Genomic DNA, 72,089 nt, shown 5'->3' with positions numbered 1-72,089 from the left:
AACCTTGGAGGTGAAACTTGTTGATTGTTTCGCCAACTAAAGTTGGAATGTTGTCTCCATGGGGCATTAGCAATAGGATAGCTATTAATGGAGCAAACATTGTCTTGCTCTAATTGTTGTTGTTCATAGGCGAGAGGACAATAGGATTTAGGGTGCTCAGGACTCAAACAGACATTACATGGGTTGGAGTTAATATTCATGACGGGGATAGGCTTTTGCTGCACAGAAATAGCCTCAACCTTTTTAGTTAGAGATTCGATTAAATTTTTAAGTTCTAGATCGGGTTTCATCTCAAACATACCGGCGCCTTAATCGGTTGAAGAAGAACTACAATCAACGCTACGGGGATATCATCACTACCCCCAATTGTTATTACGCTTAGTTTGATCTTCTAAAAATTTGTAAGCCTCCGAGGCTCCTTTACTTAGGAAACTACCCCCATTCATTATGTCAAGGACTTCTTTATGGTGATGTTGAAGTCCTTTGAAAAAGGCACGAACTAACGTGTCTTTTGCTAGGTTATAGTGTGGACACTCAATAAGCAGATCGGTGAAACAATTCCAAGCCTCAGAAAATGAATCATGAGGATTTTGTCGGAAAAAATGAATCTTGCAAAGCATCTTATCCGTCTTTAGGGGGGGTAAAAATGTTCCATAAACAGTGAATTTGAACAAGTTTAGCCCACGAAGTCCACGAGTTAGGCTTGGGCGCTAACCAAGACGCCGCCTTTATCGGGCTAAGGTGAAGGGAAATACCCTCGCTTTAATCTGTTCCGCACAAACCGTAGGATGATGGAATGTTGTGAGGACTTGTTCAATCCTACGCATGTGTTGATAAGGTTTTTCATGGTCTAAACCATGGAAAATGGGTAACAAATTAAATATGTTTGGGGGAATTCGAAAATCCCCACCGGTCCGCTAGAACGATGCAAGATTTAGGGCTATCGCCAAGGCTTTGTAAAAGTCGGAGAGAGGAGTCTCTCTTTCTTCAGCCATTATGTCAGGTGTGGTTGGTGGAATAGTAGCTAGAGGTGTAGGGATTGGTATACTCGATAGATTTGTTTGTTGACGCTGACGGTTAATTACGTTCGGTGTTTTTCTCCGACCAAACCTTAATCTCATGCAAGTCTAAGTCTAAACACGACAACACTCCAAACAATCTTAATATTTTAGTATAAACCTCTAACTGGAGATGCGAGGTATGGAAGAAAGGAATACCTGATAGCGTCCTTGCTTCGCTTATGAATAGCGTCTTGTTTACGCGTGTTCAGTGTAAATAACAAGTTAGACCACTGAAAAACTTAAAAAATCGGAGTTCGAAACAAACCTGTAGAAATCCGGAAAATTTAGCTTAGGGCGCGGGTGCGCTCGCATAAGGCGCGGTCGCGCTCCGTGTATGTTGAAATTCCAGTGTTTTAGGGTGGGTCGCGCTCAAGGATCCAGTCTTTTGGGCACAGGTGCGCTCGGTTAGGGCGCGGTCGCGCTCCGTGTATATTTTTGCGGAACTTTTCAACGCTGAAATGGACAGCCACAGTATGAATCAAACAAGGGTGGGTGGGTTTAATGGGACTTAAAAATGACTAATTCTACTATGAAAACAATGCTAAAGTGCAACTAAGATGGCAGCGGCGCCATTTGATAAACGATAAAATTGAATAGTTTACCTTCAAAATGAACGATGAACACAAAACGTAAGTAAACTAAAACTAAATTATGTGTCTATATTTATCAAAGTTTCTACTCTCAATTCTATCGAAATAGAGTGGAGTAACAAATTCGTTCCACTCCTACTAAATTATGAGAGCTTTACGAAGGGTGTTATACTACGATGCAATATGAAATTGATTATGTTGAATTTAAACTACGAATGCTATGGAAATATGATTGTTATTGAATCTAGATAAAGGATTAAAGGGGAATTGAATCCACCTCGACTCCAACTTAATAACATAGCATAGATTCTTGTATCTCGATTCTCACGTTCTTACGGCAAGAATTTTGAGTTCTAATCCCTAGTGTTCATGGCATTTTTACCAAATACTAACTAGCATGTGAGGTCGTCCACCCATTCTCATGGCGAATCACGACCTTCTAGAGTGGAATAGATTCTACAATGCTTCTACACTATACCACTAAGTTTTCATCAAAGCTTCATCAACCCCTCTAATGGAGGTTTTAGCCTTGAATCATCAACCCATCATTTCCCATTGAATTATAACTACACATCATATTAAAATTCTAACTTAACTAATTTAACTAACAATGTTTCAATCTACTTAAACTACGAAATGATAATCAACAAGAATTAAAATTAGATCTATAAATTGAAATGACAAAAATCGAAATTGATAGAAATAACTATTTTATTTATTTAATCAATCAAGAACAATGATTCCAGACTTAATCTAAAACAAGAATTGAAATTGGAACTTAAACTTAATTACTCTACTAAAAACTAGATCTAGAATTATATATATTTTTTAGGTCTAACTAGCTACCATTAATAAAGAGTGAAGCTTTGGTTTTTATACATTCAGATCCAAAAATCGTGCATGGGCTTGGAGCCATGTTTTGGGCCAGAGAATCAGGCCCAAAACCCAATTCTTTTCAGTCCAAAAAGGCATCTTCAACTGCAGTTGGCTTCAACAGACTTTTCGTCCACTTTTGCTCCTCTGATTGGATCAAGGCTTAGACCATTGGAAAGCTCTTTCCGAGCCGGTCGTTTTGACATAAGGTAGGCCCCATTCCGAGGTCTAAGTCCAAAGATATGGCCTTCGGAAGTTCTGCTGACTTGTGTGTTGTTTCTGCCCGCGTCGACTTTTCAGCTTTTGACCGGGCTTTAGAAAGGCTTTGTCTTCTTGAATCTTGGCCTTTAATCACGGAACTCCTTAGTAACCGACCTTTGCTCCTTTATCTCGCTAAAGTGGCACATTTCTGCATAGAATGGACTTTGAAACCTGAAATGCATAAAAACACGTAATCAGTATTAACTCTTAATTATTACTCACATAATTGGTCTAAAAGTATGACTGTTACAGGGTTAAAACTACAGTTTTGGGCTCTTATCAGTTTCCCTATAAGCATGTTTGGAAAGCAACAAATTCAAATTATTGTTTCAAGGAGTTTATGGAAGCAATAGTGTTGAGGCAATACCAAAGGGGCTCCTCCTTGCCATTGATGGCACCAACAACACACATAGAATCAGACCCAATAGTAATTCTTTTAGTGCCAATGCTCAATGCACCCTTTATACCAGCTTCAATCGCCAGCAATTCCTGTGTCATGACAGACTGCTTATGTGAACTACCTGTGTAGGCAAGCTTAACTTCTCCTGTATGTGATGCACTTAAGTTGATAGTAAAATATATCTTTCTCCAATCATGACAGGCCTACCCGCAAACCCCTCATCCAGGAGGCTTGCTGTCTTGTTTGCACATCTTTCTTGCTATATGGAGTGGTGGTTGAGATTTGAGAGAATAGAGAAACAAAGTGATTTGTGGCTTGCTAATTAACTAAAGAACAAAAAACAAATTAAGAATAGAGGAAAAATACAAAATACATATGCTTAAGGGCATTGAAACAAAGTGATTTGGCGATCTGTGTTTTGAGTCTTTTCGTAGTATACATTTAAGTACATTGAAAACTTCCATTAATATTAATCCAAAGTAAATAATAGTATTAATATTCAATAAAAAGTCAAAGTTTTATAGAAGTATGATGATTATTTTATAAAGACTCCCATATGAAATTAAACTAGCTTTCGAACCCGTCTTACGAACGGGTGTCATTATATTAAATTATTCTAACAAATATTAGCAACTATACATAGCTATGAGATATGAAAATGATATTAATCACTTATTCAAATTTCTTGCACCACTCTCTATAAAAAGGAAGCACCAAACCTTGATAAAACTCATCGACTTCTTTTTGTTGTTAGGTTTAATAATAGAAGTTTGATTGAAGTTTAGTGAGAATGCCCAATATGGCAAAAATAATATTGAAGATATTTGAATAGCAAGACATTTCCAATCATAATAAAAGAATTATGATAAACACTACTTAAAATACAAAACTATATTTGTCGAGACATTTATTTCCCTTACATATAATACAAACATGTTTTAGGGTTATTAGTTCAATACATTTACATCAAGTTTATGATTTTCCATTAATTATTCTTTGAGGTTAGTTCAATGTAGTACGTTGCATCCAGTTTCTAATTTCTCATTAATTATTATTTGAGGTTAGTTCAATGCGGTTGCATCAAGTTTCCGATTTTCCATTAATTATTTTCATGTTAATTATTATTTGAGGTTAGTTCAGTGCAATTGCATCCACTTTATGATTTCCTGTTAGTTATTTATTAAGGTTAATTTAGTATAGTTGCATTCAGTTTTCGATATTTCGTTAATTAGTCTTTGAGATTAGTTTATTATATTTGGATCCAGGTTCCAATCTCCCTTTAATTACTCTTTGAGGTTAGTTCAATGCATCTGCATCCAATTTCTGATTTCTCGTTAATTATTTTTCTAGGTTAGTTCAATAGTTTACAATTTCTAGTTATTTATGCTTTGAGGTCAGTGCGATGCAGTTACATCCGCCTTTCGATTTGCAGTTAACTATTTTTTGAGATTATTTCAATACATTTGCATCCAATTTCTGATTTCCAATTAGTCAATATCTAATTTTAGTTTAATGCAGTTGCATCCAGTTTCTGATTTTTCGTTAATTATTCTTTGAGGTTAATTCAATGCAGTTGCATCCAATTTCTGATTTTATGTTAATTGTTCTTTAAAGTTAGTTTAATGCATTTGGATCAAGTTTTTGATTTCCCGTTAATTATTATTTTGGGGTAATTAGTTTAATGTAGTTACATCAAATTTATAATTTCCCGTTAATTATTCATTTAGAGTGCAGTTTCATCCATTTTTCAATGTTTCGTTAATTAGTCTTTCAGATTAGTTCATTGCATTTGCATCCAGTTTCTGATTTCTCATTAATAACTCTTTAAGGTTAGTTCAATACATCTACATCTAGTTTTTGATTATTTATGCTTTGAGGTTAGTTCGATGCAATCAATTACATCCAGTTTCTGATTTCCCGTTAACTATTCTTTGAGGTTATTTCAATGCATTTGCATTTAGTTTCCGATTTCCCACAAATTATTCTATGAAGTTAGTCCAATGCAATTGCATTCGGTTTTTGATTTTCTATTAATTATTTTTTTAGTTTAGTTCAATGCATTTGCATCCAGTTTCCGGTTTCCCATTAATTATTATTTGAAGTTTGTTTGATGTATTTGCATACCATTTTCGATTTTCCGTTAAATATTTTCAAGGATTTGCAACCAATTTCTAATTTCTCGTTAGTTATTTTCTGACGTTAGTTTAATATAATTGCATCTAGTTTCCGATTTTTAGTTTATTACTTTTTAAGTTTGGTTTATTGTATTTGCATAAAATTTCTGATTTCCCGTTAATTAGTCTTTGAGCTCAGTTATGTATTTGAATCCAGTTTCCGATTTCTTTTTAATTATCCAATGTGGTGTGTAATACCAACTTCTAATGATCTATCTGTAGTGTCATTGGAAACATGACATAAAAAATAAATTATGCTTGATTTACTATGTGGGATCATCGAAGATTATCCAGTTCCTGATTTCCTGTTAATTATTATTTAAATTATGCATAACTCACTATGTGGAATCTTCAAAGATTATCTACGAACGGGTGTTGTTATATTAATTATTCTGAAAAATATTTGCAAATATGCATAACTATTATATATTAATATTATATTGATCACTCATCCAAATTTTTTATAACGTGAAAACCTCACTCTCCATTTAAAAAAAAACTTGCCTTTGATAAAACCTTTCAACTTCATTTTGTTGTTTAATAATAGAAGTTTGATTGAAGTTTTGTGATATTGCCTAATAAGACGAAGTTCATATATAATGAAACTACTTGAATAACAAAGAGTTTCCAATCATACAGAAAGAGATAAGATAAACACCATTTTGAATGTAAAACTATACTTATCGAGACATTCCCACAACATATAACTCAACTATGTTTTGAGGTTAGTTCAATGCATTTGCATCTAGTTTCTAATTTTTCTACATTTATATTTTGAGATTAGTTCAATGCAGTTGCATCCAATTTCCGATTCCCGTTATTTATTTTTTTTAGGTTGGTTCAATGCAGTTGCATCCAGTTTCTGATTTCTCATTAATTATTCTTTGCGGTTAGTTCAATACATTTGCATCCAATTTCCAATTTTTTGTTAATTGTTCTTTGAGGTCAGTTCAATGCAGTTGCATTCAATTTTTTATTTATTAATTATTCTGTGAGATTAGCTTAATGCATTTGCATCCAGTTTCCGATTTCTCGTTTATTATTTGATAAGGTTGCATTTGCATCTAGTTTTCGATTTTTCGTTAATTATTGTTTGAGGTTAGTTTAATGAATTTGCATCCAGTTTCCAATTTTCCATTAAATTATTTCTTGAGGTTAGTTTAATGCATTTGCATCCAGTTTATTTTTTGAGATCAGTTCAGTGCAGTTGCATCCGGTTTCTAATTTCCCGTTAATAATTATTTAAGATTAGTTACATGCATTTGGATTATGTTTCTAATTTATAATTAATTTTTCTTTGAGGTTAGTTCAATGCAGTTGCATCCAGGTTCCAATTTCCCGTTTATTTAATCTTTGAAAGTTAGTTCAATGCATTTGCATCCAGTTTCCGATTTCCCAACAATTATTTTTTTATATTAGTTTGATGTATTTGCATCCAAATTTTGATTTTCCGTTAATTATTATTTGATGTTAGTTTAATGCATTTGTATCCATATTTCAATTTTCTATTAGTTACTTTTTAAAATTAGTTTAATGCTTGCATTTGCATCCAGTTTCCAATGTCAATATTTGTATTTTTTTTTAATTTATTTATTTTCATAACAATAAAACTTCATACAATATCACAAACTTGCAAATATAGTATTGAAGGAAAATGCAATTCGAGTTCGTACTTGACAAGTATTGTGTAAAACGTTGTAAGCTCCAATAGAGTTCACATATTTAAATAAGATAGAAATGAAAATTTGAAGACATCGCCATGGCTTCAAGTATTCTTCAACCTACTGAAACCAAAGAATAATATGGTTTCATCCTTCACGATGCCATCAAAGTTTTAGTAATTGGACATTTAGACATAGGAAGTAAAACCATTGTGCATCAATAATATGCTCGAGGGAATGGGTTCCCTTTCGCCATCTGATAAGAGCCCAAAACTGTAGTTTTAACCCTATAACAGTCATAATTTTAGACCAATTATGTGAGTAATAATTAAGAGTTAACACTGATTACGTGTTTTTATGTATTTCAGGTTTCAAAGTCCATTATGTACAGAAATATGCCACTTTAGCGAGATAAAGGAGCTAAGGTCGGTTACTAAGGAGTTCCGTGATTAAAGGCCAAGATTCAAGAAGACAAAGCCTTTCTAAAGCCCGGTCAAAAGCTGAAAAGTCGATGCGGGCTGAAACAGCACACAAGTCAGCAGAACTTCCGAAAGCCGTATCTTTGGACTCAGACCTCGGAATTGGGCCTACCTTATGTCAAAACGACCGGCTCGGAAAGATATTTCCAATGGTCTAAGCCTTAACCCAATCAGAGGAGCAAAAGTGTATGAAAAGTCTGTTGAAGCCAACTGCAGCTGAATAGGCCTTTTTGGACTGAAAGAATTGGGTTTTGGACCTGATTCTCTGGCCCAAAACATGGCTCCAAGCCCATGCACGATTTTTGGATCTGGACATATAAAAACAAAAGCTTAGCTCTTTGTTAATGGTAGCTAGTTAGACCTAAACAATATAGATAATTCTAGATCTAGTTTCCAGTATTTTAATTAAGTTTTAGTTCCATTTTTAATTCTTGTTTTAGATTAAGTCTTTGAATCATTGTTCTTGATTGATTAGATAAATAAAATAGTTATTTTGTTAATTTCAATTTTGTCATCTCAATTTATAGATCTAGTTTTAATTATTGTTAGTTACCATTTCTTAGTTGTTAATTAGAATTTAATTATTGTTTAATTTAGATTAGTAAATTTCGAATCTTTGATAATATGTTTAGTTTAGATTCATATGGGAATGATTGCGGAATGATTCAAAGCTAAAACCTCCATTAGAGGGGTTGATGAAGCCTTGATGAAAACTTAGTGGTATAGTGTAAAAGCATTGTAGAATCTATTCCAATCTAGAAGTTCGTGATTAGCCATGAGAATGGGTGGACGACCTCACATGCTAGTTAGTATTCGGTAGAAATATCATGAACACTAGGGATTAGAACTCGAATTCTTGCCGTAAGAACGTAAGAATCGAGATACAAGAATCTATACTAGGTTATTAAGTTGGATTCGAGGTGGATTCAATTCCCCTCTAATCATTTATCTAGATTAAAAAACAATCGTATTTCCATAGCATTCGTAGTTAAATTCAACATAATATATTCCATATAGGTATCGTAGTATAACACCCTTCGTAAAGCTCTCACTGGACTTAAGACCGACTAATTAGATTAGAAAACCATTCCATGCTAGAGCACTAGGAGTGGAACGAATTTGTTACTCCACTCTATTTCGATAGATTCGAGAGTAGAAACTTCGATAAAAATAGACACGTAGAAAGTTTTAGTTTACTTACGTTTTGAGTTCATCGTTCATTTCGTAGGTAGACTATTCAAATTTTATCTTTTATCAAATGGCGCCGCTACCATCTTAGTTCACTTTAGCATTGTTTTCATAGTAGAATTAGTCATTTTTAAGTCCCATTAAACCCACCCACCCTTGTTTGATTCATACTGTGGTTATCTATTTCAAATACGAAAAATTCGACAAAATTACACCGAAAGCACAATCAAGCTTATAAGGAGCTTATTGCGCCTCTATAGTTCCGCACACGAACGATTCGACCATCCTCGACCGAAGCGACCAGCCCTAAAGTTACATGGACCACGAGTGTGACCCGCCCTCATACCGAAAGCACCGACCAGCTAAGTTATCGAACAAGGAGCGACCGCCGCTCTATGCGAAAGTGCACTCAAGCCTAAGCCAAAAAATCCCGGATTTCAACAGTTTTGTTTCAAACTTCGATTTTTTTAAGTTTTTCAGTGTTCTAACTTGTTATTTACACTCAACACGCCAGATAAAAGACGCGTTATTCATAAGCCGGAAGCAAGGACGCTTATCAAGTATTCCTTTCTTGCATACCTCGCATCTCCAGTTAGAGGTTCATACTAATATATCAAGATTGTTTGGATTATTGTCGTGTTTAGACTTAGACTTGCATGAGATTAAGGTCTGGTTGGAGAAAAACACCAAAAGTAATTAACCGTCAACGTCAACAAACAAATCTATTGAGTATACCAATCACTACACCTCTAACTACTATTCCACCAACCACACCTGACAACAATGGCTGAAGAAAGAGAGACTCCTCTCTCCGACTTTTACAAAGCCTTGAGCGATAGCCCTAAATCTTGCATCGTTCTAGCGGACCACCCAAATAGGGGATTTTCGAATCCCCCCAAACATATTTAATTTGTTACCCGTTTTCCATGGTTTAGGCCATGAAAAACCTTACCCAACACATGCGTAGGATTGAACAAGTCCTTACAATATTCCATCATCCTACGGTTGGTGCGGAACAAATTAAATTGAGGGTATTTCCCTTCACCTTAGCCGATAAGGCAGTCTTTGGTTAACTGCCCAAGCGCCTAACTCTCTATGGACTCGTGGGCTAAACTTGTTCAGCTATTTATGGAACATTTTTACCCACCCCTAAAGACGGATGAGATGCTTTCCAAGATTCATTTCTTCCGACAGAACCCTCATGAATCATTTTCTGGGGCCTGGAATCGTTTCACCGATCTGCTTATAGAGTGTCCACACCATAATCTAGCAAAAGACACGCTAGTTCGCGCCTTTTTCAAAGGACTTCAACATCACCATAAAGAAGTCCTTGACATAATGAATGGGGTAGTTTCCTAAGTAAAGGAGCCTCAAAGGCTTACAAATTTTAGAAGAACAAACTAAACGCAATAACAATTGGGGGAGTTATGATATCCCCCGCCTCGCTAGTTCTTCTTCAACAGCTTAAGGCCACCGGTATGTTTGAGATGAAACCCGATCCGTAACTTAAAAATTTTAATCGAATCTCTAACTAAAAAGGTAGAGGCTATTTCTATTCAACAAAAGCCTATCCCCGCCATGAATGTAAACTCCAACCCATGTAATTTCTGTTTGAGTCCCGAAAGCACCCCGACTCTATTGTCCTCTCTCTATGAACAACAACAATTAGATCAAGATAATATTTGCTCTATTAATAACTATCCTATTCCTAATGCCCCATAGAGACAACATCCCAACTTTAGTTGGCGAAACAATCAACAAGTTACACCTCCAGGGTTTAATAACCAAAACGTTAGGCAAGCAAACAACTATAATCAAGCTCCACCTAGGCAAGGACAGGGACAAGGTCAAGGAAATTATAATAATTATAACAACCAAGCGCAACCACGACAAGGTGTAGCACAAGGTCAGAATAATTATAATAGTTATAATACCAATAGAGGTATCGTTCCGGTTAACAATAGTAACTATCACAACCCACCCATTAATAATCAACGTGAGATAGTTCCAAATCGCACCACCCGCGACTACTACACATACACAACCGATCGTGATCGACGCCTTTTTATACAAAGTTACCCAACAACTTTTCCAATCAATGACTCAATCAAACCAACAGATCTTACAATCCATAAATCAGGGCATACAACAGTTAGCCCAAGAGAAAGCCCAACCAAAAGGCGTGTTTCCAGGACAAGCGATACCAAACCCTAAAATAAAAACACAGCCTTTGAGGTAAACGGTAATACTAGTACGGAAATGACAATAGTAGGTGACCTAAATGCCATCACCACTCTCCGCTTTGGAAGAGTGGTTGACAACAAAGTAACTATGCCTATAGTTACCCCATCAGTACTCCCTACACTGGATATCGAACTAGATAATCGGTAGAAATCAACTCAAGACCCTACCACCGTAGAGGTACCCGTTAAACAACAAACTAAGAAACGTAAAGCCAAGGTAACACATCAAGTCGAGCCATACGCTAAATATAGTGCGAAACCACCATTCCCTCGGTTAGCCATGCTAACCGGGATACAAACTTTGAGGAGATTAGGAACGTTTTCAAGAATCTAACGATAAACCTTCCTTTTCTCGGCTATTAAAAGCTCCCTAACCACGCTAAGTTTCTTAAAGAGTTGTGCACTACTAGGCGTAAGACCAACATACCTAAAGACGCCTTTTTAACTGAACAATTCCCAACTTTATCCGAAAATAATGGAATCGTTAAGTACAAGGACCCTGGTCGTCCTACTGTAAAATGCACCTTAGGAGATTCCCACACGACGACCGCTTTATTAGACCTGGGGGCGAGTGTTAACTTACTCCCGTATTACTTGTATAAACAAATAGGTCTACAGGAAATGCAACCTACAAAAATAACGTTGCAATTAGCGGACAGGTCAATTAAGTATCCTAAGGGTGTAGTGGAAAACGTGCTTTGTTAAGGTTCAGATTTCTACTATCTTGTCGATTTTGTTATCCTCGATACGATGTCGCTAACGACTGCACCGATCATCTTAGGGCCCCTTCTTAGCAACCGCCAACGACTTATAAATTGTTGCGATGGTAAGATGTCCTTATCTTTTGGCCATCTTACGGTTGAGGTAAATGTTTTAAAATAATGAAACAATTACCGATTCGCCTCTATAGATGGGGAGGTTAGCATGATCGAGAGCTTAGCTCAAGATTATTTTAACAACACGCTTTCCTCGAAAACAATATGTACAAATTCCTTTCTTTTGAACTTCAGATTTTGTAAATGACTCCTACTTAGAGGAAGTCAACACCATCCTTGAGTCCACACCAATTGTAGACACTTCGGTTGCTCCACATATTGAGTATGAAGACTTGCTACCTAAGCAAGTATTCATTATGCAAAAGGAGGACCCCGACGAAACATCTATTGATTTTCCTTCCACCCCAGTGCTTAAACCCCTTCCCCCAGAGTTAAAATATATTCAACTTGATCCGGATGGTAGTCATCCGGTAATTATATCTTCTCTGTTATCTAAGAATGAAGAGACACGTTTAATCCAAGTGATTAGGGAACATCGGTCGGCGATTGGTTGGTCCCTAGCCGACATTAAGGGAATTGACCCTAATGTTTGCACTCATCGTATCCATTTGGAGGATAACGCGACGACTTCTCGCGAACCTCAGCGTCGCTTAAACCCTGCCATGAAAGAGGTGGTTAGGGAAGAAGTCTTACGATTACTCGATGCGGGTATCATATACCCCATCTCTGATAGCGAATGGGTAAGCCCCATTCATGTAGTTCCTAAGAAATCGGGAGTTACCATGGTACGAAATGGAAAGGGTGACTATGTTGTCACACAAGGTCCTATGAAATGGAGGATCTGTATTGATTACAGGAGGTTAAATGCTATGACACGAAAGGATCACTTTCCCTTACCTTTTATAGATCAAATACTCGAACGCCTAGCTGGTCATGCTTTTTAGTGTTTTCTGGATGGCTACTCAGGCTATTTTCAGATTATTATTGATATTGATGACCAAGAAAAGACTACCTTCACATGTCCCTTTGGAACGTATGCCTATAAACGAATGCCTTTTTGGCCTTTGTAATGCTCCCGAACCTTCCAAATGTATGCTTCATATATTTAGTGACATGGTAGAGCTTTTATGGAAGTTTTCATGGATGATTTTTCTATCTATGGAGACTCCTTCACAGATCGCTTGTCTAACCTTTCTAAGGTTTTGACACGGTGTGAAGAAAAGAGCCTCGCTTTCAACCGGGAAAAGTGTCATTTCATGGTGAAAAGGGCATAGTACTAGGTCACATTGTATCTAGTGATGGCATCGAAGTAGATAAGGCCAAACTAGATAAGATAGCGACTCTACCTAAACCACGGACTGTCCGTGATATTAGGCCTTTCTAGGCCATGCAGGTTTTTATAGGCGGTTTATTAAAGACTTCTCGAAAATAGCTAGGCCTTTAACTAATCTGCTTTTGAAAGATGCAATCTTTGATTTTAATTTTAACTGTATGCAAGCTTTTGAAACTTTAAAAGCTTCCCTAACCACTGCACCCATTATACAGCCTCCCGATTGGTCTAAACCTTTCGAACTCATGTGTGATGCTAGTGACTATGCAGTTGGTGCAGTCTTGGGACAAAAACTAGATAATAAGTCCACTGTTATTTATTATGCTAGTAAAACATTAAACGATGCTCAAAGAAATTATTCAACTACCGAAAAAGAATTCTTAGCCGTCATTTATGCTTTAGATAAGTTTCGTCCTTATTTGGTTGGTTCTAAAACCTTAGTTTACACGGACCATGCAGCCCTTAAGTACCTTCTTGCGAAGAAGGATGCTAAGCAGAGATTAATCCGATGGATCCGATGGATCCTTCTCCTGCAAGAGTTCACATTAGAAATAAAGGACAAAAGAGGGGTCGAAAACGTGAGTTGCCGACCACTTATCTAGACTCACAAACGACGATCGATCGATTCGAGTCCATACCGGACTCTTTTCCCCGATGAGCATCCAGATGCCATTTTTTCAGCACCCATTGTATCGCCGACATTGTAAATTATTTAGCGGCTGATGTTATGCCTTATAATTGGTCAAGAAATGAACGTAAGAAGTTTTTGGCCGAAGTTAAGTTATACTACCGGGATGAGCCCTACCTTTTTCAAGATTGTGCGGGATCGATTATTCGTCGTTGTATTCCCCGGTGGAATATAATGAAGTTCTATCGCTCGCCATGACAAAGAGTGTGGTGGCCATTTTAGTGGGATGAAAACAGCCGCTAAAGTTCTTCAATGTGGTTTTTATTGGTCTACCCTTTTAAGGATGCCCAAGTGCATTGCAAGACGGTATTCGCTTGCCAACAACTTGGGCTTAATCACTAAACGTAATATGTTGCCATTAAATCCAATCTTGATAGTAGAAATTTTTTTACGTTTGGGGCATTGATTTCATGGGTCCTTTCCCCTGTTTCCCACGGTTTCATTTATATTCTAGTTGCCGTGGATTACGGTCTAAATGGATAGAGGCCCTAGCTTGCCGTAGCAATGACCATAAGACCGTTGTATTTTTTATTAAAGAATATATTTTCTGTCGGTTTGGCATTCAAAAGCCATCATTAGTGATGGTGGAACACATTTTGCAAATGTAGAGTTGTTGCATCCCTAGTGAAAAAGTATGGAGTTACACACAAAGTAGCAACTCCTTATCATCCACAAACTAGCGGACAAGTAGAAGTTTCTAATAGAGAAATCAAAAAGATTTTAGAAACAACTGAAACCCCGATAGGAAAGACCGGTCAAAGCGTCTATCGGATGTCTTATGGGCGATAGAACTGCTTTCAAAACTCCTATAGGTATGTCTCCCTTTAGACTTGTATTTGGAAAACCATGTCATTTGCCCGTTGAATTAGAGCACGCGGCTCGTGGGTTATAAAAAGCCTTAACTTCAATATTGATGAGGCAGGTGTCAAACGCAAGTTGCAATTGAATGAGCTTGAAGAAATCCGTGAGCGATTCGCACGATCTCGCTGGCGATTATAAAGCTAACATGAAACGTGTTCATGATAAGCATATCTTGCGAAAGAGTTTGTGGTCGGTCAAAAGGTCTTGCTTTACAACTCCCCGCGCCTACATAGTTTCCCGTAAAACTAAAACCCCGCTGGTCCGGCCCCTTTCGTTATCAAGTCACCCCCTTACGGGCAATCACCTTGGTAAATCCAAATGACAACAAGCATCTTTCAAGTTAATGGTCAACGGTTAAAACATTTTCACGAACTTAACTCCCCCGATGTAGAAGTCCTTTTATAGTCCTTTTATGAGGGACTCGACCTTGTCATTTGGTGTACTTCCTTTCACTCCCATATAGTGGTAAGTGCACCATTCAGGTAACCGAGCCCTCCCTATGGAGTGTGTGGCTGTAAGTACCGGATCCTAAGTCTATGTTTCACATAATTCACGTTTTCCACTTTTGCATGTTTTCTCGGTTTTTGAGTCATGTTCCTCTATGGGGTGAATTATGTATTTATTGTTTTTCGTGTTTCTTATAATAAACTAATAAAAAATAAAAATAATAAAAATAAAATAAAAATTCTAAAATCATAGAAATAGCAATCCAACAAGTCTTGGGAATCTGACTTTAAACGACCCACGTTTTAAACAAATTTTGTGTTTAAAAATTTGTTTGGGGGTGGGCAGTCGATCTTTCCATCTGGATTGCTCGAACTTTCCATTTGTGTTGCTTAGGCCCATTACTTGTAGTTCAATTGGGTTGACGTAATCTAAACTTAGATTTTCTTCGTTCGCATAACTACATCACACACGCACTTTGAGGCGTTCTTCCACCCTCTTATACGTCACCCATGGTTGGAATTGAATGTTTTATGGATCATTGGATTGGAAATTCTCTACTGATCATTTCCATAACTCATTCGCCAAAATCGGGCCAGTAACGAAGCGACAAAATTGAATTTGAAATTGCGCAAAAAATCAGAAAATTTTGGAATTCACATTGGGCTTGGGCCCAAACTGCACGCACGACTGTGCGTCTCCTTCCTTCCCAAACCACACTACACCCCACCATCATCCCGGACCTTCCACTCCAAGTTTTTCTTTCTTTTTGCTCTAAACTCCGGGTTCAGCACTTACGAGCGCGCCTGCGCCCTCTACATTTTCACAAAATTTTGTCGAGCGCAACCAGCCTCCCTTGAGCGACCAGCTTCCAAAACACTGTAATTCTAAAACCACGAGCGACCGCCGCCTATATGTGGCGCATCCGCGCCCTGCGCTTCGCTAACTGCTGGAAATTCCAATTTTCGAGGGTCATCCAGATTTTTGAACTGCTCAAAGAGTTGTTGTGATGACATCTCCTATAGTCATACCGAACAGTCCTTTGAAGATGTGTTGGCACCGACCTATGGACATTGGTTTCCGGCTAATGATCCTGCAGTTAGGATGGCGCCATCTACCGGTAAGTGATGACGATTCATATTCACCACGACTTCTTATCGCTTATTTCTACGACCATGTTAAATTCTATTGTGTCGGGATGGAGAACAAGAATTCTCTGTCGTAGTCGAAGACACGATACATCAATTCGATAAAAATGTGGTCGCTTTAGTTTCAGGATTACCAATACATGATCCTATTCACACATGGGCATATATGACCGATAATGCATATCTTTATGATTATACATATTTTCATGAGTATTATGGGGAAGGGGTATTTCGAGTAATGGACCAGGGGCGATATAGCATTGCCCTTGGTAGCCTTTCCCTAAACGTAGGCACCACCATGTTATTCATCATGATGAATATTTTGGGGAATGGCGCTCATTTCTGCAAACAAGATCTGGCTGGTGACATTTTCCTCGCTTTAGGCGGTGGACGCCGCGCCCGATATGACATTCCCCGAAAGTATATTAGTCGCTAGTCTTAAGAGAGCCCAAACCATGAGGCGTAAGTATCTTCTTATGCCCTGTGTTAGTAAGCCGCATCATGCGTAGTTGTTTACCTCAGATTCTCGCACAATTTCACGAGATTGGAAAAGGGTTGAAGTCATGAGACCCACCAATCGGGTGGTTCGCCGTTCGCGAATAATGACTTGGGCGAGATGGCAGGTCAGACCTCATTTGGTTGCCCCCTGCACATCCCATCGCACATGATAACACTTAACAAAGTTAGCATTAGTAGATGATAACTGGCGGCAAGCTTGGCATTACTATGGACAGGCAGGATGTGAAGGAACCTCGTCTCTTCACTAACGAGGAAGAGGATGCTTGCCGGGAGATAAGGTAAGTTATTAGCTTTATTAGTGTCTGCTTATGTCCCAAGCAATTTAATTCTGTTAACCCCATAATGGGTGGAACTCTTATAGAGTTGCGTCAGTTTTTATTTCCTATATTAGTATGTTTAAACCTTGTTTTGTAGATGTTCCAGAATTTCACGCGTTTCCATGGTATTTTTCTACCCTCTTTATTTAAATGCTTTGAGGACAAAGCATGCTTCTTGTTTGGGGGGGGGGGGGATGGGGGGCGTATAGAAACACATGTAATTAAGGCATCTGTTAGGATATAGATATGTATAATATGCATTTGTCTCAAGTTAAAAAAAAATTTTAAAAAAATATAAATAAATAAGTTTATGCTATACACTTAGGAATATTGGTATTATTTTCTTTCTCTATGCTCTCAACAATCTAGAAGTCCCACGTAGCTTTTGAATCAGAATAATTATTAGAAACTTAGGTTAATATGTAGGTAATAATCTTTGCATCTATCTATAAATATATTACATGAGTATCTATGATTGTTAGCATTAAGTTTCTGAAATCTAGGCTAGAGTACTTATTCTACAAATCCTGTAAGAATATAGCCTGAAGCCTTATATGAGCGAAACATTTGAGAAATGACACAAGGGAGAAGTAAAATCTGGATAGAGAAATCACACGTCCACTTGCTTGATCACTATGCCATATCCTAAGCGAGAATTTAGGCCCTCTTTAGATCGATATAGCCAGAAATTCAAACCTATGAATTATTTTTCTGCTAGTCGCCCCTCTGAGCCTTCCTTTAGCCTTCCATAAACCACAATTCCTTTATCCTGTTACAAAAACAAAACAAAATAAAAAATTCAACTTACCCAATATAGAATAAGTCTGAGAATAGAATGAGTGAAGAAAGAAGAAGAGAAAACCCGCGTAAAAAACAAATTAGTAGTTGCTTCCGAAAAGAAAAGAAGTTTCCATCCAAGGAAAAGGGAAAAAAATAGAAATAAATAAAAACTCCAAAAAATAGAATAAAAGGGGAGTCAAAAGCCAAAGAAAAGAAAAAAAAAAAAATATGGCTAAGGATGGAAACAAAGTATAGAAGCAAAAGAAAATAACAAGGTTTTCTAAGTTACATAATATGAAGACTCATTATCTCGGACTTGTCCTTTTGAATATCCATTTCCTTCCTTCTTAAACCATCTCCTATCTCTCCATGACACCTAATAAAGACCTCTAGCTCAATTAGGATTAGGTTAGTGTGATAGTAAGTGGCATGTGTTTGATCGACTCGGCTTCCTTTGTTTGTCATTGAGATTGTAAGGTAAAGTGTGCCCACCGTGATAATTGGAGTAGCGAAACTTGAGAGGAAAAATCAGAGTGGTTTTTGTCTTGACATTTATGTGAGGACCTACTTAAGGACGCTATTCCGAGTTTTCAGAAACGAACCTGCTAGGCATTTCATAGTATTACTCGTGGTATTTATATTTGTATCATAGATGATTGATTATTATGCATGTATTAGCTTAGGGTTTTGACTTAGTTATTCTTATTCAATTGCTAGTGAGATGTATAGATAGTTGGGACATAAATGAGGAAACAATAGTTTTATTTCTTAGTCGTTGTAGTATAGTTGAAGTTTGTGAGTACCTTCACTGGAAAACTCTCACGAGGTTATAACTCGTCCACTAGGGAATTCCTAGTGGTTTAAGGCCTTGTTACATATGGTCAATGCAATCGCACTCAACGAAACGAGAGTAGATAGAACTCTATTTTTGGTCACTTATGCTAATTTCTCATCTTTGCTTGAGGACAAGCAAAATGCTGTTTGGGGGTGGTTTGATAAGAGCCCAAAACTGTAGTTTTAACCCTATAACAGTCATACTTTTAGACCAATTATGTGAGTAATAATTAAGAGTTAACACTGATTACGTGTTTTTATGCATTTCAGGTTTCAAAGTCCATTATGTGCAGAAATGTGCCACTTTAGCGAGATAAAGGAGCTAAGGTCGGTTACTAAGGAGTTCCGTGATTAAAGGCCAAGATTCAAGAAGACAAAGCCTTTCTAAAGCCCGGTCAAAAGCTGAAAAGTCGACGCAATGGCCAAACAAAGACAAGTCGATTAGAACTTCCGAAAGCCGTATCTTTGGACTCAGACCTCGGAATTGGGCCTACCTTATGTCAAAACGACCGGCTCAGAAAGAGCTTTCTAATGGTTTAAGCTTTGACCCAATCAGAGGAGCAAAAGTGGATGAAAAGTCTGTTGAAGCCAACTGCAGCTGAAGAGGCCTTTTTGGACTGAAAGAATTGGGTTTTGGACCTGATTCTCTGGCCCAAAACATGGCTCCAAGCCCATGCACGATTTTTGGATCTGGACATATAAAAACAAAAGCTTAGCTCTTTGTTAATGGTAGCTAGTTAGACCTAAACAATATAGATAATTCTAGATCTAGTTTCCAGTATTTTAATTAAGTTTTAGTTCCATTTTCAATTCTTGTTTTAGATTAAGTCTTTGAATCATTGTTCTTGATTGATTAGATAAATAAAATAGTTATTTTGTTAATTTTGATTTTGTCATCTCAATTTATAGATCTAGTTTTAATTATTGTTGGTTACCATTTCTTAGTTGTTAATTAGAATTTAATTATTGTTTAATTTAGATTAGTAAATTTTGAATCTTTGATAATATGTTTAGTTTAGATTCATATGGGAATGATTGCGGAATGATTCAAGGCTAAAACCTCCATTAGAGGGGTTGATGAAGCCTTGATGAAAACTTAGTGGTATAGTGTAGAAGCATTGTAGAATCTATTAATCTAGAAGGTCGTGATTCGTCATGAGAATGGGTGGACGACCTCACATACTAGTTAGTATTTGGTAGAAATGCCATGAACACTAGGGATTAGAACTCGAATTCTTGCCGTAAGAACGTAAGAATCGAGATACAAGAATCTATACTAGGTTATTAAGTTGGATTCGAGGTGGATTCAATTCCCCTCTAATCCTTTATCTAGATTAAAAACAATCGTATTTCCATAGCATTCGTAGTTAAATTCAACATAATATATTCCATATAGGTATCGTAGTATAACACCTTTCGTAAAGCTCTCATTAGACTTAAGACCGACTAATTAGATTAGAAAACATTCCATGCTAGAGCACTAGGAGTGGAACGAATTTATTACTCCACTCTATTTCGATAGATTCGAGAGTAGAAACTTTGATAAAAATAGACACGTAGAAAGTTTTAGTTTACTTACGTTTTGAGTTCATCGTTCATTTCGTAGGTAGACTATTCAAATTTTATCTTTTATCACCATCTCATGACCATAATTCCTCTATTGACATCCATCAGAAACCGGAAAATACATTGGTGTTTCGCACATGCTCTAATGGAGATGTGGAACCTTCCTAATAGTGCATTCGGAAGTGCATTCGGAAGCCAACCTTGTGTGATCCATAATTGTAAGCGCACATGCCGGTAAGTGGACATTAGTAATTAACCTAAAGCTTCATTTCCTCTTGAAATAATAAAGCTTTTCAGAATTGTATGTTCTAATAACACACGCTCTGGCCACTTTTTTTTAACATATTAGGAATTATGAAGAGATTAGGAAACTACTCCTTCATCATGTTCAGTCTCAATTCAACTTGGCCAAAATCGTGACCTTCAATAAGTACGATACAATAAGTTGTTGCATAGATCCTTCATAGATAGCTTTTTGCACATCATCTAAGCCTTAGCTTTACTGAAGAGTAAAAAAGTAAGATGCAGGTTGTAGAATAGTATGTATTTAGGATCTGCTTCAATTAATGTGCTCCAAAAATGCATTGCTCCTAAACTAATCGATCTAATTAACAACCCATTAAGAGATCAGGTTCAAGGTTTGACCTTCCATCCCCCAAAGAAACAATTAAACTATATTGAAATTTATTCCTTGTAAAGCTTTTCCAAGTTTATTATATCAAAATTTCACGTGTCAAAAGAGTGCAAGAGACATTCAAAATCAACCATCATCAAATATTTTTTTTGCTAAGGGTAATTGTATTAGTAAAAAAAAAATTCGGAGTACAAAGAATAGATAGGATTGATAGTAAAACACTATCTCAAAGCTCAGGAAACAAATCTATAGTACGTGGTGTTCATATCCTCAATTCTATGCACAAATGTAGGCCTACCATCCCACCACTTCTTCTCTCTCTTTGCCAAGTGAGCTACTTCTTTGGAGCAAATGTCCGCACCAAAATTAACCTCACACCAAGTGTTAGTCACAATGATCCAGTCCGCTAGCCCTTTCACTTTGTCCCAAGCTGCACGAATTTGCCAATGTACCTGATCATTCTGAAAAGATTTCACTGCCGCAATAGAGTTGGATTCCACCCAGATAAGTTTCCATCACCATCATCAAATAAGGTCCCATATTCTGGTAAAATCAATACATCCACGTTGAAAAATTGAACAACCCTACTCAATAGTAGTTTCAATTTAGAAAGTTGATAGTAACATTTCATAATCGATCTACCAATGCTGCATATAGAAGAATGCTTGCATTCTTTTGATTTCAATATTATTTATTGGTTATAGGTAAGGGGAAATTCAGTTCATTGGCGGGGGCAGATTAACTAACAAATAAAGACGAAGAGATTTTTGCACCTGACAAAGTTTTTCTCCTATAATAACAATTACAGAATAATGCACATTGACAAAATGTTTACAAAGAGGCTTAGAAAGTGCACTTTGACAAAATGTTTATTATTGTAGTTAATAATTCTCTTGTCTTCCTAAAGGGGTCTTGCATACACAACGATAATAATGTTGATCCTTAGGAATCATCATGCTGCAAGTCCTTTCAAAATCATTGGCTAAAATTAAAGAATTTAAGCAAATTATCATTATTAATACAACAATGGAAACAATAACAAATCAAAAGTAATCTAAAAGTGATATGATTATAGATGAGCTCTCCCTGTCTGAACTTACGGTCTATGGATTCTACATAATATAGGTTCCATTTAGCTTACACTATTAACTTAAAAGTCATTTAAAACCGCTTGGGTAACGAACGTACTTGTAATAAGATATTTAATTTTAACTTGTTTAATTTGCTTCCTTGTTGTCTTTAAGTGTATCTTGAAACTTGTCATTGATAAGCAATAGCCTTAAGCTCTATACGTCATTTTGACGATTTATATAGCTTCATAGCTACTGAATATGCTACGTACTACTTTGTCAATATCATTATGAACAGATGTCCATTTATTTGTTCAATATATATAGGTACACTTTCCTGTGGTTCTCAAACAAAATAATCAGTCTCGAAGTACCTTGTCGTCGTCTCACACTTGATGCACTCATTTTTGGGGAGAAGCAATTTTACTGGACGTTTATAAAGGAGTACAATACAAAATTAAGGGGTTATATCTTTCGGATTTAGCTGCATCAATAAGCCATTATGATGAGGATGGGATATTTAGGTGTATTAAATTTATTATTTGGTATTTGATAATCAAATGAATATTTCCAACGATGAATATACAGATAGTCAGATTTTCCAGACTTTGCCCTGATGATTAATTCCAACGGTTCAGCTAAGTGTGGAAACTTCCCACTTCAACCAAGCTGGTTATAAATGAAAATAGCTTCACTAAGCCCTATGTATCCTAATAACAGGTTCAAGGATGTACTTGTGTACGTGTCATGTACAAAATACTTGGCGAAAAAAAAAGTAATAATGGTATTCTAACAATTGTGTAAAAACAAAAAACAAAAAACAAAAAGTTGAAGATCACGCACCTTGGAAAGGGACGCTGTGGCATTAATGTACGTAGTAGCAGGATCAAACGAAATGTTCCACTGAGTCCAAGTAGCAAGATTAAGCATGTGCATAAGCAAATTTGTTGGCCAACAACACCTCAATTCTATTGGTTTCCTTATATTTTCCAAACCGTCATAATCTATAAGCGTTTTATGTTGTTAACAACATATTGGATCAAGTTAAAGTAGAAAATATCTTCCGCCTTATATGATATGCAGCGAGATTTGTTGAATACGTAAAGTGGTGCCAATGGAAAGGATATGATATGAGCATGGTAGTGTGATCAATCAAGGGTAGTAGTACACTTTGAGATGAGAGAAATAACGATAGTTCTATACTTTACATAAGGTGATCCATTACTAGATACTTTTTTAGTACGAAGAAGATAGAGTATAGGCGCAATTAATTACATGAACTACTGTATAAAGATTTCTCAATTGGAGTTGGTTATATGGGATTTCCTTGTGATGTAGAATTAAGCCGTAGATATTTGTAGAGATTATTTCTTGTAATTAATTGTTATTAAGAGAAACAAAGTTTATAGGAAACACTCTCTATAATTATAGGAAACTTTTTAATTTCAGAATTAAGCCGTAGATCTTTATAGAGATTATTTTTTGTTATTAAGATAAACAAAGTTTGTAGACAACACTCTCCCTGATTATAGGAAACTTTTTAATTTCTATCTTGAGTTAGAAATCTATGACTCTCTATGAGTGTTCTAATTGAATTAGGAAAGAGGGGGAAATCTCTATTTATTTTTAAGTGTCCACGTGGCAGAACTCTCTGTCAAAAATGCGCCACCTAGGAAAGAGACTGTCTACCTCACTTGTACTCAGCTTTAATCAGAAAATTGGGTATAGGTACACAGCCGCAAATTTCTTAAGTTAAGAGGAAATAGCAAAAAAAAAATTTCGTTTTTCCTCCATAAACATTGAAATTTGACATCTGTCTCAAATTTCAGACTGAATTTTACAATTTTGACCTCTTTTATTAGTCCCAACTAAAGAAGCAACTACCAACAAAAAAAAAGTTACGAACTAAATCAGTTACCAAAAGAGTAATGGGTTAATCAAAATAACTAAAATTCATCTGAAATCTACAAAATTCTAATTAAAAGTGAGACGAATTTCTGGGGAAACCAAAACAATGTGGAAAACATCAACTTCAAAAATGGAAAAAATGTATGTTGATTACAACTAATTTCAATACAGCTTTAGCAATTTAAAATGAATCTCTGATAATTTTGAATAACATGTGTTAAATTTTATTTGATGTAATTCAAATTGTGAAATTGTGAAACCACAAATGGTTTTTTTTTTTTTTTGTATTATTTGATTGCAGTACATCTTGGAGCAATACACATGCACCCCTTGCCTGATGAGTGGCCTCGATTGACACGCACACATGCAGTCTGTGCACAATGGATTTTCGTATTATTTATTTGTGAAAAAAATTAGCAGTTACAAATGAAAGGGTAAAAAAGAGAAATAAGAAGTTTTAAAAACAGTTAATACACCCAAAAAGTGACGTGTTGCAAATTGGAGTAGAATCAAAAGATAATATTGGTCTTTCTCTAGACAAAAAGCACACTAAAGAAAGTGTCTAGAGTCAAATTTCTAGCTTGTACATAGAGGTGATATAAAGATAAATAATAGATGAAATTAAAATTGCTATTAAGTCAAAAGTAAATAACATATTATTTTTACGATGGAAAAACACTTCCCTTCTCCTTAACTTCACTTCTACTATATGATCCAAAACACAGTAATTTTGCTTCTCCATATATCTTGGTGTCGATCTATATATAGAAAACCATAGTCCTATACTAGACACGGCTAGACCAAGTCCAAAAATGGTGCTTCTATACAAAGGCCCAATCCACTAAATTGGTCGACACTCTACACTGGCAACATAAAAACCGGTGAGTTAACTCCCCCCTCCCACTTTTTTACAAGACAAAGATTTCATTTCTGCCACTGAGTTAACTAAACCCTCTTAAACCACTCACTCAAACACACAAGTAAAAGATGTCAATCACTAATGGTTTTGCAGGTATGCCCTTTGCATTCTCTAACATGCTTTCCCTATCTGTTTGCTCTTGAAGACTTGTATTTATCCATATGCTTGTTTGTTCAGTAGTGATTGTAATTGTGCTTTGTTTCTTTTTACATTTTTTGATGAAAAGATTCGATTTTGATGATGTAAATTTGCTTTTGAGTATGTTATATTATACTTTTCACCTTTATATTAGATAAAGAGGACATATGCAACAACTAAACTGGACAAGAATCACAGAAACAATGAATTAAGACATGTATTTTCTCATCAGTCATAACTGGTTGCCTTAAACATGTTACTTATAATGTACTAAATGTGATAGTCTGAATTATTGTCTTTGTTAACACTGAAGTGATGAATTGGTTGCATGAGCATGTTAACTGTATCTACTCCTTTTCCTTCCCAATTTCCAAAAGAATGACCCAAAGAAAACCTGTATGTGTAGAAAAAATATATTACTTTTGAATAGCACAACAAACAGGAAACAAGGCTCCTGTGCAAAGATTATATTCTATATATCATTTTGTTTCGTATCGCCTTGATCAATTTGTGTTGCATTGTTATAAACTATTCCCATCTGTTTCTTAAACTCCTTAGATTTTGTAATTTGATGTTGCTGAAGCAGGTTCTAAGCAGTGTTATAACCCAATACTTACTATTATACTTTTTGTTCATGTGATATACTATGTTTGAGTAATCACTTTGTTTTCTTGTTTTTGGATCTTTTAATAGGTGTATCAAATTGTTATGTATTTAAGAGCCGGCTGCAGGAATATGCGCAAAAGGGGGCTCTTCTGTCTCCTGTCTATGAAACAACAAAGGAAGGCCCTTCCCATGAACCTTCTTTCAGGTCCACGGTAACTGTGAACAATGTTAGTTATGATTCTCTCCCTGGATTTTCTAATCGTAAGGCTGCAGAACAATCGGCTGCGGAAGTTGCTCTCATGGAATTAACTAAATCGGGAAACATAAACAAATCCATCTCTCACCCAGTGGTAAGTTTACTTGCTGTTTATAGACATGGTTTCTTGGTATGTGAATATTGTAGGCGATCTTATATTTTAATCTTAGTGGTCTTATAGCGGTAGCATTGAGGTTTACAGTGAACTAGTAAAAACTATCATGAGCTCTAAAGAATTAGACTTGGTATTTGTTCTTGATGGGGTATTGGGGTTCAAAGTGTTGTTAAAGGGTTACTAGACTTGGTGGTGGCAATGATCTTAATGGTACTGTTCTGTCGGTTGTAATATTCTTTAAGGGTGCGTTTGATTTGTGGAAAATTTTCCTGCATTTATCTGGAGAAATTTTGAGCTGATGTAGATGATTTTAGTGGGGACTTTTCCTGCTCAAGAGTGCTTAGTTCACCCACTCCCCCACTTATGGAAAATTCTCAGACAATCACAATTGTTAAGTGGTGAAAAGGTCCCACAAAATCAAGAGCTTCATCTCTATTTACCTATTAGAGGGGAAGTTTTCCATGGGAAGACTTACCACAAATCGAACACACCCTAGGTCATTTTTAGGAAGTAATCATTGATGGGTCCTCTCTACTGACTACTCACACCAACTCTTATGCATCAACAAAGTCTTGAAACACTTCTGGTGAGGTTCTAAGTATCAGTAGGAAAACACTTTAACTGTCTTTATATTCAGGGTCTTTTCATCCTCCTCCTATGCATCAACAAAGTCTTGAAACACTTCCGGTGAGTTTCCAAGTATCGGTAGGAAAAGAATTAAACTATCTTTATATTCAGGGTCTTTTCTTCCTCCACCACTTCTTCTCCCACATTAAAGAATTTGGTCTTTAGTTCTCCATCGTGAAGCCACTCCATAATTGATATATATCTTCCGAGAAATTTTGTGCTTTCACGCCACTTTTTCCAACTCATTAAATGCTCTCCATTTTTCTTTCTCCTTTTCTTGCTACCTTACTCTTCGACTATGCCACTCAAGTAATTGTTTTTTACCGTTGCCAAGGCAAGTCCACACTCGCATATTTCTTTGTTTCATATTGTGATTTTTGTTAAGAGGTGATGTATCTTTTTGGCAAAGACAAAGTTCAATTTTTAATTGGTGATATGCTCTTCTCCCAACACACATGCTCACACCAAATCATCACATGATCTAAGATTGAGGGTTTATAAACCACGTGACCTTAGACATAAAGTAGAGGTGGAGGGAGTATATTCAACACTGACACACCAAGAATTCTGCTGCTGATTGATTACACATGTAAAGTGAGGGGCTAACCCCCGTAATTCCATCCTTGGGTTCCCTTTCTTGTGCAACTCTTCTATGTAGAATAAGTCTATCCAATACCAGAAACAAAACATTGTTTGTCTTATTTGCAGTACACCGGGTTGTCTTTGTTTATTGGATGAAGTATAATTTCCAGTAATCAACATGAAATGACTGGAACTCAGAATGATTCACAATCAGAACGTTTATGTTGAGAACGTAGGGGTCTTGAGGTGTCAGTCTAAGTGATATTTTTAGTGTTTATAGTATTATGTGTAGTGGGTTTTAGTCTCATTTTGGAGAGCTAGGAGTTCTGTCACATGCTCCCTCCTTATTTAGGAGAGTGAGCCATATGTAATTATTTTACCTTGCTTAAATAAAAACATTTCAGAAGTTTTACTAGTTTACATAATCACATAGATTTACGATAGTTTTTCTTCTCCAAGGAATGAGAACTAAGATTTTATTTTCTTACTGCTAAAAGTAGGATTGCAATAATCAAAATAATGTGAGGAAGGGTCTCAACCACCCTCGCACACACACACAAAAGGGAAAAGAACGTACCTGCTTGAGCTCTTAGATTCTCAGTAATGGATCTTATACTTCATATGACCCTTTATTTTCAGTTCTGTATCCTCGTTAGTTCTCAGTTTTGAATTATTAGATCTTTTAAAAGAGATGATGACACATGATGTACATGTGGAGAGAGGAACTAGTACATTAACCTCTAATGTGTCATACTAATGTTCAATTACCCTATAAGAATTAGTGATGAGTGTTCTGATAAATATTTGTTCAAACTAAATGAAAACTAATGAAAGACTAATGAAAACTAAATGAGCAGAAATCTTCATGTAAAACAAGTATACAACTGAGAAGAGATATGTGACTGTGACTGTGACTGTGGTGATCTTCATCGAGAGAAAGAGTTTCGAGATAGCATGGACAGGAGTTGGAGGCCAGAGTTTGATAGGATTAAATGAGAAGAGAGCAGGATTTAGGAGCAAAGGGTTTGTTACAAAGGAGACAGCGATATGGGTTGCTAACAGACTCCAGTCTTTTGTTGCAAACAAGGATACAGATGATGTTCGTGCAAACTGGAAAAGGGATGCACAAGCTGTTGTGAATCTATGTATCAGGTCCAACATCAGTGGAAGGTATGTGCAGATTTCAATCAATCCCAGCTCTAATAAAGGTCGCATGGCCTATGTGTACCGGAAGTTGAAAATGGCGAGGGATGGAGAAAATTTGCTACATTGCTTAAAGGCTTTGCAGAAGGGACTACAATTCAAAGTAAACAAGGTTTTGGGGCTGTGGATCTAGAGAGGAACAACACTGAGGAGAAGGGGAGACCAAAGGGGAATGGATCGTATCTGCAAGCGTTGATTCATGGAGGGGGTGAGCGAGATAAGGAATCAGTAAGGGGTGGGGCAAGTGGGATTGAGAGAGGATGCACAGAAAATCAGGTGGATGAGGAGGAAGGATGCGATGTGAATGAACGAATCTTGGTTAATATGCAAGTAAGGTTCGTTAACGACGATCCGTGTTGGGAAAATGTGAAAGAGAAGCTCTTGTTTTGCAAAGGTTTGGTGTTGAAAGAGAAACGAAGGGGGAGTGATCAGGAAAAAAAATGTGGTGTTTAGTGAAGATGGTGTTTGGGTATCAATGACTTGGAGGAGATACTCCATCGAGGTTTTGAATTTGGGAAGCAGGGAGGAAACGGCAGCTGAGAGGGCATCTTCAAAAAGACATAGTGGTCAAGATAGGGTGAACCAAAACACAGTAGCAAATGGTATAGCGTCGGTTGTGGCAGAGACTCCAGGTGAAGATTCCTCAAACTTTAATTTGATTTTGTCAAATAGGGAGTCAACACCTGTGGTTGCTAGGGAACTAGGGGATATGGTGGCTGAAAGAGAATCTGATGGTAGGAGTATAGATGAAGAAGAAGAATTGGTGGTTGAAACAGAGTCTGGTTGTAGAGAGAGGGAGGAACAAGACTGGTGTGACTTAAGGTTAGAAGGTACAGGAGTAGCAGATCATATGAAGTGCCTAAATTTTAATTTGAATTGTGTTGAGGGGACAGTTGTCACAGAAGAGTGTGGCCTCCTGCATGAGGGAAATGATTATTTAGAGACACGTGATCAACAAAGATCTCTGAGTCAAGAGATTAGACATGGTCTTGTTAATGATATAGTTGGGCCTGGACAAGCTTTGTGCCCCATAGAGTTGAATCTAAGTTAACTGTGACGTCATCTTTATCTAGTGGGGAGCATTATTCTCTTGATGGACTCAACCCAGTAGCCCTATTGACTCCACAAGATGTCAATACACGTGGGCTTCTATGTCCAGACCCAATTATTGAATGCATCTTAGACCAATTAGATCATCTTATCCAGATATCTGCCTCGCAGAGAAAGCGAAAATCTAAACAGTACGAAAGGGTGTACCAACACACGAAGATCTACAAAGCTCTTCAAAGACTAGAGGATGAACAACGAGCCATCAAATTTCAAACATCAGTTGCGGATGAGCAAGTAACAACTACAGAGGAAACTGGGTGTGCAGCCTCCCCAATTCTTAGAGGGGAGTTGACTGTTGGAGGAGGTAGTGTTTTGGGCATGCACGATGCTTCCATTAACAGGGAGGATAGAATGTGTGATGAGGTTGGGGTAGACGTTGCGAGGTCTGTACTGGTTATTGAGGAAGGCGGTGAGGTGGCTACTATAGGAGTGAATGAGACTGAGCCACGGGGTAGTGTTGTTCATGGCGTCACATCACAAGGGGATGTTGCTGAGCTATTCAGCAGTGGTAGAGCAGGGGCAGAGGCTGGTTCAAATGACAATAGCATGCTGAATGATCATCCTTTGAGGGTACGGCATGAAAATCATAAAGAAGACAATATGGGTGTAATTGTGAAAAGAATATGCAATTGCCGAAACACGGATGATTCTCGCAATTGGATCAAATACATGGTCGTGCCATTAGCAGGCGAATTGGGGATGTCATCTGGTTTGGGAAGAACGGGCCTTGAAAAACTCTTTGGGGAAATACATGAAAATAATAGTGAGGAATCCCGGATTGAGAAAATGATGGGGCTGGGTTTAGACAATTATCAGTCTAACATGGAGGTGGAACATGAAGATGATCATGTAGACTAATAGTATGTGTTCGCTAGCAATGACATATCTGCTAGCGATAGGGATGGCAATTGGGATTTCATATCAACATTCGGAATGTAGTTCGTTGGGTCTTTGTAGGGGGGGTTTAACTAAGGAGTCCTGTATAACAGGCATTAGGACTTGGGATGTGTGTGGTCCTCCCAGTGTACAGTTGGTGTATCATGTAAGTGAATTTCTCTCTCACATTGTATCCTCTCTACATCCTAATTAATAAATTTTACTTGTCAAAAAAAAAAAATCTGGATAGTTTTAATTTTTAAATTTAAAAACTTACGATTTTGTCACGCATGATATTTGGGATAAACATTTAGGATAATGGGTACCAGTTATTTAGATACGGGCACCTTTTTGTAATTTTTAAACCAAAGCAAGCTGAAAATAGTGCCTTGGGAACTATAATATCAGGTGTTCTTGTTTGCTGATTTGGTAATTTTGGGCGTCAATTTCTTGCATGTGGGAGAGCTTTCAAGGGGAAAAATAAGTTGTTAAATATTGAGATCTTACCAATTAAGATGTTGATAATTAGATGGAGTGATGACAAAAGAAAAGGGATGGTTCTTGGGTTGCTATCGGAAAAACAGTGTTTCCTCTTGATTTTGGGACGCGTTTTCTTGTGATCTTGGTTTCTTCTGTCAGTTTAACTGTGAGGTACATGAAATGGAAGTCATAACATTATATGCTCACAAGTTCTCTTCTCTTTTGGTTCTTTTTTGTTTTTACTCCTCTAACCCCTTTAATGCCTAACAAGTTTCTTAAAGAGAAACAAATATTTGGGTTTGCCCTGATGATCATCTGTTAAACTGTATGACTTGAAAGAGGCACTATTGCAAACCCTTGAAAGTTTCAAGAGATAGAAGCTTCCCTGTGGCTCCTTTGTTCTCAAATCTTATGCCAAACTTACAAAAGCTGAATGCCTAACAAGTTTCTTAAAGAGAAACAAATATTTGGGTTTGCCCTGATGATCATCTGTTAAACTGTATGACTTGAAAGAGGCACTATTGCAAACCCTTGAAAGTTTCAAGAGATAGAAGCTTCCCTGTGGCTCCTTTGTTCTCAAATCTTATGCCAAACTTACAAAAGCTGAAAAAAGAAGTAAACGTAAGAAGTTGCATGTCTGTGTGGAATTGTAGGTCCCTTTGATTATGTGGATTCTTCCATGATCTTTTAGGGCAGATGGCAAACTGACAGGCAAAAAGTCATAAGTGGGCAAAGGGAAGAAGGAAAATTGAATTGTAACTTTGTATGGTTCTGGTATAAAAGAAAAAAACTAGTTCAAGGTATAGCATATTGTTACCCTATTTTGGTGATATGTTAACTATTGTGGTATTGTGTTAACCCTTTCTGCATCTATCACACTCGCAAAGCATTGTCAAATTGAAGTATGTATTGTGTTCTTGAATGCTTATGTTCATTTTCTGTTTCAGCAAGAGACAGGCTTATGCAAAAACCTACTCCAGGAATATGCCCAGAAGATGAATTATGCAATTCCATCTTATGTGTGCCGCAAGGACGATGCACCTGGAAGAATGTCTTTCTATTCTTGTACCGTTGACATTGGTGGGATTCAGTATATTGGGGCTGCAGCAAGAACAAAAAAAGAAGCAGAGATCAAAGCTGCCCGAACTGCTCTACTGGCTATCCAGTCAAATCCTAATGGAGCGGAAGCCAAACGTAGTGGTAGCTGTCAGCTTACAGTTCTTCCAAGTAAAAGGGAACCAGTTATTAAAAAGGAAGAGAAACCTCTCAAACCAACAAAGGGTAATTTCAAAAAGAAAGGGAGAAGAAACAAGTCGTCAAGGAACAAGATTGACTTCACAAGTGTTGGTGTGGAAAATCCTTTGGCCCTACAAGTGTACGGGGGAATTGTAGAGGCAAGGAACCTTATTCATGATGCTGAACAGATTGCACTGCGACTAAACCAAAATCAGCAACTGCCTGTTACAGAGACGCACAGCTATTCTCAACATGGACAAACATCAGGCTTGAATTGTAGCCCATATGACCATGGATTTTCTAGTGTTGGAAACTATCCTGGGTCCCAAATCAATGATCTAGCAACGTTAGCTCCGGAAGTCGAAACCTCTGAAGTTGGGCAACTGACCTATAATACTGCAACAGAGGTTCCAGTTATGGTTGAGAATTTTGGATTTGAAAATAGTTCAGGAGGCAGCTTAATCCAATACGAAGACAGTAGTCAATTGGTAGCAGCTGAAAATGCACACAGCGTAAAGGAGGAATGTTCAGGTCTCTAATGAGTTGCCTTCCCGTTCCATATGGTTCCGTTACTGAGTCTCCGTCATTGGATACTTCTTTTTGCGTAATCACTGTTAATTTATCTGAGTCATTATTACAACCGAACAAGAATCTGTGCTTATTATTATTATTTCAGAAATATTTATCAGTCAACTTCATTTGGTCAACATTTTCAAAATCCTAATTAATTTTGACTATCCACGTCCACATCACTCGCAATCTATGGGCCTGGGTCCACAACACAATAAAGCCCACCAAGACTAGATTTCTTCTCACTATATATATCCCCAAACATTTTTTTTTTATATAAATCACATTTTGAATCTCTGAATTTTTTCTTAACAGCTAAGCGAACACAAACATGCATGGGCAGCCTCGGAAACCGTTAAAACAAGAAGAAGATTCAGCAACAATAGCCAAAACTGCTACACTACGAAATCTTCAATCTCAACTTCTTCATAATCATCACAACAAAATGTAACAATAATCATTTCTCGCACACTCTCTTTCTATCTTATCATTATTTTATTATTATTTATTTATATGTTTTTGTGTTTATTTATTGATTGTAGATATACTAAAGAAGCAGTGGAAATAAGTACGAAGCTTCTACAACTGAATCCTGAACATTACACTGGTTGGAATTATAGAAAACTTGCGGTTGAACATAATCTTAAAGTCAATACTGATTATGAATCAGTCAAGTCGATTTTAGATGAAGAACTTGGAGTTGTATGTTTGTTTTTGTTTTTTTTTTAATTGTTTGTTTGGAATTTTGTTGGTTTGATTATATGGGGATTATTATTATGTAGGTGGAGAGTGGATTGAGAAAGAATTATAAGTCGTATGGAGCGTGGCATCATAGGAAATGGATTGTAAGTAAAGGGTATTCGTCGTTTGATCGTGAGTTTGGGTTGTTGGACAAGTTTCAGAAAGCTGATCCAAGGAATTTCCATGCTTGGAATTATAGGAGGTGATGATTTGGGGCTATTTAAGTTTAAAGAAAGACTAATTTGAGGGGATTATTTTTTATATATGTTATGATTTTTTTGTTGTATTTTGTAGATTTGTTGCGGAACTTAAGAATGTGCCTGAGGAGGAGGAGTTGAAATACACGACGGATATGATAAATAACAATTTCAGTAATTATTCTGCATGGCATCATCGTAGGTATGAAATACGATAAAAATCATATGTATTTATGTGCTTATATGCATTCTAGTATGTTTGAACGTTTTTTCCCCCTATATAACAGCACTAGTTGGCCATTGTAGTAGTAGGCATCTATGTAAATTTAAATGAATCATCTAGTATGTTATACTTTGGAATTAATCCTCCATGAACCAATCTATTTTACATTTTAGTTCTAGTTTGATATAGGCACTATGCACTAAGTTTTTTCTTTCTCAGCATTTTGCGGTCATCACTGGTCTCGTTTAAAGGTCTCATCTAGAGTTTTCAAAGTATATCAGCTTTATCAAAAATCTACAGTAAAACCTTGTGGCATTTTAAATATACAGCAGAAAAGTACAATTATGGTTCTGTTTGGCATTGCTTAAAAGATGCTTTATTTTCTTATATCTTCTTTTCTTTTCAATACATATTGATAGACATAAGATGTCTTGCAGTGTCATCCTGTCAAAATTACTGAAACAACAGGCTCGGGGGTTCACTTCAAAAGAGAATATTATGACAGAAGAGTATGAACTTGTACACCAAGCTCTTTTTACTGAACCAGCTGATCAGAGTGGTTGGTTTTATCATCTATGGCTTCTGGAACAAACAGTCATTCCAGATGCTCCAGTGCTAGTCTCTTCTTGGCCAATTCATGGTTCAGGTTTGATGGTATCTTTTGAAAGGAACATAGATGATGCCGCGTTGCCCACATATAGAATATTTCATTCTAATAATGGAGCTTTTCCTCTCATTCTTTATTTCAATCAAGCTGTTGAAGGTGTAAGCTCATCCACTGTAACAGTTGAGTATATGTTCTTGAAGGAAGATCTTATTTGGAGGCCACTTTCAGTTGACAATTCAAGGATGTCACGTGCTTGGATAACATACCTGAAGTTTCCTGATTCAGAAGAAAATTCTCCAAAAGCATATCCAGTTGAGGTTCGCCTTGGACATACTAAGGGTATTGTTTCTTCAAGTGGTTCTAGCTACAGCTTTCCTTCATGGTTTGCATTCAAAGTGACTCTGCGGTGCAAGGCATCAGAAAGTGCCGCAAGAGGTGCAGGTCAGAAGCTGTTGGTCTGGGGAGAAGACAGATTTCGCACTTTTGAAGCGCCAACTCTTGACTTAAGTCCTATTTTGTCCTTGGATCATCTAAGAATCAGTAAGGATCATGAGCCTACAGCTTCAGAGTGGTTCGTTGAGACCGTGACCAAGGAGATTGCTCTATTTCGGGAATTGTTACTAATTATGATCTGGTATGTAATTTGTCATTACTAGATTTGAATTTACAATAGACAATCTACCAACACTAGTTTCCGAACCAACTTGTTAGTTTTGTTTGGTTCCTCTGTGAGGTTGTGGAGGTCAATACCACTTTGCCCTTGTATTTGTGAATGCTGGAGTTGAACTCTTCTCCTCCTAGTAGTAGTTTCTTCTATAGATAATTTTTTTAAATTTTGCCTTGACCATTTTACCCATCGAAACAAACCTACTTTCATCTTTTCTTATTCATTTTAGTCTTATACTGTTTTCTTTGTGTTTGCCTGCTTCTTTTTCTAGTAAAATTGGAAAGCTTACACTTGCACGGTTGTTAATGGCTCATGACACATTCATGGCTTATAATACCCCATTTGTATATAAGAAGGTCAATACTGAAGAAGTTCTAGAACTCCTTACTGACTTGATGAAGTTGGACCCAACACATTCAAGATATTACAAGGATGTTCACAGCTTAGTCTTGATGGAGAAGGTACTTCTTTAGTATGTATTTTTTGTTTCTATTTCCTATTGCTTGCTAGTGTTACTTGCCTTTCTTATTCTTGTCCTGTTCTTGTTTACCATGTTGCTGGTTTTTTGTGTTTGTACTTCTTTTTATATTAATATTTTTTTACTTTGGTTTTTTATTGTTTGTTTGTGTTGTTATTATTAGTGTGGTGTGTGTGTTAGCCTGACTTTCCTCTCAATCAGTTCTAGTCTTAGAGTTTGCATGCAGAGCCTATGTAGTTTGAATGTTCTTTCTCAAATAATTATGTGTACTTGCACCTAATGGAATTTCATTCCTTCATCATTCCTCTTGTTATTTGGGCGGGTCGATAGGAAAAAAGAAGAGTTTCTTAAGGAGATAAAAGTCCTTGGTCTGAAGGAAGAAGAAAATATTGTCTTCTCCAGAGAGGTGAAGAAAAGTTGAGCTCAAGTCAGAGTTTGAGATTTTGGCTAGGAGGGAAGAGATTTCTTAGAGACAGAAGAGCAAAACTAAATTGCTTGTTGAAGATGATCAAAATACGAGTTTCTTTCATCAAATGGCTAGAGTTAGAAATAGAATAAACCACTTAGAGTGTCTCAACCTTAAGGGCAAAGATATTAGAGGGGAAGATTGCCTTAAAGAAAAAATTGTGAATTTTTATTCGGATCTTTATATTGAGCTGACTCGGGCACGACCTTTGGTGGATGATCTCCCTTTGGTGGGTATATCGTTACAGGATAGAGATGAGATGTAAAGAGATATTGATGAGGACAAGGTTTGGGCTGCCATTTGTAGTATAGGGTGTGATCGTTCTCCGAGTCTAGATGGTTTCCTGTAGAGTTTTATAGGAAATGTTGGGAGACTATTAGAGTTGATTTTATGAACATAGTGTGGATTTTAATCGGTCGGGTTTTCTTGCTCATACTCTTAATAACACTTTTGTGACTTTGATTCCTAAGATTGATGATGTGGAAGATATTGGGGACTTTCGCTCTATCAATTTAATTGCGAGTGCTTATAAAATCATTTCGAAAGTTCTCTCATCTAGACTAAAGAGAGTGATCCGTTGTGTGATCTCCCAAGAGCAAGGAGCTTTTGTGTACGATAGACAAATTTTGGATGGTATTCTTATTGCCAATGAGGCGATTGACGATCGGAATAGGAGGGGTGTGGGTGGTATTGTTTGTAAAGTGAATTTGACTAAGGTTCGTGTGAGTTGGAAGTTTCTTGATTATGTCTTAGATAGTAGATAGAATGGGATTTGGTTCTAAGTGGAAATGATGGATTAGAAAATGTATTTCTACCGCCTCTTTTTCTATGCTTGTGAATGGGTCTCCAGCTGGGTTTTTTAAGAGTACTAAAGGTCTTAGACAAGGAGATTTTCTATCTCCGCTCTTGTTTATTTTGGCAGTGGAGATTTTGGGTAGAATGCTTTCGAGGGCGAACAAGATGGGAGTAATGTCAGGGTTTAGAGTCAGTAGGGAGGATGTGCTCATTTCTCATCTTCACTTTGCTGACAACACCATTGCCTTTTTAGGGGATGATATTGAGCAGGTAAGGTGGTTTAGGGGCATTCTCGGGTGTTTCGAAGCTGTGTCGAGTCTATGTGTCAACCTCTCAAAGAGTAAGGTGTTTTCGGTTGTGGAGGTGGGAGACATTCGCGTCTTAGCCATTGTGCTTGGATTTGGTTCGGATTGTTTGCCTTCTATGTATCTATGCCTTCCTCTTGGCGCTCCTTTTAAATCTAAGGCTATTTGGGATCCTATAGTTGAGCGGTTCGGTAAGAAGCTTAGCGGTTGGAAGGCTAAGAATTTGTCTAAAGGGGGGTGCCATGTACTCATTAAGAGTTCTTTATCGAACCTACTTGTCTATTTTTTCTCCTTTTTTTATGCGCCCTTGAGTGTTGTCCAAAGGATAGAGTCGATCATTAGAAATTTTTTGTGGGATGACATGGACGAGCACCATAGGTATCACCTCGTCAATTGAAATTAGTTTGTTTGCCTAAGACGGATGGGGGCTTGGGTGTTTGGAGTATACGTACTTTCAATTTGGCGTTTTTAGGGAAGTGGCTTTGGAGGTTTGATATAGAGAGGAATAATCTATAGAGAAGAGTTATCGTGTCTAGGTTTGGTGAAGCTCATTTTGGTTGGGAGAGTGGTCCTGTTTGCATTCCTTATGGGTGTGGCGTTTGGAGGGGCATTATGAAAGTGCGGCCCATGTTTAAAAGAGGTATCAGGTATAGTTTTAGTTTAGGAGGTATAGTTTTAGTTTAGGAGATAAAATATTGTTTTGGGAAGACACATGGCTGGGAGATAGACCTTTAAAAGAGGTGTTTAATACTTTGTTCAACATGTCTAAGCATAAAGGGTGCACAATTAGTGAATGCATGGTTAGATTTGATAGAGACATTTCTTGGAACCTCGGATTTCGTAGGGCTTTCAATGATTGGGTTATCGATGAGTTAGCCTCGCTTATTGCTCAGCTTGGAGAGGTAAATCTTAACTAGCGGGACTTTGATTTGATGGTTTGGTGCCTCAACAAAAAAAGGATCTACTCTACCATGTCGTTCTATCTCGTTCTTTGTTCTTGGTATCCCCGAAATAGTGATGTTGTTTCCATTTTCCAGGTTCAAGAATTTGGGGTTCCAGTGTCCCTACGAGAATTGCTTTTTTTGTTTGGTCGGCAACTTTAGAGCGTATTCTTAATGTTGATAATCTCAGGAATAAAAATTTTATGGGTCAAACTCCAGATTTCTGCCCCTTATGCTCTCGATGGTTGAGAAATTGGTTAATCATGTGCTTTTGCATTGTCCTTTTTTTTGGACGGTTTGGTCTTGTTTTCATTGGGAGTCTGGTATGGTTTGGGTAAGTCCTAGTCGGGTGGTGGATCTCTTTACTCAGTGGTACACTGGGCCGGTACCCTTTTCATGTAGAGGGCAGACATTATGGAACATGTTATCTTTTGCAATTATGTGGGGTATTTGCTTGGAACGGAATAGTCACATTTTAGAAGGCAAAGCTATGGTGATCCAGAAAGTCATACTAGATATCAAAGGGCTCTTTTGTTATTGGAGTAAAGTTTTTGTGGACCAAGAAACATTCGTTTTGAACAGTTTGTAGCTAGATGGGAAGATATTATGTATAGAGTCTTGAGTAGGGTTGTTGGTTTACTTTTTGGGTTGTTTTTATATGTCCTTTGTAATGGTAGGTTTCTCGACCTACAGTTCTTTGGATATAATACAATTTAACTTTTACTGAGCAAAACAAAAATTCCTCTTGTTATAAAGAACTTGAAGATGAATTGCTCTAGAAGCCTGAGCATGTAGAAGTTGCACATGTGGTAAAGTGCTACAAAATAGGTGGCTTCTAGGCTATACATGTATAACACGAACTAATATGGAAAACTGATGCCTACAAACTAATATAACTTTTTCTTGACTTTTGAGATTTGGTTTCTTGATGAGCTATATTTGTATTTGTAGTAACTTGTGTATCCTTGAAAAACATAGCAAACCTGTTCTTATGTTTCAGTGATTGTGTAGGTGGTCTCCAATGAGAAATCTTTGGCAAGGCACTGCTTTCACTATGAGGAACCTGGTTCTCCAAATTTGCCCAACAGTGTCTGCTTGCGGCTTAACAATTTGTCATTATCAAAGATTGGATCGTTTGAACATTTATTATGGGTCCAGATACTAGATCTCAGTCACAATGAGATTCAATCTATTGAAGGTGAAATTTTACTGATACAGGTTTTCTTTTTGCGCCTCAGTGGTAAATCAGTAGTTAAAATTTCTCAGAAATTATTTTTGTAAACTTAGTTGCGCATGTTTCTTTATAGAATTATTATTATTACTACCAACTGGAGCCACACCTCTTTTCAATTTCCCCACTCAAGACAACCCTCTTTGCATCGAACTTCTGTCCCTTCGCGCAATAGTGCGGACTAGAGTGATCTGGTTTGCATGGCACTTGGGCCCGCTGAGGGCTTTTCCCATCATGCCATGGAGTGAAAATACCTCTTGCAGGAGGGTTGGCTAGAGGGATGCGCGCAACGACTTTCTTAGAGAGATCCATATACTTGTCATGAGTGATAGCAAAGCCTAGGGTGGCGCAGGGCAGGATTGAATAGCTGCTTCTGTGTCTTTAAATAAAAAGAAAAAAGACCACTGCCCGCAATGGATTATGGGTCAATGGATGAAACCATTGCCTTTGACCCCGTTCCTTTTCTCTTGGGCTTATAACTGTGGTCTGTTTAGTCACCAGAACGTTGAGCGGGAGCGAAAGCGAGAGCGGAAGTGCCAAACCGCCGAACTTGAGAAGCTCCCTTTTTGAGAGCGGCTTCGGATCGCTTGTATATACTAGTATTATTTATTAATTAGTATAGTATTGAGTTAGAAATACTAGTCATTACAACTCATTTTCTTTGGTTAAGTCAACAAATGATTGATTTTCCTAAAAATATAAAGATAAAAAATAAATGTAGGAGAAAAAAACAAAACTATAAGCTTTACCCATCAGGTTTGTATTTCGCTCAAAATAGTGGTTGACACCCGACACTTGTTATGATCTGCCAAGTTATGAAAGAGAATAAGTAGTGCTAATTTAAGATGGGGAGTACTGTACAGTGATCCTTGTCGCCCTTTTTGGACCTTTGCACTTTCAGAGAGACCCATGATGCCAGCAACTGATTGCAGAGAAGCAAACACACCTCGGGGAAATTGAAGAAGCATCTCTAGCTACTTCGTCAAAACTCAAAACATCATATTTTAATTCTTCAATTGGGTTTCAGACACTTATCTTTCTTCCTTCTTTTGTTGATCTTCATTTTTCACAGTTGGGGATCTATGTTGGATTTCTTCAAATCTGTAATTATTTTGTACAGAACAGTGGATTGAGTCTTAATTTAATAGAAAACTACCGATTAATTAATTAAAACTTCTCAAAAAACTGTGAAGCCTGGTTTCGAAAATCAAGAGCTTGGTTTCAAGAAATCAAGAGTGCGGTTTCGACGAGCTTTTGGAGTAAGAATGCCAAACCGCGGTTTGAGATCGGGAGTTCTATCCCATGTCCACTAAGGGTCCGTTCTAGCCATTTCAGCTTTTACCTGCCCAACTACCGTACTAAAACCTTTTCTCGAGATTTCTTTCAAACTGTTGGGGTTTGTATCATTTGTATTATTTTTACAGTTGTTTCTATATTAGTCTGAATTCTATCAAATATTGGTATTTCTACAATGCTTGGTTTTATGGCGAGTAAAACTTTCACACATAAAGCATGTGGAGAACATTTTAATGGTTTCAAATTAGGTTTGCATCCCATTGAGAGACTTTATAGAAGAAATTGCACTATTGAAAGGGAGCACCATAAGTTCAAATTTAACTAGCACTGTTAGGTTTAAATGAAAAAATTAATTGGCGGATGATAAAGGAGGGTTGTGTTCTCCTGGAAATGCCTGGGGCTACTCGGGTTGTAGTTCATTCAAGATGTGGGTATTCAATGAGCTATCCAAAGATGAACTTTCTTTGTGTGTGCTTCATCGCAAGAACAACAAAACGTATATTCCTTACCGTTATTGGTTCAGCACAAACATATATTGTGGTATTGATGCATGGACACGTTTTGCTAAATAGTAATATAGTAATAGATTGCTCGCTTAGATGTCAATTAGTTTGATAGCTTGATTTCTTGGTTATAAAGCAGTATAAGTAGGTTTTTATTTGGGCACCCAAATACCGCGACCTTTAACTTTACTAGTATTAAAGCTCTATTTTTTATCGGCTGCACCAATTAGGTTGCCTACGTACCCATTTTGGGATCAAGCCGCTGTAGTTCACTCCTCCCCTCTCTTATGAGCTGCCCTCCTCTCCTCATCTCCTCTCTTCCCTTTTATATCTCTCTCTTAGGTTTACTTCATGGGGCATAGTATGGTCTTGGGCCTATTCTTTGGGCCCAATACATATTATGGTGCTGGCCCTATCTCTTAGCCCAATACAAATGGTGCCGTCTGTGGGGACCGAAATAGAGAACAAGAAAAATAAGTTGGTGGTCGAGAAAAGAGAAGGTAGTAGTGGCTGAGATGTGTTGTGAATGAGAAAGCTACTACAGTTAACAGCTAAGTTCATGTTCATCTTAAATTCCGATAGTGTTCAAGTTGTTTCAATAGATCTTCTCGGTTCTCGGTTATTTGCTTGAGAGAGACATATGTGATGTGAGCTTCGTTTGGTCTTTGGATTGGAGTTCTTACAACAAATGATTTCAGTGGGCCTATAGCTATCTAGAAACTATTGAGCAGCTATGAACATTTCGGCAACAAATACAATGAAAAGGCGTCACATTTCAGCAGTTACTAGCAGCTTGGTTCGGTGCCACAAATTTCAGCTAGAAAGACATGAAACGTGCACATGAAGTATTCAAATGTTTGACTATATGATTAAGAGACCTTGGGTTTTGGGAAAATCAACCAATAAGAGACGGTCATTAGCTGTTTGGAATCAATCTCATGAGATGACGGTTAAGAACTAGTCTCGATGTGGCGGATACGTAGAAAATGGTCTGAAGGTGCCTGTAGAAATGTGCGGCAGAAGGATTGTGGGATGAGTTGCGGTGCTTACGAGTTCAGTGCACGACATTGATTCTGGGTGGACACATAATTTGAGCTTTCACATAAAGTATGGAGAAGTCACAATGGTATGGTGCTTCACAACAAAAATATCTGGATAAGGAAGGTTTGACGAAACATGCACGGAGAAGACATCGACGGCTATGTAGTTTCGAGGCAAAGGAACAAGGAGATCCAGAGTTTGAGATTGAGATCTACGGATTGGAGCGTCCGAATATGAATGGCAAAATAATTACAGAAGATGTGCAGAGACATGTACCGCGGTAGGTAACTTGTTGTTTTACCGTTATGTACATAATAGACGGACGAGTAGTGATTCGGACGTCAACCAGAGTTACACTGAGGGCAAACGAGCCTTGTCAACCAGATTGAAATTGTCCCCAGACCTCGTGGTATTCCGCAAACCTATTCGCTCTGGGAGGTCGCGGACTATGAATGAGAAACGTGGTTGTACACCTCAGGGTAAGACGGATGGTACACTGTTTAGAGCATATGATCGCCATTATATTTGTGTGCAAATACTTATGCTGAATTAATGTTCTTCGTTAAAACTCACGTGTTATTTGTGCAAAACTCAAATATGAAAGTTTCAGGTTAAAGAGAAAGAAAAAGATCCACGGTACCGCGGAACAGAGTTGAGATTGAGCTGGTATTGAGAGATGGATCTATCTCATCTCGTTTACTACCTTATTTGCATGCACTATATTGTCATCAAAGAGTTTACTTTCTGCATTAAAGGTTTATTGCATGATATAACATTGAGTAAGACCGGGGTCGAGCCCCGTACTAGCTATACGGGGAACCTCGGAGTTTGCTGGTGTCTCTATGTAGTGGTGACTTACAATTCACATTAAGGGCATAATATCTTTGCATTTAGTTACATACATGTACACTATTATCTCTTAATGCCTTGAGAATTTGTCTGCACATATTTACTAGAGGAGGTTTGGTCCACTCTTATGTGGGAAAAGATAGAGATGAGCTGCCTCTAAGTTAGAGAACGGGGGGATGAGCCCTTCGTGGACTCCTGCGTCCGAATCAAGCTTGGGGCAAAATGAGTTGCCTTTAAGCCAGAGAACGGGGGATGAGTCCTTTGTAGACCGCTGTGTCCGAATAAAACTTGGGGCAAAATGAGCTGCCTCTAAGCCAGAGAACGGAGGGATGAGCCCTTCGTGGATTGTTGAGTCCGAATCAAGTTTGGATAAAATGAGCTGCCTCTAAGCCGAGGAGAATGGGGGGGGGGGGGGGGGATGGGCTCTACGTGAACCGCAGTGTCCGAATGAAGCTTGGGGCAAAATGAGCTGCATCTAAGGCAGATAGCGGGGGAGATGAAGCCTTTTGCGAACATGATATAGAGTTTTACAGAGCGCCGAAGAGAATGGGATGAGACTTACAGAGATGTTGAGTGTTACGAATAAGAGCGAAGGGGTTGAGACCCTTTGCAGATATACTGTTGAGTTCTACAAAAGAGAAATAGAGGGGATGATGCCTTTTGCAGACGGGATATCGAGTTCCACGAGTAAGTGCAAAGGGAATGTGACCTTTAGTGGACAATATGTTAAGTTTGAAGAGTGAGAGCAAAGGGGATGAGACTTTTCGCGGACAATATGTTGAGTTTGAAGAGTGAGATACACTAATGAGTTCCATGTACGAGAGCCGATGGGTTGAGACACTTTGCGGAGATGACGATTGATTGTGAAGAATGAGGGCCAAGGGGAAGAGACCCATCGTTGACATGGTAGTGAGTTCTGTGAGTAAGTGTGAAGGGGATGAGACCCTTCGCGGACATGATGTCGAGTTCTAGGAGTAAGTGAGAAGGGGATGATGCCCTTTGCGGACAAGATGTTGAGTTTGAGGAGTGAGAGCGAAGGGGATGAGATCCTTCGCGGATACAATATTGAGTTCTACGAAAGAGAAACGAAAGGGTGAGACACTCCGCGGACATGGTAGTGAGTTCTATGAAAAAGAGCTTATAGCTGGGCTGAGATACTCCGCGGACATAGTGGTGAGTTATCTGGAGGAGAGATGGTGACTAAGGGGAGATACTCCGCGGACATGGTAGTGAGTTCTGAGAAGGAGAGTTGGTGCCTGGAGTGAGACGCTTCGCTGACATGGTAGTGAGTTTTGTGTGAGAGGTGCTGGCTGGGTTGAGACATATCATGGGCATTGTATTGAGTTGAAGAGTGAGAGCGAAGGGGAATAGACCCTCCGCGGACATGGTAGTAAGTTTTATGAAGGAGAGCTGGTGTCTAGATTGAGACACATCGCGGACATGGTAGTGAGTTTTATAGAGGAGAGTTGATAGCTGGGTTGAGACACTTTGCGGCCATGAGGATTGAGTTGGAAGAGTGAGAGCGAAAGGAAGAAACCATTCGCTGATATGTGAGCAAAAAGATTGAGACGAATAAGAGTATGCCGATCGAGATTCGTCCACAAAAGTACAAGGGGCAACCATAGAACGCATATTCCAAATCACGAAGTAGATGAGCACACTTGATAATAGTACGGAGGCAAATTAACTATGTATGATATGTGAGCAAAAGGATTGAGGCGAATTGAGGCGAATAAGGTTATGCCGATCGAGATTCGTCCACAAAAGTACAAGGGGCAACCATAGAACGCATATTCCAAATCACGAAGTAGATGAGCACACTCGATAATAGTATGGAGGCAAATTAACTGTGTGGAAGGAGCATTGAGTCGGTGGGATTCGGATATGAGATGCAAAGCGCCGAGTACAAGTTGAATAAGAGCAGAGGTCGTGGAATTCGAGATACAGACATTTGATAGACTGAGGATTTGGTAGATAAGGAAGGTCGAGGACTTCTCGGATCCGCGGATTTATAGAAGTCTGCGCACCCGAGAGGGGGCAGTGCAGTAGCCATATTCATAGAGGGAGCCTGTGTTTATTAGGCTAAGAGATAGGGCCAACACCATAATATATATTGGGCCCAGAGAGAATAGGCCTAAGACCATACTATGCCCCATGAAGTGAACCTAAGAGAGGGATATAAAAGGGAAGAGAGGAGAAGAGGGCAGCTCATAAGAGAGGCAGAGAGGGGTGAGGGGAGAGGAGTGAACTGCGGCTTGATCTTGAAATGGGTACGTAGGCAACCTAATTGGTGCAGCTGATAAAAAATAGAGCTTTAATACTAGTAAAGTTAAAGGTCGCGGTATTTGGGTGCGACAATTTTCTTGCTTCAGAAGGATAATGAGCTAGCAACTGTTTAAGGACATTGTAGTACAATCCTAGATGTAATGCTTTTGTAATAAGGCTTGTAGCGTGAATCTCTCACACTATGCTTCATCGTTAATAGAATTTCGTTATACTGACCAAAAGAAGGATATTGGGCTAGCAAGCACCTGCCTATGGTAAGAACATTGGTTGTTCATGGTAATTTGTTTATATTGTGTTTTACCACGAACTGAATTTTATGATTTGAGTTTTCCATATTGTGGTATTTTTAAACCCTAGATTTAGGCCTTTGTCTTATTGGTGTGTTTGAGTTTCGCTTTTGCGTTCAATAAAAGTTGTATCTGCTACGAGGACGGCTCACTTGTTGAAGGTGGGAGGGTACACTGGAAAGGTGCCTAGCTCCGTGAGCGGCAATGGTTGTGTCAGGTGCCTAATCTCAATTTGGGCAAGGTGTGTTTCTAAATCCTAGATTTAGATACTTCATTTACTAGTGTTGAGGCCTTTTCAATCATGAACTCATGGGATGCCATAAGAATTTTAGAGTTAAGCATGCTTGGGAGAGAAGTAGAAGGATGGGTGAATACCTGGAAAGAATTGTCGAGAATAAAACCTTGTCCGCAGTTTCTAAGTGGGAACAGTATTGACACGTGACTACGTGAGGGGGTCAGATAGTTACAAAATGGTATCATAGCCTAATTGCTTGATCTGAACTCTTTCAGCTACTAATGTATGTGTGAATGATAAGCTTGACGTGGAAAATGGGCAAGATCTGAAGATTGAGGGTCTTCTTTGTGATGATTACATGGATCCTTCTCTTGTCAATTTGGAGGAAATTCCTTCCTGGAAAAACGAATTGAATCAGTGGAATAAAAAATTGCATTTTTATCTTTATTCTGGGGGGATTTTCAGAATAGTGCAGCAACTTTGCTGTACTTTGTTATTGTGATCCTATATAATGGTAGAATTCTTGTACGAATTTTGACTTCCCTGGAAGAATGATGAATTGTTTTTGGCTAATCTCATTCTTTCAGTGCCAAGGAGAATGATGTGTGGACACGTCTTTGTTACGTGTTTATTTCTTTTTATAATAGTTGCCTTCTTACTTATAATAGATTTCTTACCTGGCAAGTTAATTATGTTTCCTATCTTGATTAGGTTTCCTATTAACAAGAGTAAAGCAATTTTAGTGGGTTTTCTTTCCTTTCTTTAGAAGCATTGATGATTTATTGTAATCGGCTTTCATTTAATTCATTACATGTATCCATGCAACGCACAATTACCTGCAGTTATTCTTGGATTGGTTCTCTTTGACTTTGATATGTCTTGGATCCTTGGGGCTCTATAATGCATTAGGTCTTCCCTAACACTGTAATACTTGGTGGATTGCTGTAGGCGCTTTAGTGGAATTTCATTTGGTTGAAAAGTTTCAGTTTACCAGAACGAGAGAGATTTAGAAGCGAGTCATATGTTAATTGGTCAAGAAACATGATATCTATTGGATAAAGAAGTAGAGATTAGGACATTGGGAAACGAGGTGCAAGTAAAAACACGATATCAGATATTCAGATGTGAGCATATTTCAGGAGGGGAAGAAGTAAAGACAAATAATGTGCTCTTAGGAAAATGGCTGTGACACATTACAATTTGTTGGACCATTTAGACTGAAAAAGAAAAATAAGACTTTTTATGATGGCTTTTCTAGCAACAGCCAAGGTATCAAAAAGATTAAAATTTTGTTTCTGTAGAGGTCTTCCAAGCAAAGCGTCTTTCTGAGTTAGAGATTTGGAGATTTTGTATCTGATTTGCACCATAATTTTTTGATTTCTCAATTATCTGTTACCCAAATACCAAATAAATAAATAAAATAAAATAAAACTAAAAGAGGCGCACTCAGGGTAATTGATCCTCTAGGAGATTGAGGTGGTGCGTGCACATGATAAAAGACTGATACGGGATTTTAGAATGGAGGAGGTCAACATGGCTTGGATGTACTACTAGTCTAATGGTAACGAAGAACATGAAAACAATGTCATTGTTGTCCCAGCATGTGGGATAAGGTGTTAAGTTTGGGAAGTTTTCCATGGAAGATATAACTAGACAGTGTATGAGTCAAGTAATCAGCATGTGCTTTCACTTCCAAAATTCAATTAAAAAGATGAAAGTTCAGTTGAAACTTTACTGCCACAAATTGCAAAGCTTTGTCAGATGGTGCATCCTTTTTGGTAGGATTGTGTAACACCCGTTTTTGTCACATTCTTTTTGCAAATTCGCAGAGCAAAGAACACAGCCTTTATGCTGTAACTCTGTTTAATCATAAAATGTTTGGATGCAATGTTTTCTCAGAGTTGTTCTCATAGCATAGTTGTTTTACTGTTTTTGAATTTTTGAGTTCTTACTAGCTTTTGCATGTCGTATTTCATCTCATTGGTACATATCTTAGTAGAGGAATTAATCAAGACGGCTCAAAGCTGCATTGTAGTCTAGCGTCCGGAGGATGTGTCTGAATCTTGTAGCCGTATCATCGCTGGACTTTTTTCTACTATGTCTATTTGGATTTTTCCCCAGTGAGGCCATAACTCACCTCTGTGAACTGCTGCTTGATTCTGCTCCTTGAAATAACTGACTGTAGAGTTATAGGATATTCTGTTTTGTTGTTTTTTGCCTTCAAAAATTTTGCTTTGGTATGCCTGTCACTCCTTTCCCACCTCTGCTTTCTATTGCAGCATCAGATCAATCTCCTCCCAAATTTAAATCTTCTTTCTGAATGTTATAATCTCTGTTCCCTGACGATTATCAGACAATGTTTTCCACCTCCAAAGTAGCATAATAATATTAGATTAGATGTGTGATATAAGCAATGTTAGATCCCATTTGCTTCATTAATTTGAATGTAAATTTTGTGGCTGATTTCTTTGGCCTACGGAACAGAGTTATTTCTGAATTTTGATCCTAAACATTTGTATGCATGTTTTGAAGAATTGTAGTTAATATATTGAATTATTATTGGTTCTTGTCACACAGGTTTGGAGGCAATGCACCTCCTCTCTTGCTTAAATCTCAGTTACAATAGATTCAGCAGTTTCACTGCGCTTGACCCTTTGAGATCATTACCGTCATTACTTATCTTGGATATCTCCCACAACGAGATTGGTGCACATCCAATAGACAGAACAAGATATTTGTGCTCTTCTCCTTTGTCTCATACTGTAGGAGATGATTGCGATTTTGATGATTATGCAAGTGGCGATGTCAAAATAGCAGAAAATTGGGAAGCGGTGCTGATTTTTAAAGGCTTGCACTTGACACAGCTAAATATTGTGGGAAATGCAATCAACAATGAAAAGTTCAAGTCGTTGCTGGTAAAGGTTCTTCCTAAACTTAAATGGTTTGATGGGGAAGCTGTCTGCTAGTCAACTTGTGTGTTTCCCTTAAGTCTGCAAGTATCCACACTGTAATATATGAATCCAAAATCTAGAGTACGCCTGCTGCAACGGTATGCAGGCTTTTGGTCCAAGTTTTTTTTTAGTATTATTTTTGGTAACAGACTATGTAAGTTTAATGACATTTAATTAAAAGGGCGAAAACATAATTTATATCTTAGATTTTAATTTAGATTAGATTTCGGTTTACATTTACAATAACCATTTCAACATAACAAAATTTATTATCGGTCTTTTTCATCTTCTAACTTCATTTAATACAACCATCGACCGTCGATTGCATTTCTTTGTTAATTGAATCAATTTCAATTTCAATTCGTAGTTACTGGTCAAAAGTTCATCTTACATTCTTACACTATCAACCTTTACAGTAACAATAAAGTTAGTAAATTGATTCTTCAATTGAAAGAAAGATTTTTGAAATGTGTTTGCAATTCAATTTGCATTTTGTGTTATAATGTGTTGAGTTCTTAGGGTTTCTTAATTTTGGAGATTCATTCCCATTCCATGAATGACGTATGATATATTCTATGTATATGCTTTAGGAGAACAAATGATACATATAATATATCATTCTAGTGGACGGGGCTGTAAACCCATATTAAGAAAAGAAATTGGTGGAATAACTATTATGGCACTACCCTTTTACCAAGTGTTTGGGGGTAAATGGTCGCACCCCTTCTCTAATGTCTTACAAGTGTTACCATTTAGAGGGTGTAGAATTGTGTAAATTTGTGCTAAAAGTCTCTATTTGTTTTATGTAGTGATCCTAAATCATATCTCCAAGGACGACGAAGAATGACTTAGAAATACATGTTTTGATAGTTTTAGGTGTGAGGAAATGGACGAATCAAATGTTTCCATAGTGGATAATGAAAATGATGAAGTTACAGACACCAGGGATACATCCGTCAGTAGGTCAGAGGCTGATAGACTTTATGAAGAAGACAAAACAATTTTTTATTCTTTGCAGTTCAAAACTTTGGAGGAGGCGCACAGACTTTTTAATGATTATGCCAAGGTAGTGGGTTTTAGTGTTCGTAAGGATACTTTGAGAGTTCGTAAAAAGGGTGATCGTGTTAAGCGGAGTTTTTGTGCCCAGCTGCAGGTGAACGAGATCCAAAGCGTCTCATACTGAGGAAACACAAAAGAGCACCCAAGGCAATCACTCGATTTGAATGTGAAGCTCGTTTTGAGGTTGGTTATGATTTCCAAGCAAAGTTGTGGATTGTGAAAGATTTTGTTGGGGATCACACGCATTCACTTGTGCCTCATCCAAGCTCGATGTTTGATCGATCACATAGAAAAGTGCCTCAACATGATTTGGAATATACTAGGACTCTGAATGATGTGGGTATTCGTCATTGCAAAATAATGGATATCTTTGTACATAGAGCTAGAGATTTCTCAAATGTTGGTTTTCTAAAGAAAGACTTGTATAATAAATTGGGGGATGATAGGAGAATTTGTTGTATTGATGGCGATGCCAATACTCTGCTGGATCACATGGATAGCAAGACAAGCAGATATTTTTTCCCACCATAATTACCAATTAAATGAGAGCGGGCAGCTAGTTCGACTGTTTTGGGAAGATTCCACCTCACGTATAAATTATAGTTGTTTTGGTGATTTATTTATTTGATTCAATATACAAGAGCAATCAATACAAGATTTCGATTATAGTGTTTGTTAGGATCAACAGTAATTTTTGGTTTTGCATTGATGACAAATGAGATGGTGGAGTCTTATAAATGAGTATTACAATCATTTATTGATGCAATGTACGGAGAACACCTAAAATTTGTGATTACTGCTGGTGACCTAGCGATTAGCGAGATTTTGATATCGACTCTCCCGAATTCGAAACACCGTTTGTGTTGTTAGCACATCATGAATAATTGCCTCAAGAATGTCTCCAAGCAAGGATTTTTAAAAGCCTTCAACTCGATGATGCATTTGAAGTGCTCCCGCAATGAATTTGATAAAAGATGGGAAAAGTTCGTGGAAAATTACAAGGTTGATAAGTACAATTGGGTGGGAATGATATGAAAAAAGGGAAAAGTGGTCAGAAGCTTATCTCTATGGTTACTTCTTTACTGGTTGTAAAAGTAACTAGCAGTGTGAGAGTATAAATTCTGTTATACGACATCATGTGAGGCCTGGCATGTGGTTGTTTGATGTTTTTGGGAAATTGGAAATAGCAGTTTCGAATATCCGCCAGAGAGAGCATGAGGAAGTGGTGAAGACTATAATGAGCATGCCTATTATCGATGCCCACTTAGATGAATATGCAAAACAGGCTGAATCTATCTACACTCAAGTTTGTTTTGATGTTTTCATGAAGAAGTTAAAGCAGGAAGTGATATACACTGTAGACGGTAGAGAAAATGAGAGTGAGAATGTTCGCGTATACACTGTAAGTCGTCATTTAAACAAACGTAAAAAGTCTATTGTGAAATACAACGTCCTAGAAAGGGAAGCTAATTGTTCATGTGGACTATTTGAGTCATATGGATTTCCTTGTAGACATATAATTTAAGTTTACAAATATGAAGACGTTCGTCAAATTCCACAGAGCTGCTTTTCTAGGAGATGGACCCGGGTCGCTAAATTAGTTGTTAGAGTACCTGGTCCAAATAATTTTAATCGGTCTACCACAACCGTTCATTATGGTGAACTTACAAGCAACTACAAAGATATATGTTAGTGGGCTTCCAAAACTCTGGGAGACAGTGAAGCCTTTAAAGTCGTGTTAGCTTCTTTCCAAATAAATTATGAGACTCGATCTACTTCGGATGGCAGGCCCCAGGTTCCCTCTGACATACTTTCTACTCATGATCGAACTTATAGAATGGATAAGACTCCATCAACTTTTGAATGCAGTCCACCAATTCCCTTCGAGTTTCCTTTTACTCCTCCTAAAACCACACATTGTCAATCAGTTAATGATCCACCATATGTAAAATGCAAGGGTTGACCCAAAAATCCTAATAGACTGAAAGGTCAGAACGAGATGAAAAAAAATAAGTGTGGCAATTGTGGTATCGTAGGGCACACCAAGCCCAAATGCCCACGCTTGTATCCAAAAGGTAGGGGTAAGTGTATATACGTTGGTGACAACTTTGTTTAAGATTGTAATGATCTATTTTCTCAGTCGTTTGTTAACACTTTGTTTGATTATTTTTGATGGGGCAGTTGCTTGTCATTTTATTTGGCCACATTTTTGTTGTGGTGCGCTCTATTGTAGGTGTAAATAGGGAGAATGTTAAGCCCAACGCTTGAGTTGCAGATGACAAGTTGAATGGAGATGTTGGATGTAAGTTCCTATATGAGTATTTTTTCTAAATAAATTTACTTATGTAAGTAAATGCACTGAATCTCTCTTGATAAGTTGTTCGAGTACACGTTTTAAGAAAAATAACACGTATCTATGTAGATCTCACTTTTGGATTATGAAATTTCCTTTGTGAAGAGAAGAAGTTTTATTTTAGGTTGGTTGTTATGTTGTCGTAGTGGAAGCTGCTGAGCAAAATGGGAGAGCTGGAAAGAACAAGTGTAGCAACTGTCAATCTACAAAGCATACAAAGCGTAGGTGTCCACATGTGCCCAAACCTAATTTGCAAGGTATGTGAATGTTTCCATTTTTGCTCATTTTCAGTGTTACTTGCTAATGATTATGACTTTAGAGGGTAAATTTGCAATATATATATTGAACTTACAGGCCTACCAGTTGATAATGTCCCTGATGATGATGATGTCCCAGATGACGATGTTGGGTGCGAGCTTCAAGACGGATATAGACTCCAAAAGTTTTGTAGTGATGATGGACATGCCTTTTTCTGAATGATAAATATTTGATGTAAGGGAAAAAGAATATTTAGCTTTGAACAATATAGAAGCTTGCAAGTAATTTTAAGCACTCATTGCGAAAGTTTCTGACATGATTTTTGTAATAGATTTTGGAATTTGGTAATAGTTAGAGGATTGTCACCGTGAGGCGCCCAAGAGCATGGGCAGAGATATGCAACTAAGAATGACGTAGTGGAAGTATGTTTGGTTGATACATACAATGTAATATATGGGACATACAGTGTATCATACTGTTTGGCACAATATATTGGTATATAGTATGTGTCATCCTGACATACTCCCACTCTGGCATCCCTAGTTTCTCAACAGTATGTTATATTGTATGTATCATCCAGACAATAGTATACTACATTGTATGTATCATCCATACTTTGGCAGACCAAAACTTCCAGTAACAATAGTGAGAACCAAGTGATAACGGTGTTCAATTAGATGCCATATAATATGTATCATCCAGACATATGTAAGCTACTTTGTATGTATCATCCATACAAAAGTATGCTACATAGTATGTATCATCATTATTTTGGCAGACCAAAACTTCCAGTAAGAATGGTGAGAACCAAGTGATAACGGTGCTCAACAAGATGCTATATATTATGTATTATCTTGACAAAAGGATGCTATATTGTATGTATCATCCTTACTTTGGCAGACCAAAACTTCCAGTAAGAATGGTGAGAACCAAGTGATAGCGGTGCTCAATAAGATGCTATGTATCATCCTTACTTTGGTGGACCAAAACTTCTAGTAGGAATGGTGAGAACCAAGTGATAACGGTGCTCAACAGGATGCTATATAATATGTATCATCCTAACAAGTATATGCTACATATTATGTATCATCCTTACTTTAGTAGACCAAAACTTCTAGTAACAATGGTGATAACGGTGCTACAAAGGATGCTATATAGTATGTATCATCTTGACAAAAGTATGCTATATTATATGTATCATCCTTACTTTGGCAGACCAAAATTTCCAGTATTAAACAGGATACTATATAATATCTATCATCTTTACTTTGGCTGACAAAAACTTTCAAGTAGCAATGGTGAGAACCAAGTGATAACGGTGCTTAACAGGATGCTATATAGTATGTATCATCCTGACAAACTTACACTTGGCATCCTTAGTTGCATATCTCTGCCCATGCTCTTGGGTGCCTCCACTAGTTCTACACTTACACAGAAAAATGACACAGTGACGTGGAGGATGATATTCTGATATAATCGACGATATTACTGATATATCGAGACACAAAACAAAATTTTTACCGGTCAACAAAAGGATATATATCCACTGATATATCTCGATTTCTAGGGTACACGATATATTTCTTGAATTCGATATTTTGGTCCTTTCCCCAAACTGGTTAAAAAAAAACAATATAGCACAACACAAAGGCAGCATAAAATTAACCAAAATCTAGACATCTTATTTTATTAGAAATAAATAAATAAACCAATTTGTTTGTTTTTTTTTTATTTATTGTCAAGCCTATTTTAAATTAGATAAGTAATTCTTTGATACTGGTGGGGTTTGAACCCCAAACCTCTGGTATCATCACCCAAAAGTTTTACTGACTTTGCTAGTCGGCACCTGTTAAAAATGTGTGGGCAAGCCTATTTTTAAAGAGATCAGTAACTCAATTGTGTGTAGCGGGGTTCGAACCCCAGACCTCTGGTGTCATCACCCAAAGGTTTTACCAACTAAGCTAGAAGGCACTTACAATAGACCAATTTGTTGCTCTTTATTACATTCAAAAGTTGCACAAAATGTATATTGGTAAAAAGAAACATTATAACCTCATAGATTGAATATCTGGCTGAAATGAGTTGTGTACTGATTTGGACAAATTCTTTGAATAGGGCTGAAATTCTTTGATTTTGGATTCTTTGAATATTTAATTATGTTGTATAGAACTTGTCAATCAACAAAAATCTAAAAAATTACAGAATAATCAATAAAATATGATTAGAATAGTGGTAAGTGATATATCTATCCACATTTTGAAGGGAATAAATAATGAGGGAGAAGAGATTTCATAAAGCAATATCTAAGTTGGTAAATTAATATTAACTCACCAACAATTGTTGAGAATTTCTAATTTCTTATCTAAGTAACAATAAAAGTAACTTGTAAGGAAATAATAACTAATGAAAGCAATTAATTTTCAAATATAAATTTATCAAAACCCTTGGTAGAAAGTTATCAACTCACCAACAATTATTGTATTTCATTTCTATACCTCTTGTTAATTTTTCTGAAACTTCAGCCATCATCTTAAATGCTAGTTCTAGAATTATGGAGGATATGGGGGAATATATATGGTGACAAAAATATAAAGTATTACGGAATGATTTGATATAATAAAATTAAGGGAATAAATAACTAATGTAAATGGGGATATTTCATGAGCTGAAAATGGTAAGAAAATATGGGGGTAGTTACAATTATCCTTTGTAGATTTCCTTCCATTCTTAATAACACAATTTATTCCATAAGCGCTCACTTATTGATTGTTTAAATGATCCTCTTTGGCTCATGGGCTCGAGCTTTGATTGGGCTTTGACCAACATCTTTATTTCCTACAAAAAATATTATAGAAATATTAAAGCAAATTAATAAAACAACCACATTATATCCTACACGGATAAAGCCACATTCTAGCCACATTTTCAACAAACAAATGAATTATGGCCACATATTATATAGTATAAGCTTACACTTCAACTATACAAGGTTTTAAAGCTCGCACAAGAGGTATTTTTCTAGCTCTCTTAAAATTCTACATGATTAATTCCTATTAATACTGAAATTTCTCTCCTATTGAAAAGAGAAATTCTAGCACATCTAATTAAAACGGGAATCCTACTCCTATTATAATGGGAATTTTTTATTATAATGGGAATTCCATATAGAATAAATCTAGCACTTCTAATTAAAACGAGATCCCTCCCCCAATTGAAAAACAGGTTTTTACAACTTAATTAAAATCATTAGTTGAAATATTAAAACGGGTTTTTAAGACTTGATTAAAACAATTTGTTAGGAAATTAAAATAAGTTAGCGACGAAAACAAGAATCACGATTTGTTAATTTTTTTTTTTATATATGTATAGTTGAACAAGTTTTTAAAAGAGTCGGTGCGTATGCATGGGTCTACTTTCTAGTTTAAAGAATAAATATTTTTTAAAGAATAGGGTAAGTATTTCTTTAGAGTCCGGTTTTGCTGTCCTATAATACTGTGTCCTAGCTGTCCAGACTCAATGTGTATCGTTGATTTGCATTGAAATATAAAGGGACATTTGTGTGTAAATCTCGAGGCATTATATAAGCGGTTGTGATCTATTTTGGATAGCTGGACAACAAACTCTGGGATAGCATAACTCAGTTCATTTATTTATGTAAAATCTTTTTCTTGAAGAGTACTATTTGAAATTAATAAAGGGAAGAAAATAGGAATTAAACATTCCAAAATTTATAAACATTATCCAAAAATCGAAATCTACTGTGGGCGTTGAAAATCTACTATTAGGGGATAGGTGGGAAATCAAATGCAAATGCACAGCTGTGAAAGTGGATAGGTCGGGAATTAAAACAATTATCAAGTGGTCGGTTTTAGGGGATCCCAACTCTTAAAAAAGAACCACAAATATCTGTTTGTGCGTTTATATGCAAGTGTAATCGTTCATACAAAGCATGGGCTGCAAATCAACTTGAGATTTGCGCCAAGTGACAACTGTTAGTCTCTGAAAAATCCATTTTGTGAGGTTTTGCATTTCATTTCGGAAAATAAGTTGGCAAAGATGGTGAAGAGGATGAGTAGGTTCTTTAACTTTGTTCTTGTTCATATAGTGTTTTTGTTTTTGGTAACTCATATACTTAAGTTTGATGGTAGCTCATTTTACAAAACATAACCAAATCTTCAAAGGTGCTACTTTTTCAAAAGTTTGTATTTTTCACTCTCAATATAGTTGAAAATTGTATAGTTTGGGTTTAGAAGTGTTTTGTATAAGGATGAATGTGTTTTGGTTTGCAACAGATTAATATATGGTGCATAATGGTATGGATTTGTTAAGATCCGCCCAAGCATAGAAAGGTCATCTTTGTTTTGGTGACAGTAGTTAAGGTATTGCATAAAGTTTGTGTTTTTATTTATTAGGATAGAGGTCGTCTAGTATACTTTGGTGTTGGAGTGTTTAAAGAGGATTGAACTCAAAACTAGAAAAGTGAAAAATATAATTTTATTCATTAACAAACACAGAGAACTAGTGTAGTATTTATACATGAGGTTAGGTGAGTTAGTTAAACTAACTAACTTCTGTTACAAATGGTTAGGTTGTTACAAGATTCTGTTATATTATTACAACTGACTCTATAGAGTTGTCAATTGTTGGGCAGAGTAGTCTCTTCTTCTAGAACGTTTGAGATGTTTCCTCTATTAGTGTTTTGCATAATACATAATATGTAGGAAACTGTAAATAGATGTTTTTGGTTGTTAACTACTTCTAGAGGTGTTGACGGACTATAGTTGGTATTGGCTTTAAGTAAAAGAGGTACTAATCGAATGATATGTTCTTTTTGGTTTGATTTTAGAAGAAGAAAATAGTAGTTTTTGGTGGATTTTCTGGTGGTTATTAGTTTTGAGGAAATTTGAGCAGTAAAGGAATTGAGTGATGGTAAATCTTTCTTTTTTTTTGAAAGGCAAGCAGGGAAAAATCTTAACTTTTTGAGATTAGCCCATTTATTTCGATATTGGCGCCTGAAAACAAAACGCACTATAGCTTGCATCTTTATTAGTATGTATCATGATAGAAGCCGTTTGTTGTTTTTGGTTTTTCTTAAAGCTATTTCTTTGCTAGTTCTTTACTTTTCATGTTTAAATGACCTTGTGTTCTTTGTTGTTTTATATATGAAAATCCCAGATTCAGAAAAATGCAAAGTTGAACCAAACAAGTCGTACAATATATATGACGCTATTAAGTCTCTGAAGAGGGAGTTAAGCATTGTACGAGCTGAGGTCAGAGATATTAAAAGTACACTCGCAGCGGCTATATGTGAAGTAGTGGAAGATGTTGATGTGCTTTCTATTTCTATGAATAGATTGAAGAAGATGTTAGGTGATGAAATAGAGAATACCCGAAGAAGGGGAAGCGTTGTGGAGGATCCAATGGATATATCAGATTTACATTCCTACAATGAAGAAGATTTTCAAACACCACCTTTAAAGAAAGGCAAGGTTCTATTCTCTTCTCTAGTGACCCCGAAAGAGAATAAGGTATATGAGGCAGTATGTAATGAGAAGACACTTCCTGAGATTGAGACGACGGGTATCGATGGGGAACAGGCTCATCAAGAGGAAAATTTATGTAATGAAATTGTACGAATTTCGGCTGTGGATGTCATAAGTGCGTTCAAGGTAATTGAAATTTTAAATATGTCCCTATCACTTATTTATCTTCTTAGTGGGGATTAAATGTTTTGTAAATAAGTGGGACATTATATGGCTTCTTTGAGACATCATAGCTACTTTCCGAGCTTTTATCTAGTTTTATGCAGGTTGTCTGTGTGACTCCTAGTGATGGTGAAGTTGAATTATTTCCAAATTGTGATACCGATGCTTGTGCTTCACTATTAATTACTTTTTTTAAATATTGTTCTTGTGCTTGTGCTTCACTATTAATTATTTCCAAATTGTGAAGCACAAGTAATACCGATGCTTGTGCTTCACTTTTAATTACTTTTTTTTAAATATTGTCGTGTCTATAGGTTATTATTATGCTTTTTTAGGCTACTATTTCAAAGAATTGGGGATGCAAGCCAAAGAAATATGCCTTATGCCTGCTGTGAGTGTTCAGGGTGGTGGCGTTGATGCGGTACAAGGTGCTGATTCTGAACAAAAATCTGTTTGTGGGAACGCTATTTCAGAAATTCAAATTGCACCAACTGCTCCTGTAGAAGGGGAAAATGCAGTCAAGGTACATTATTTTATTTTAATTACCTCCCAAATTACTCTTAAGTTATCTTCTAAATACGGATTGAAAGGTTGTTATTTTAGTGGGACATTATGTTCCTGCTGTGTGACACCATAGATGCCTTCTGACTTCATTCCGTTCTGACAGAGGATGCTTGTGAGACATCCATTGTGGATGATCGTGGTGATGGACTTTCAAAGAATGGGTGGAAGGTTGTCTCCTGATTGTTGATGAAGGAGAGGGAGAAAATTTTGTGGCTACTTCTGTGTTGCAAAAAGATATGGCACAGGGATCGCGGAAACAAATATTTACTCAATATATAAGGAGTGAACTCGAGGTTGAAGTGGCTGACTTTTGCCAAGATCTGATTCTTGGTGTTTTCAATCAGGGAGTGGGATTGCTAAAAAGAGCTCATAGTGTTGCTAGTCACAAAAGTGTTGGAGATGACCTAATGGAATTGCATACCTCGAATGTACAAGTGTTGTATTACTGGAATAAGCACAACAATGATGAAACGAGTCACTTTAACATTTTTAGACAGTATGGGAGTGGGTTTCAAATTGACATCAGCAGCTTCTATGGACTATTCGGGGGAGGATGGCTTAATGATGTGGTATGTCTCTGTCTATTAAAGTAGTTCTTCTACATATACTTGATGTTGATTATTATTATTGTTTTTGGGTACAAGATACTAGACTCGTACATGTCCTTACTAGGCCGGTGGTACACTTCCGTTGCACACCCCTGTGGAATGGAGAATTTGTACATCATAGTTGCAGAGTCGTGGTTCTCGGTAATTTCACACACGTTTCGTGTCTTTTATTCTACGGAACTCTATAATGATTTATTCTTTCCTTATTTTTTTTCCAGTATAATGATTTATTTTATTTTATTTTATTATTGTAATAACATCATTATTTGCGTGATTTGTACAACGGATTGGCTACTATTTTAGAAGACCAGCAGATGCTCGTAGAAGATAAGCTTTCTGCAGTTTTATTGCAAATTGTAGGTAATTTAAAGACCCGTATCATCGAACTAGTTCAGCGTGACAGTTTGAGGCCATACTTGAGAAACTGCCGTGGGTTGATGATGACGGTCAATGTTGACGGAGTGCATTGGATCCTCATCATCGTAAACTTTGTCACGTGGACTGTTCAAATCTACGACTCATTGGAGAAGCCGAAAGATGGTGACATCTGGGCTCTGGACCGCACCACGTTTGATGAAGTTGTTGTCGGTGCTCCCTTACACACTTCTAAGCTATGATAGTGAGTGTATAAACATGGCAAAACTGGGTCACCAGTGGAATTTGGAGTTTGCCGAATGCGCCGAACAAGATGATGACACCAGCTGTGGTGCATACACACTTGCCTTTGCTGACTGCCTGCTCAGAAATTTGCCACCCGTCTTTCAATCGAACAGGCGAACGTATATTAGGAAAAGAATAGCAAAGGACTTGTTGGAGTGTGGCATGACCGACGAAGAGTATTGTATGAGGAAAGTTGCTCGGTCTTTGGACTTTGATGCATGAGAAAACACTTCAACAGTCGAGGGTATATCTGAAGTTGAAAATGCACCAAATGTTGCTACTGCTGAGGTGGAAATGGTTGTTTGAATATGTTCCAAACACTAATTTATACTCTAATTCTGGATTGAAAGTTTGCTACTTCAATAGGACATTGTGTGATTGTTGTAAGACATCATAGTTACCTGCTGAGTTTTGAACAATTTTTACGCAGGATGCTTGTTTGATTATTACTCAATCAGTAACGGTTGTGCCGAGCCCTTCCTAGCTTTGGAAGTGTCTTCCTTTTGTGTACAGTTAGAACATTACCTAGAGCAAGACAATATATGCTCCCACTCAGACTTCATGTCTTCTTTGAAAAATAGATAGATCTCTGTTTCCTAGGATACAAAAATATCCATACTAAGACAATAGAAACTCGCTTTGCGACATCATACATGTTATTAGATAATAGTAGATCTCTTATGACTTTGATTATATTCACATTGCAAAAATTACATATTTCAGTGACATTTATTGAAGTTGTTCATGTGGTGCGTCATGGATTTGTTTGTTTATTTTGGTGTACTTTAAATATGGAAAGCATCGTATTTTAGTCTGTTTTGGGCTCTCACTTTCGACTAATTAAAACTATCAACTTTTACCATATAATTTACTAAAACTTATCAATACAAGTATTCGCTTTCATCACAACAAAAGGGCCATATAATACAAGTTTGAAACTCCAAAATATTCCTCATATAAATTACTCCAAATCACCATATTCGTCTTCGTCGTAGAAGTCAATTGAAGAGATCCACATGGCAGAGTATATGTGATGCATGGGTCCTTTGGCTTTGCAGGCACATAACACTTACGACCACTTCCACCCATTCCTAGTCGTGGTCATTTTGAGAGTAGATACGCCTTCCATTCAATCTCCTCAGAATTTGTCATACCCTCGTCGTATTTTCTTTTCAACTACACAAGATTTGAACCCAGATTTATTGCACATAACATACAACACAAACAAACAACAATAACTTTTCCTTTCCTTATATACCAAATACTATTATATATTTCAAAACCATATTTATTACCTTTTTTCCTTGGCTATCCATGGATGCTTGGCATGGTAGTGGAAATGGCAGTGCTTTCAAGAATGGTGGTCTTTTAGAAACATCATAGTCTTGTGGACTTTCGAATTCACCCAGGAACTTAAGCTCATAAACCACACTTGGGAATAAAATAAACCTCATTTCTTTGGCCTTTTTTGCATTGGTGTAAAACATGGTTTTACAGTCGCATCCCATCTCATACAGATACCTAGCCATGAAATTTACATCGAAATGCCAATTCCTGAGCAAGTCTATGTCCGAAACTAACTTGTGAAATTCTCATTTCACCACCGCCTCCATATTGAGCTTGAAGTTGTACAACTTGTTAATTGTTAACACGAAAATCTCCATCAAATGGGCCAAAGTCTCTAGATCCGGACAGTGAGGGGTCTAGGGATGGTAACTACGGAAATGAAGGTATCCATCATTGTTACATATAGCCACAACTGCTTCTGGTCTCTTGCCAATAATCCAGTACTCGTCAAATGTACCCATCTCTACATGACTTTTCCACCAATAGTGTACTTTCATTCTACAATAATTCCTCTCTTGAGTCTTTTCAGAATCACCATCATGGTATAATTCAGAAGGACTTTGATATGCTTTAGTGACCATGGCTGAAACAAAAACCCAAAACAAATATATATAATTTCACTTTAGAGAGCGTACTACAATTTAACTGAACTTAACATGATCATATTAAGACATTTTATCTCCAACGTACGACACTATACAAGTCCACTTTAGACAGCGTACTACAGTTTACCTGAACTGAACATGATCATATGATGACATCTTATCTCCCAAGTAAGACACTATATAAGTCCACTTTAGATAGTGTATTACTGTTTACCTGAACTGAACTTGATCATATCAAGACATCTTATCTCTCAAGTACGACACTATATAAGTCCATTTTAGACAGCATACTACAGTTTACCTGACCTGAACATGATCAAATTAAGACATCTTATCTCCCAAATACGATACTATATCAGTTCACTTTTGAGAGTGTACTACAGTTTACCTGAACTAAACATGATCATATTAAGACATCTTATCTCATATGTACGCCACTATATAAGTTCACTTTAGAGAGCGTACTACAGTTTAACTAAACTGAATATGATCATAGTAAGACATTTTATCTCAAATGTACAACAATATATGGTGTTATAAAATTTGAATTTGGATAACTTGAAAATACACGCTTAATATGGTTTTCATCCCTATTTTGCTTTACTTTTACAATATGTGGAAAGAATCCAATGATCAAAGTGACTTGGGACATTTAGGATGTTGCTATTAAACTGGCATTTAACTAGAATGTAACAGAAACATTTATAAGCGTAATCAACTTAAATGTAAACAATTAATTTTAGCCCATTATCAAGCACATGGTTACCTGCAGTCCTTCTCCAAATGATTTTCTTAGATGAAGAACTCTAGAATGAAAGATAATGTATCTTATCAGAGTAGAAAATGAGGGAAAAAAGAGAGGGGAAGGAATTTGGGCGGGAAGAAATGAAGTTTTCATTGGAGACTGTGTACTCAGGAGTGAATGTTGTTGAGAAAGAAGAAGAGACGTCCAGTTTAGGTAGGAATAGGAGAGAGAAAATAACTTCTGATATAAGAGATGTGACTAGAGGGTGGGAGATGTTCAAGGGTTTATATGTAAATTCCTATTATGTTAATTTAATTTTTTTCAAATAAAAATAACTAATATGTGGAAGGTATTAGGGGTACTTCACACTATCTTCATGTGGGGGCCACGTTTGGCAGTGGAATAAAACTTGTCTGGCAGATTCAACGGGATGTTCTATCCTCATTTCTCAGTCAATGTTCGATCCACGCATTTTCCGTTGTTTAAACATTGGCTCTTTCAACCTTCACTAGTCAAATTAGTAGTGTTCTAAGTCATGTTACACGTTAAAAAAAACTATGAAATTCAACAAAAAATTATTCATCAATCGCAATGTCCAAGAATTAATCTGTCCTTGGAAAAAAAAAACCCACGCACATTTGGATACGGACAACTTTAAAACTTTAGATTGATTGGTTTTGAGAGTTTAAATAGTTCAATAAAATTTATATTACCTTGCAGTCACATGCGATGAAATCTAACACGCACGTTAAAATATGGACAATAAGTGAAGATCTACTTCTCTGTTGAGATTTAATGGTCAAACATATGTTGTCGGATCTCTGCACATAGCAAATTCCAAAGTTACAAGGTCCTCAAAAATTATGGAGTAATATGAGAGAGTGAAAAAAAAAAATTCCGCGGTACCACGAGTAAATGATCCTTGGCAGATGACTTGAGATGTTCTGTAAAGGTTGTCATACAAAACAGGTATACTACATCTCCGTCTAAACATGCATCCTCCTCTAATATGAGCACATTGCAATTGTAAAGATTCGTGACAAGCGAGGAGTGCAATCTATCAAATGTCTTGGAATCAAGAAGCCTAAAGATTTGTTTTAAGAATAACATCAATAACTTGTTTTGCCATCCCAAATAAAAAATATATTAAAAAAGTTAGAACCTGAACCACGGCCTAGCCTGATGAACCAAAGACAACACTCTCTTAAACACTACATCTTCCTTTCTCCAGCTCTTGAACGCATAACTAACAATCGTCCGAACAACTTTGACAATTGACGATGCAAGTTCAGGATCCTCATGCAAGTTCACATCCGGCAATAAACAACACGTGTCTTCTTCAATCTTTGGTAAATAATAAGCCGATCTTAGACTCTCAAGAATCCCAAATAATTCCACTTCAGCATCTGCATACATCCCCCATGCCTCATAACAAAAAACCAAATTCAAAGTTTGGACATGAACTTGGAACGATTTGTTTTCCAAACAAGGAGATAAAAACTTTGAACACACTAAATAAACCTTGTACATGCAAAACAACTCTAATGCAATCTCTCTATCTTTCCCTACGCTTGATTTTTGCAATTCATTAACTCCAATCGGTAAAAATATTAGGGCATGATTCCTAAAAATAGTTTTGCTCCTTGTTCATAATAATTCGGTTACTCAATAAAATTTCAGTAATATTCATGTTGGTGAAGTAAATTTTTCTGTCTTTCTAACACCAAAATCAACAAAAACTTTAACCTGCAAACAATAGATAATATGAAAAAAAAAAACCATGAAAGAATCACCCAAAATTTTAGTTTACTAGTTTAAATTGTACTGATGAAATAAACGCAAACAACAAATTAAATGAAAAACTATACCTTGCATGAGACGATTGTTCCTGCAATTGGGGAGAGAGAGTGCGTGTCTCACTTGTTCCTGAAAAAGGAATTCACTCATTTGCAAAGAAGAAGAAGACAATCAACTAACCTCATCTATTTAGATTCTTTTACCGACCACAATCTCCGATTTTCAAAGAGCTACTGGTACTACTTCAACGCCGATTTTGAGAGAGAGAGAGAGAGAGTATTGTCACCAAGTACGGTACGGGTTAAAAACGGTGTACTTGAAAAAAAACTTAGTTCATGTTTTAAATGGAACGTCTCGGGAAAAAAATGGGAAAAAAAAAGCATAAGAAAACGTGGGGCATAAAAAACATATTTAAAACGTATAATACGTAAAAGAAACGGTAAATACCGATGATAAAGAATACGATAGATAAGGAGTTTGATTTTTTATAAGAGTGAAAAAAATAATAGGAAAAGAAAATAAAAAAAAAATAATACAAACGAAAGAAAATTCAAATACATGAAAGTATCAAATTATCAATTACTCATCAAAATACTAGAAGTCATAGATCCAGTACCAAAACACGACCCTAAATAAGATACTACTAATTACCAACCATAATGGCATAATCAAGTACTACAAATAAGTCAATGACTTTAAAATTTCCAAGTATTAATAGTCCAAAGTAAAATAGAATTGTCTCAATAAGTCAATCTAACTCCCACTCTTCAAATATGTAAACTCCAAAACCCCTTTTTCTTTTCACGTTTTCTTATATATATATATATATATAAGTTTTAATAAAGTTTTAAATGGCAGGTTTTCAAAATCTCGGGTTTTAATCGTTTTTTAAAACGCGTTTAAACGCGTTTAAAACACGATATTTTGAAAAACCCGGGTTTTAAACTGGAACAAGACGTCTTACCAATTTAACGGGTTTTCCGAATTTGGTGACAATGCGTGGTAGAACGAGATAGAGCCGCACAAGAGGACGTGGGCTATTTGTTTGTGAGTTAGTTTTTTTTTTAACTAATTGAACGTGTGCAAGGATAGAAATAGAAATAATCAAAACAGTCACATAAACACAAGGGGTACATAACTATTTAAGTGGAAATGTCACAAATAATGTTCCACACATGTACTCTTTAAAGTAAACGTTACGAAAAGTATGTCAAAAAACATTTGTTACATGAAGAAAGAGTCATGAGAAATTGTTTTAGGTCAAGAATGAGTGAAGAGAGAGTCGTGAAGTGTTTTTTTTTCTTGTTTTTAAGAGGCAGGTACTTAGAGTTTGAAGGAAGCGGGAGATAGAGGGAGGTGAGAGTGAATGTGGGCGTAGTGTTGTGTTTCGAATTAGTTTTTTTTAGTGGAGTTGTGGGCGCACTGGACCAATTCAAATGTAGTTGGGTCAAATAGATGGGTCAAACAGTCACTTAAGGTCAAGTAATATGTAACTGTTTTAGTGAAATAGTCACAAATAGTTCTCCACACATATACGCCTTCTTTAGAAAAAAACCATTTGTGACTGTTTCGAAAACGATAATCACAAAAAACTTTTTAAAACAGTCACCAACACCCTTTTTTGCCATTTGTGACTGTTTCGAACACGACAGTCACAAAAAACCTTTTAAAACAGTCACAAAAACCCTTTTTTGTACTAGTGGGGTTTTAATTGGTCATAAATATCAGGATGGATTTTAGCAATTTGTTTCATTATAGTAATACCTTGTTTCTCTTTTTGGTTGGGTTCTAGACTGGTGGGAAGAATATTAGTCTTAGATGTCGCATATTTTGAATCAGATTGGAGAAAACATAAGGTCATTACTATTTGGCTGAATTAGTATTCATTGCTCGGCCATTTCCTAGTAAAGTTGGTATGTGATAGATGGTGGAGTGGGAGACGAATTTGATATGGATGCTGATGTGAATGGTAATGGACTTTGGGTGAAACCACACTCTGAGTGACCAGGTGGATATATGAATGGTGGTTGACTATTTGTGGTGGAACTCCTTGAGTTGTTTGCATGATTAGAAAACTCTTGAGTGTATTGGGTACTCGGGAAGTTTGAAAATTGAGGTTCGTAATTGTAACTCGAACTCGGTATATGATGGGCATTGAGACGCCCTATGATAAGGAGTACCACAACAAGAACAAAGTTCTAGGTTTGCATTTAATTCCATGACAGTTGTGATGTATATTGATAAGCCATGGATGCTCAAACAAGGATGATGCACAAATAGCAAAAAATCATTTTTTTGGATTTTTGAATATGTTTGCTTGGTCTATAGATTATTATGCCCTGTTCTGAATTCTTTACTCCATAATATTGCATGATACTTGAGAGTAAAACTTTGATCTAATTGTACTGTAGAATAACTAGCTTTCTTATTCCTAACAATAAATCACATTATTATTAGGATAGAAAAGAGTTTTTTCTCTTTTATCACTAGGAGTAGGAGTAGATCTAGGGTTAGGGGTTAGGAGTAGGAGTAGGTTAGAGTAGAAGTTTTCCTTTCTTTTTGTTATTCTCCATTGTCATCATTTTCAAGCTTCAAGTTTTTCTCAATACAAGTCCTTTTTGCTTTACATCAACTTATTTCCATCATTTGTTGTACATTAACTTGTTTCAATCATTTGCTTTCTATATAAACTCATTCAAATCTTGTTTTAATCATTTGATTTCTACATAAACTCATTTCAATCTAGTTTCATAATAGAAATAGTAGAAATCTGAAAAGAAAACTTCATCCTATTTTCCTGCTTCATCAAGATGATACCCAAACTTATTAGGAATATACCCATTAGCAGATTTCAACAACCAATCATATTAGCAATTCAATGATTATTTGTACTCCTACCTTCAACCACAAAAAATTTACATCAATGGCTTCATGAAGAACAAACAACAGGGAAGGCTTTCCTCTTGCCGCTCAAGTTCAGCACTTAACTCACTACAAGAAAACAGGTTTTAAGCCACGGTCCAAAACCATGGGAAAAGGGCTTTTCCCACGGTTTTGGACCGTCGGAGGACCGTGGGCTATTTGTGTGTCGGGAATAGTCTGTCGACAGCCATGACCGTCAGTAAAACCCATCAATAGCGACGGTCTTTGCGTCGGTCATTGCCGTCAGTATTGCCACAGTTTTAAACTGTAGGAAAAGCCATCGGAAAAGGTCAGTATTTCCCACGGTTTGAGTCCGTAGGTAAAGATTAGTTTAACTGACGGTTATAGTCCGTGGGAAAAGATATTTCCTACGGTCTTAATGCGTGGGCTTTGGTGTTTGCGTTGCTAATTTTGGTTTTTGGCTTGTTATTATTTGACCGTGGGTAAAGTGGACGACCGTGGGAAAAAGTTCTTTTCCGACGGCTATGGGCCGTGGCTAAGTTATTTATTTTTTTTTTAAAAATATTGATATTTTAATTCCTATTAGATCATTTCACATGCAATCAATCAACAGAGACCTAACAAAACTCCCATAACCATCCTACACCTCAAAATCACCATTTCCATTCATCCTCATCATCTTGAAAGAATCGCGGTTGAGCTATAAAAAATATATATAATTACAAGGTACGGAGAAAGCAACAAAGGAAATAGAGGACATCTCAAGTAACTAGCCAAATTAACCAATCACCGAGAGGCAGGAAGCCATAAAAAATGCATCAAGAGATACCCACAATGCTAAAAAATGATGCATATGCCTTTCGAAAAATAGCATAAATTACACTAGCACAAATTTCAATATAAAGTAAGGTAAAAAAATGCACTTTGGTTTGTTGCTTATTTATTTCGAGCTGCAAATACATCTCTAATTATTACACATGAGAGGATTCCCTGCTACTTCCTCTATTGAAGAAAATTCATTTTTCCGGTAAAAAAACAAAGGAAAAAAGAAAAGAAAAAACAAAGTCCACGGATGGGTTCCTACTGAAGAAAGTACAATCTACCAACTTCAAAGATCCCATCACCTATTATCCTAGAAGACACTTTTGCTAAAAGAGCCAACCACTGAAAAATGTTAAAAAACTGAGAAAGATTCTTTTATTTCACGTGAATAAAACTAAATTGGCATACAAGAGACAAAACAACATATATAAAGGGCAATATATAGAAAGAGTAAAATTTTCTCAACTAAAGAAAGTAAAGAACAGCTAGAAGAAGCATTATACTCTAGTAATGTTCACAACTCACTTTTGGTGATGATCCATGTTGATGAATGTTCAAGATTCTCCTCTTAAGATCTACAACGAAAATACAAAGGATATATAAGAAAAGAGTCAAATACTAATATAAAGTATCTCCCATATATTGCTGGAGGTCAACAGCCCAAGTGAAAAAATTAATTGGAAAAAACGAAAATGGAAGCCTTATTCGGTGTTTAATAATAGAGTACCTTCTTGAATAGCTTCTTTTACGTCTATCTGTTGCCGGAGATCTGCAACTTGTTTACTCTTGAAAAAAAAAAGGAAAAAGACATTAATCTACTGTGTCCAAAGGTAATGGGGATTGCAAGAATAAGGTTATCACTACTCTCGATCTGACGGGAAGCAATAAACCAATGGAAACAGGTAAGCTATGATAGGGTATAAAACATATTAACTAATCAAAATTAAATAACCAATATCTTTGAATCTGGTAAGAGGTAACAGGAATTGCGAGAATGAAGATGTACAACATCTATAGTTTATCTGTAGGCAAAGCAGATGTGGGATATTATCTATCACCATTATCAACTTATCATAAAAAGTATAAGCCATCATACCTCAATTTCAAGATTACACTGAATTGTAGCAAGGGATTTTGCAAGATCAGCATTCGTAGTCTGCAACATCATTCAATCTTTAGTGATGAGAAAACAGCAGTTGAAATCAACACAAAGTAATAAACTACATGTTTCTCAAACACTAAAGGTCTGGAGCACAAGTCTAGAGCAGATAGATAATAACCCAGCTATAAACATAAGCGCAAATATATAGACAGACCTCAAGTTTAGTCAACCGAGTAAATGCTTCCATCCTAGTGTAACTATGCTTCTGCTTCTCCAAGTCAACAACATTCATTGTTTCCATCATAGTCATCTGCAGTTCTGAAGCCTGATATCACAAAAGAGATACAAGTGAGAATACACACACAGATAAACATGAACATGGACGTTAATAACAAGCGCAAGGCAAGTAGCGGAAAATAATACATCAGCGAAAAAATAGAGTTGTGTGGTATGACCTCTTGTGCCTGTTGCTTAGCGCGTTCTTCAAGTATCTTCTCTAAGCTTTGCTTCTCTCCTTCCAACCTAGCAACAATGTTCTCGTGTTCTTTTATTACCTCAACAGCTTTCGTAGCTGCTTTCACAGCCATAACACGTTCCTTTCTCCTTTCCCTTCGTGCCTTCTTTTCATGTTCCTTTTCAGAGTCCGATGTCGACCTTGAATCACTCTCCGAAGAAGATGTTCCATCACTCGACGAAGAAGACCCTCCATGCAAGTCACTAGATATAGAGCTCCTAACATTTGACTCAGGCTCATCTACACTAACACCCTGCAGCGATAGTATTCCAAGTGATGGTATTCACTCCACTATTCAATATCTGCATCGTCTCAAACAACTCAAACGCATGATCCCACATTCCCTTTGACACATAACCAGAAATCATAGCATTCTAACAACATGCATCCTTAACCGGCATTCTATCAAATATACTACGCGCACATGAATCAAGTAACAACATGCATCCTTAACCGGCATTGCAAGGATGCTGCATCTGTTGAATCATACCAGGGCCAAGTTGCCTCATTGAAACCTTCATACCAGAACCTTGACAACTAGAACACGTCATTGAAGCACCAGACTTGGACCCTTTGCTGCAATAAACAACAAGAAAACATGTTAACTAAAGAAGAATACATAAATACATATAAACCATGACAAGCATTGATACAAGTATATAACTCAGAAAAAATACTCACCCGTTGCACTTAGAGTAGAGAACATTACGAGAAAGTGATAGCTTCTTAGATGTTCCATTATAAAGATCTTCGAGAGTAACCTTGAGGGGATGAACCACATCCTCTCCCCTCCTCTGCCTCCTCCCCCTGCTGCTACCACCGCCTCCAAAAGGACTGCTGCCCCCAAAGAAGGACGAGAAAATGTCAAACGGATCATGGCCTCCACCTCCACCAGGAAATCCTCCTTCCTTGAGTGCATCCTCACCAAACTGATCATACAAGTCACGCTTATCCGGATCACTCAAAACCTCATAAGCCTGAGCTATATCCTTAAACTGTAACCACAAACACAACACTCAATACTTGTTTCACTAAAACAAAATCAGAAAATATACGCTAGGTATATTACACTGAAACTCAACCATCCTAGTTTCTTCCACTCACTAAGGCTTCCCAAGTCAATTAAACAATAATAATAAAGATTACCTTAGCTCCAAGTGCAGCATAAGTTCTAGAAGCACGAACACCACCAATTTGGGTTGATGATTACTCCTCAACTTTGTAACCCAACAAACAAACAAATCGCTTGCCGTAGTTTCTTGACCTGTCCATTAAGTTTTTCCTTCCCATGATCTCGCCACTAGTTTTGGTTGTAAATGAGGTCTCTCCAAGAGCTCTGCACAGACTCTCTATCTTTCACCCCATTCACTGAAGAAAAAAAAAGAACTTCCGCTTCGTGCAACAACACATCCAGTAATCCCCAATACTATTGTAATCCACCACTTCGATGCCAACCAAACTTTACTTAGTGAACTTGAAATTTTAAAAAGAGTGAGATGTAAATATTTCAAAGTAGAATAGCACATACCTATGTTTCAACATTCCTTCAAGTTGCCACCCTTTTCCCTCCTCCTTTATTCGGGCTTGGGACCGACAATGTAAATAAATTTGCATTGGCGGAGTTAAAAAGGGGTTAGTACAATTGAGTAGAGTCCACCACCTAAATATCAAACACATATACATACATACATATGCAAGTTCTACAATGAAAAAAATAAAAATAAATAGATGAATAAGATAAACTATTCTATCTAACAAAATTATCCATAGAAAGACAAAGTCTGCACAAAATGAAGCTTACATGTCTAATAAAGTACCTTAAGCTCACATGGAACTCAAAATGAACCTTACATGTCTAATAAAGTACTTAAGCTTACATAGAACTCAAAATGAAGCTTACATGTCTAATAAAAGTTATAACTAGTTCAAGCTTGCTTCCTAACAACGAGGAGGAGAAAATTGAGAAACGCTTTAGGCCATATAACATTTCCCTACCCAATTTGTCCAAGGGTTCGAAAGTGGTTATATGGTTCCGGTATCTCACATGAGCTTTCAATAATCGCTTCAATGCATACCAGAAAATTGCCCTCCCCTACGGTTCTTCTACCAATTTTATGTCCTAGATCAACATTTATCACCCTCCCAGATGCAACTTTTCTCAAAGGCCAATGAGCTCTAACATCCACTTCAACATCAATGTAATTGCTTTCCGAAAAAAAAGCAAGAAACATTACTAGTCGAAATCCGGTTGTTTCATTAAGAACATAAAAAGCTTAAATAGATTACATACATTGGAAACCGTGGTTACGGAAGAGAATCCGGAAGAAGAAGATGGTCCATTAGGGGTACTAGGCGTGATTGGTATCATACGGGGAGAGAATCTCAGACTTGCTTTTTGAGTCACCGATCTACTTGCCCTTGAAATTTGTTAGTCACTTGATCAAG

The 72,089-nt window shown here is 37.0% G+C and overlaps 3 protein-coding genes across 6 annotated transcripts; 2 read left to right on the top strand and 1 right to left on the bottom strand.

Moving 5' to 3' along the window:
* The first annotated feature begins 24,552 nt into the window (after nucleotides 1-24,552).
* LOC147492617 (double-stranded RNA-binding protein 3-like) lies at nucleotides 24,553-32,662 on the top strand. Its single transcript, XM_086563876.1, has 3 exons — nucleotides 24,553-24,817; nucleotides 25,556-25,818; nucleotides 31,665-32,662. The coding sequence occupies exons 1-3, from the start codon at nucleotides 24,793-24,795 to the stop codon at nucleotides 32,490-32,492; spliced, it is 1,116 nt and encodes a 371-aa protein (XP_086420002.1). The 5' UTR covers nucleotides 24,553-24,792; the 3' UTR covers nucleotides 32,493-32,662.
* Nucleotides 32,663-32,797: 135 nt separating this feature from the next.
* RGTA1 (RAB geranylgeranyl transferase alpha subunit 1) lies at nucleotides 32,798-48,827 on the top strand. Of its 2 annotated transcripts, none has more exons than XM_086563875.1 (8): nucleotides 32,798-32,970; nucleotides 33,066-33,225; nucleotides 33,306-33,466; nucleotides 33,559-33,663; nucleotides 34,122-34,925; nucleotides 35,230-35,419; nucleotides 38,955-39,161; nucleotides 48,249-48,827. In XM_086563875.1, exons 1-8 carry the CDS (start codon nucleotides 32,855-32,857, stop codon nucleotides 48,279-48,281), a joined length of 1,776 nt encoding a protein of 591 aa, XP_086420001.1. In that variant the 5' UTR covers nucleotides 32,798-32,854; the 3' UTR covers nucleotides 48,282-48,827. The 2 variants fall into 2 exon arrangements, with proteins under 2 accessions (XP_086420001.1, XP_086419999.1); XM_086563873.1 differs by having other exon boundaries at nucleotides 32,799-32,970; nucleotides 38,955-39,141.
* A 6,156-nt stretch (nucleotides 48,828-54,983) lies between these two features.
* LOC147492615 (uncharacterized) lies at nucleotides 54,984-71,239 on the bottom strand. 3 transcript variants are annotated; one of them, XM_086566622.1, is made up of 13 exons: nucleotides 71,173-71,239; nucleotides 70,791-71,086; nucleotides 70,326-70,639; nucleotides 69,586-70,220; nucleotides 69,345-69,455; nucleotides 69,125-69,184; nucleotides 68,756-68,813; nucleotides 68,554-68,603; nucleotides 64,395-64,452; nucleotides 63,689-63,932; nucleotides 63,433-63,610; nucleotides 63,240-63,347; nucleotides 54,984-55,127 (listed from the first exon to the last, which is right to left on the bottom strand). In XM_086566622.1, the coding sequence occupies exons 4-13, from the start codon at nucleotides 69,715-69,717 to the stop codon at nucleotides 55,020-55,022; spliced, it is 1,107 nt and encodes a 368-aa protein (XP_086422748.1). In that variant the 5' UTR covers nucleotides 69,718-70,220; nucleotides 70,326-70,639; nucleotides 70,791-71,086; nucleotides 71,173-71,239; the 3' UTR covers nucleotides 54,984-55,019. The 3 variants fall into 3 exon arrangements, 2 of the variants coding, with proteins under 2 accessions (XP_086422748.1, XP_086422747.1); XR_015199136.1 differs by lacking the exons at nucleotides 54,984-55,127; nucleotides 71,173-71,239 and adding exons at nucleotides 60,677-61,005; nucleotides 61,125-61,759 and having other exon boundaries at nucleotides 70,791-71,152; XM_086566621.1 differs by lacking the exon at nucleotides 71,173-71,239 and having other exon boundaries at nucleotides 70,791-71,152.
* Nucleotides 71,240-72,089: the final 850 nt, after the last annotated feature.

This window comes from Coptis chinensis, chromosome 6 (genome assembly GCF_015680905.1).
Source record: "Coptis chinensis isolate HL-2020 chromosome 6, ASM1568090v1, whole genome shotgun sequence".
Lineage (NCBI taxonomy): Eukaryota > Viridiplantae > Streptophyta > Magnoliopsida > Ranunculales > Ranunculaceae > Coptis > Coptis chinensis.
This window is presented reverse-complemented; position numbering and strand designations above follow the sequence as displayed.

Excerpts from the sequence above, each read along its gene's own strand:
- LOC147492617 (XM_086563876.1), top strand. The coding sequence starts at position 24,793 with ATGTCAATCACTAATGGTTTTGCAG. Across the intron at positions 24,818-25,555 it reads AATCACTAATGGTTTTGCAG|GTGTATCAAATTGTTATGTA; the intron begins GTATGCCCTTTG and ends ATCTTTTAATAG. Across the intron at positions 25,819-31,664 it reads AATCCATCTCTCACCCAGTG|CAAGAGACAGGCTTATGCAA; the intron begins GTAAGTTTACTT and ends TTTCTGTTTCAG.
- RGTA1 (XM_086563873.1), top strand. The coding sequence starts at position 32,855 with ATGCATGGGCAGCCTCGGAAACCGTTAAAACAAGAAGAAGATTCAGCA. Across the intron at positions 33,467-33,558 it reads CATGCTTGGAATTATAGGAG|ATTTGTTGCGGAACTTAAGA; the intron begins GTGATGATTTGG and ends TGTATTTTGTAG. Across the intron at positions 39,142-48,248 it reads TGAGATTCAATCTATTGAAG|GTTTGGAGGCAATGCACCTC; the intron begins GTGAAATTTTAC and ends CTTGTCACACAG.
- LOC147492615 (XM_086566622.1), bottom strand. The coding sequence starts at position 69,717 with ATGGCTGTGAAAGCAGCTACGAAAGCTGTTGAGGTAATAAAAGAACAC. Across the intron at positions 63,933-64,394 it reads GAACAATCGTCTCATGCAAG|ATGCTGAAGTGGAATTATTT; the intron begins GTATAGTTTTTC and ends GGATGTATGCAG. Across the intron at positions 63,348-63,432 it reads CCAAGGATCATTTACTCGTG|AGATCCGACAACATATGTTT; the intron begins GTACCGCGGAAT and ends TGCTATGTGCAG.